Source organism: Sceloporus occidentalis, unplaced genomic scaffold, assembly GCF_023333645.1.
Source record: "Sceloporus occidentalis isolate IW3139 unplaced genomic scaffold, rSceOcc1.0.p SCAF_313, whole genome shotgun sequence".
In the NCBI taxonomy this organism is placed as follows: domain Eukaryota; kingdom Metazoa; phylum Chordata; class Lepidosauria; order Squamata; family Phrynosomatidae; genus Sceloporus; species Sceloporus occidentalis.
Window position 1 is genome coordinate 503,382 of NW_028317293.1, and position 72,089 is coordinate 575,470.

Below are 72,089 nucleotides of genomic sequence, written 5' to 3' on the forward strand. Positions count from 1 at the left end.
GCCCATTTTCATTTACATTTTTTTTTTTTCAAATTCCATCTAAAATTTGGTCTGTTTAATCTGATAAATGTTACCATGCGAGGCGGGTAAAATTATAGTATCAAACATATAAAGGATGAGAAAAAAAATCAAGATAATTCGCCACATCAATGAAAAAAATAAAGTACAATGCTGGCGAGACTGGTGGCGTGAAGTTAGATTTTTAGGCATCATTTTGGGGAGATTTTGGGGATATTCCAGTTTCCGGTCCTCTAGGTGAAGACCGTGGGTAGAAATGTGTTGTCCTCCCTTGGGTTGCGATGTTCAGAGACCGGTGCCCCCCCCACCATCGCAGAGAGGGGCTCGGTATCACTGTACAATGCAGCAGGCACGCTATTATTGAGGAGTAACATGTGCGATCTGAGGATCCGAGCGGAAAAGTCTGTGGTACCCGGCTGCTCCCGAGGGCCGAGCGTCTTTCTGCAGCATCTGAAATAAGCCCCTTTTTTTGGTTCCGTTTTTACAAAAAGGGATGCAAAGGCTGCAAAAATGAGTCTTCAGGAAGAGAACGTCTCTACAGCGGGGAGGAATAAAACGGGAATGGTAAAAAAAAAAAAAAAAAAAAAAGGAGGGGGGAATGGGGGCTAAAAGGAGGATAAAATCTACTTGTAAGGTCGTAGAAATCTGGAGACTTTGGAGCGGAGGAGTTTGATGAAGGATCTGGGAAACATTTCTTTCGATTCCTGCGCCGTGTACTTGAAGTAATTTTGAGGATGCGCCAACACGTCGAAAAGGGCCTTGATCAGCTTCTTGTCCTGGAATAAAGAAAGAGGCATTCTGTTTAAAGAGTGACATTTAGACAATCGCTCCCTAACGGCGATGGCTCTTCATGTAATTGTATGTTAAAGGGATGCTCCAGCCATCATTTGCACTTTAATAATACGTCGTCCCTTTACATTTCCATGGTGCCCCCCCCCCACAAATGTAATATCTGCATTTGCCCCACCCTCTGCTATTTGCCCCATGCCCTGTCCCACCCCTCTCATGCCAGCAATGTGTTCGGCTGATCTGAGTTCAATGGGAGTTCCATTCTGCCGCTGATTGGCTGCTTCGAGCAACCAATCAGTACCATGAAACATGGCACCCCTTTATTCAGGGGGTTAGATTTCCCAGTTTTACCACCGTCGCCATTCAATAAAGAGTTAAAATAACGTACTTTCAGTATCTCTTGGTGGTTTTCGGACGCGTACAGCCTCCCGTCCCGGACAATATCTTCTATCAGCTGCTGATAATCCTCTGTGAAGCGAGAAGATGAAATGCCCGCATTAGCCCGTTTTTTTAAAAAATAAACAAATTTGCGCTTATTGCATAAATAACCCAACATATTCTGTGGCGCAGTACAAACATCCTAAAGTCCTAAACAACAAAGGGTCCATGGAGCTCCTTCGTTTTCCGGGCCCCCTTCGTTCCGATGATCCAGAATAAGGCAGAGAAACACCAGCGGAGTCGGACATTGAATGAACTCCTTGCAGGCGATGGAGACGAATACATTGTATTTATTACATGTATTTATTATACGCAGCGTAAGAGGTCTTACCGTCGTACGTCACGTAAGGCACCTGGAAGCCTTTGCCGCTGTTTCCCTCGTTGGACTTGAACTGGATCCAGAGCTTGCGCGATCGGGAGGTGAACGCGATTGGCCTCTCGTACGTCTGGCACGTTTCGTAAGTGGTGATGGAAGTCGGGGAGGCTGCAAAGAAACCCGCAAGCCGTTATATAGAGATCCCCCCCCCAACTCAGTGAGTTCAACTAACAGGACTTCGTACCCACAATGCATTGGACCAGGACTTAGAATTTATACCCAAGACCAATGAATTGCGAGATGGCGAATGCGATACTGCATCGGACCCGTAGGCATGGAATCCACAGCAGGGACCCCCCGGGTCGGCCAGAGATCAGGGGGAGCACCAAAAGTAACCCCTGAAGTGGGTCAGCGAAGCAGCTAAACAGGACAGTGCCTGAAAATAAGGACTGTCCCATAAAAACCAGGACACTTGGTAGGTATGTTATTGTATACTAACGATCTTGGTGCAACACAGCACATGCTCCTCTGGCGCTCAAAGGGTTAAAGCCGAGTTATTCCGTCTCTCCTGCCCCCACTTACCGCTTTTCCTCATCACCAGGACGTCTCCGCACTCGTCCTCTATGGGGAGAAATATTTCGGGTACGACTATGAGAATCCTCCTCTTCGGCGGCGGGGTGATGTACCAGATGCACTCCACGTGGGAGGGGTAATCTCCGGGGTAATTGGGGGATTCGATGTATCCGGTATAGTCTCCTAATTCCCCCCCGCATTGCTGGTCTGTGAACAATAAATAAAAATCACATTAGCGATTTTTTTTTTTAAGTCTAGCTCTGTTTTTTTTTTACCCCAGTTGTAGTTTTTGCCCCATATTATAAAGTTTTCAGGCAGCTGCATATCAGCCGTTTGTATGATTCTCGCTCTGTTATCTGATCCCCGATCTACTAATCCCTCCCCCGACTCCTTATCATACTGCCTGTGGGGAAGAATAGAATGGCTCGGTCTTAATACTCAACCGGACTCTCTGACTAATGAAAGTCTATGGAGGAACGGACTTCATTAGCATTGCCATAAAGCATCAGCTCAGTGTGGTGTTTGGGCCGGGAAAGTCACCCAAAATTACACGGGTAACTTACTTTTGCAGTGAGTAACATTAGTGGAGCCGTCAAAGTCCGTACTCGTGTTCCCCGGGCACGTTATGCAGAAGTTCTGCCCAAACTCGGGCTGGTAGGTGCCCACGGGGCATCGGATACACCTGTGGGTGGTGGAGTTGTAGTAGTGTCCGGGCGAGCAGTGGACTGCAAGACACGAAAAAACATCGCATGTAACACGTTAAGAGATTCTGCGTGTACCCCGCACATGAATGCAATGAATCATGCACCCTCTGGGTGGGTATTTGCCCCGTCCAGCCAGATCTATCCTCCTGTCTATTAACCTTTTGTTTCACAGTCCTGAAAGGAAACCGCGCTCTCATATTTAGTTGTGAGGCCTCCTCCACACGGGAAGCAAACCGTCCGCCCCGGCTCAGGCTGGTAAGTCCCGACCGGGCAAGGCCGACAGGGTTTGAAGCCGTCGGGGGAGATGTGTCCCGGAGAGCACTTTCCTGAAAACGATGAAAGGAAACGTGAGAACTTCTCGGTGACAAAGAACAGCTTTACATTATTTATATAGCACCGGCATATTCCATGGCGCTGCTTTAACAGGGAAGGGTGGAAATTTACATAAGAGCCTCCTGCTCCCGTGAGCTTACAATCTATTAATTCACATACAGAAGAACAAAAGAGGGGAGCGCTGCACTGACATCAGCGGGTACCGTATGAGGGCTATGACATCACATGCTCACCTCCGCACTCCGACACGTTCCGCGCGCCTGCACTGCCCACGCTGTCGCTGCTAGGGCACGGCTCACACGCCAGCTGCCCCTCCATGTCCTGGTACGTGCCCGGTGAGCATGGAACGCACCGCGCGTGTTCTCCGCTGTAATAGGTGCCGGCCGGGCAGTAAACTGCGAAGAGAAACTCCTATGAGGACGAGCGTAAAGCCTGACAACCAAACACGGACCGGCGAGGGGTTAACAAGGCAGCGGAACCGGTGCAAAGTATCTGACAACAGAGCAGACTTTGAGGGCTTTTGCCGTCGTCATTCACAGGGTACTGAGGGGGGTCCTCTGTGACCCCCTAACAATCCCCACTCAGATCCGCCAAACGGTGTAACTGAAATGGTTAATACCGCATTTTCCGTCGTGCAGCACCTGGCCCGAGCCGCACGCTTCTGGACTCTCCGAGCTCTTGGACAGCTTTGGGGCAACTTCGTAGTCCACCCCGGAGAGCTGGATGAAGAACTGCTGCTTGTTGATGGACTTCTTCAAAGTCTTGAGGGCAGCCTGCAGCCTCTGCTCCGACCTCTTCCTCACGCAGTCCGCGTTACACGTGTCTGGCGTGGGGAGGAATAAAAAAACATATGTGACTTTCTAGCAGCATGGGGGGGGTAAGACAGCAGCCGGACAAGCAGGTAAGAGACAGAAGTCCTACCTGAAACCTCCTCCCTGTTCACCTCCAGCTCCACCTCTGCGAACAAATGAGAGACCTCCTTGGAAGGAGACTTGCGTCCGCGTTTCTTCTTCTTGGATGAATCACACTTCAGGTTCACAAATGTTACGTGGCAATTCTCTGCGAATAGAAATGAAATCTATACGCTATAATTTATAGGTGACTAGGGGGAGGGGCTAGGGGGGCGGTGACAGATTCCCCAGCCAATGGCTGCAAAACTTAATATAATATAAATTGTATCCTATATACAATATTTGACTCATTCATAATTAAACCCCTAAAGTATTAACTGAAACAAATATCGGAAACGGCAGCCGTAAAGGGAATTTTTGGAACAGGAAGCTGCTTTAAGCATCAGCAGGAAGTGAGTGGTGCACCAGAGAATTGCTTCCCCCATGGCTCACATGTTTTTTGTTGGGTTTTTTTCTCATCTAGGAACTAGATACAGATGCTTTTCCATTTCTCCAGTATCTGTTATAACGTAACTATTTTTAAGTAACTTTCTACATCATGGATTGCACTTGGCAGCTCAACAGGGACACCGAGGGTGGTAGGGTGACCACACCGACCATGTTTTCTAGGCACATATAATTTAAGGGGGGACCCATCTGCCTCTATCAAGAAAAGAGACATTAGAATCCCCTACATGCCCTAATCATGTCCCTGAACAACCTAAACACAACTTGTGGCCCATAAAACAGCCCCCATCCGACGTATCTCACGTACCCATCAGGGGCAGACGTCCAGAGTCCTTCACCTTCTCTCTGCTCCTCGGTCGTAGATGACATTTGGAATCTTTTATCTTAAATCGGATTTTCTGCGTGATGGGGGGGCCTAACGAGTCTGAGAGATGAACATGGATTCTTTTTTTACAGGGAATAAAAATAAATTGTACGAGCTGCACAATAATTAAAAAAATACAATAACCCCCCCCCAGCGCTGTATACAGTAATATAACCCCCCAGCGCTGTATACAGTAATATAACCCCCCAGCGCTGTATACAGTAATATAACCCCCCAGCGCTGTATACAGTAATATAACCCCCCAGCGCTGTATACAGTAATAACCATCAGCCTTGCATACTTTATGGCAATGCTAATGAAGTCCATTCCTTCATAGACTTTCATTAGTCAGAGAGTCCGGTGGGGTAATTAAGACGGAGCCATTCTATTGTCCCCCACAGGCAGTATGATAAGGAGTCGGGGGTTTAGTAGATCGGGGGTCAGATAACAGAGCGAGAATCATACAAACGGCTGATATGCAGCTGCCTGAAAACATTATATTATGGGGGCAAAAACTACAACTGGGGTAAAAAAGAAATAAAAGATTTCCGACAACTAATTTTAAATCTAATTTGAGGAATACAATATTTGTCGGGTGATCCTCTTAATTTGATGCCTGTGACCTAGTTTAGTAGTTAAATTAGGATTTTTGGATATATATATATATCTAGTAGATTGTAAGCCTGCGAGCCAGCTCTAGTTTTGTCAGACCCTTTGAGTGTAGGGACTGTAAGCAGCGCTGCAGGAATTGTTGGTTCTATATAGTTAGAGAATAAGAATTCTAAATAATAATAAATACAATAAATAAAAAATATAATAATAATAATAAGGAAGCATTACATTCCCTTTTCTGTCAGTAGAGGGCGTCCGCTGCCAGTTAAACCAGACGTATGTTCTAAATAGGACTTTTGGCTGGCAGCACGTGATAGGAGTGGTAGTCCAAAGTGGTTAAACTTTCAGCAAAAGTCAGCCCTCCCCCCCCATACAGGGGACCACTCTGGTTTTTGTTGGGGGGGGGGGGACGTATCGAGCCTCATAAAGCAGTAGCGCGGGACTCGGCAAGCTGGCGGAGCATGACGAGGGCTGGATACGTCTCATTACGTTTCATTTGTATTTAAGTATTACGTTTAAAATTATTTGGACAAACGGCTGAAAGGCTCCTCCCCTCCTTCCGAGTCGCCGCTACAAAGACTTTCCAATTTATTTTTAAAAAGAGTTTTATTTATTCCAAGTCAGTTAAAGAATAATCTCCCCCGGAGGTCAGCAGGAAGCCCCCACATCTAACAGAAGGCGGCTGGAATTAAAAACACATTTCTGCGGCTAATAAAAAAAAAAAAAAAAGGGGGAGGAATAAAGCATTCTGGGACTAGTCTAGGTTTGGCGGGGGGGGGGGGGGTCATCTAACGGCCGGTGGTGAGAAGCTGCTGCAGAACTTCTTACCATGATGTGCTGTCAATCATATGGGGTTAAATCTTTAACACAAGATCACAAAAGAATAAGGAAGAAATCACTATTAAAGCTGCTGTTCCACTGGGGGTTATATTACTGTATACAGCGCTGGGGGGTTATATTACTGTATACAGCGCTGGGGGTTATATTACTGTATACAGCGCTGGGGGGTATTACTGTATACAGTGCTGGGGGTTATATTACTGTATACAGCGCTGGGGGGTTATATTACTGTATAAAGTGCGGGGGTTAAATTACTGTATACAGCGCTGGGGGGTTATATTACTGTATACAGCGCTGGGGGTTATATTACTGTATACAGCGCTGTGGGGTTATATTACTGTATACAGTGCTGGGGGTTATATTACTGTATACAGCGCTGGGGGGTATATTACTGTATACAGCGCTGGGGGGTATTACTGTATACAGCGCTGGGGGTTATATTACTGTATACAGCGCTGGGGGGTTATATTACTGTATACAGTGCTGGGGGTTATATTACTGTATACAGCGCTGGGGGTTATATTACTGTATACAGCGCTGGGGGGTTATATTACTGTATACAGCACTGGGGGTTATATTACTGTATACAGCGCTGGGGGTTATATTACTGTATACAGCGCTGGGGGTTATATTACTGTATACAGCGCTGGGGGTTATATTACTGTATACAGTGCTGGGGGTTATATTACTGTATACAGCGCTGGGGGTTATATTACTGTATACAGCGCCAGGGGAGGGGTATTATGTGTGGTAAGAAATGCAATAAATGAGAACGCTGGTTATTGTAGCCTGGTGCTCCTCACCTGCGCATGCCGGGATCGTAGAGTTGCGTCTCGAGGGGGACTTGCTTTGGACGGGGGCTCCGCAGCTGATCGAGTAGCTGTTCTCTGCACCTGAACAAGGAAGCGAAGCCGGTGAATGAAGACATCGGAAGAAATCGAATGAAAGCAGATAATTCAAATAGATTTTAGTAGCGTTTTCATGCTTTGACGCTCCGGGCATTTTGGGCACTCAGATCCACCCCCTGCCCTATTCCCACCACAGTTATATAATATGATTGTGAAAGTGAGTAACCAATCAGAGAGAGGATCCCAGGCGTGTGTTGGGCTTCCCTATGTGGTCGTTCATTACAGACCCCTCCCCCGCACACGTATGTTCGTGCGCCGCCCGTCACCCACAGACCTGGCAGGAACAGGGTGCTCGTCGGACAGGATAGGAAGCAGTTGTCCGTCGCTCCAGGTTTGGTGCAGGCGAGCTGGGCCCTGGCGGGGGGCTTGGCGGCGGGGAGACACTTCACGGACTCTGCGGAAACCAGAGGACAACCAATAGTAACGCAATCAGAGCTGGCAGTGGTGTCAGGGTCTCGGGGTGAAGGGGCAGATTCTGGGGTCACACAGTCTGTAGCCTGAAAAGCTTTCTGGACCTCAGAAGTCTCTTCTTCAGATGGAACGAAGTCTGTAGAAGAGACCTCTGAGGCCCCAAAAGCTTGTGATTCATTTTCTTTGCTGGCCTAATAACGGCTCTCCGCTTCGACCAATAAATTGGAATCATTTGCCCCTATCTTCCCTATTGCCCCGGGGTATTGGACGCCCACTCACCAACACAGTCCTTCTTGTTCCAATGCAGTTTTTTCTCATGGGGGCAGATACACTCGTAACTGCCCATCGTGTTAACGCAGCCCGAGTCACAGCTGCCGTTATTAACGCTGCATTCGTCAATGTCTGGAGAATCAATAATCAATCAATAAATAATCCACCAATAATGAATCAATAATCCACCAATAATCAATAAATAATCCACCAATCCATCAATCAACGATCAATAAATAATCCCCTAACTACCCCTGCCCCCCCCAGTCTGTCTGATGGGGTCACTTTTATTCTTCCTTAATATTTACCAATAAAGGAATCTAGACAAGCGGCTGGAATCGTACTTTTCCAGCAGACGGCGGCTGAGGATGATAGGCATACCAGCGAACGTATACAGGGCACTGATACTGCAGCAGATGCCAACCGCAGGGCCGGCAAGATACGATTGCCCTTTCTGCCGTCACTATAGGCTGGCTGAGGATGATGAGGGGCAGAAGCTGGAGGTTTATTTATTCGTTCATAAAGCGCCAGCATATTCCGCTGCGCTGTACAACGGACATCGCGTCTCTACACGGCTGATAGATGCGTCATATGTCACCCCTCCCCCAACCCGCAAAAGGTCAAATAGAGGAAAGGGCTTCAAACCTCCGCAGTGGGTCATCCCGTACAGCGTGTAGCCCCTGCGGCAGACGCACTCGAAGCTCCCGGGGTAGTTGATGCAGATGTGGTCGCAGGTTCTTTCAAAGGAACATTCGTCAATATCTGGTGAGAAAGGAGGGGGGGGGGGGTTACGGAAGGAGCCAGAAAGAACATATGGAACAACAAAAAAAGACAGCCTCCGATGTATAATAAAAGTAACTAAAAACATACCAATTATCCACCTTTTATCTGAACTGCAAAACGCACGCAGTACCCAAACCGGCCACAAGGTGGCGATCGACACAACATACGGTTACATAAATCAGGGGGAAAAAAGAGACAATTTCACCAAATATTTGCCAGAAATGGAAAAAAAAAGACAATTCAACCAGTTTATTCACCTAATTCCGGCACTTGCAGCCATGTGATATTTTGGGTGAATTTCCCGGCTCAAACACCACCCTGAGCTGATGATTTATGGCGATGCTAATGAAGTCCGTCCCTCCATAGACTTTCATTACTCAAAGAGTCTGGCTTGGTGATTAAAAATGAGTAATTCTATTGTGCCCCACAGGCAGTATGATACAGGGATATCCGCTTTAGGTGACCCAAATCTATGAGTTTTTACCTCCCACATACTGTAGGGGGCAGCAACACGTGACTTGTATATGTGAAAAAGTGACCGCTGTGGTTTCCTTTGAGCCCTGGACCAGTCATTGGTTATAAAAATGATTTAATTACCTACCCTGAGGGCTGATGTGCAATAAATACCCCTATAGCCTCTTTTTGGTCCCGACCACATCCCCCCCCCCCCCGGTCTCCACACCATTGCATTCATAGAGTCGTGGGGGGGTTGGAGATCTCTCTGTGCTCTTCTGACCAAAGACACGCACCCCCCCCCGAGAAAAACACCCTTTTTATTATTAATATTAAAAAAACCAGCACCCGAAAATCTCAAAATATTAATAATCCTAGAAAATGTTGCAGATTTTTCTTTAAACTGTTCTAAATTGACCAAATTTTATTTCTTTAGCCCCGAATCCTCCTGAATAATTGACCTCGTCAGCCACGGCCCGAATAAACACAAGATCCTAACCCAGCCCGATTTGTGTTTATTTAGCCGGAGACAAAGCTGACCTCGGTTTCTCTCGTTTTTTTTTTAATGACCGAGGGCTGTTTTTGCTCAAAGACTTCATTAAAAGAATAAAACGAAGAGGACGTGCGTCCCCGGGTTTCTCCCGCAGTTCCCGGCGATAAGCGAATCTCTGGACTTCGTTTGTTTAAATTAGAATTTATCGACTTGGAAGAGACGCTTTCTACCCAGAAACCGTGACGATATTTCTTCTGATTAGACGACTCTGGAGCTCATTAAGAGGAAACAGCCCTTCTTTATTAAACCCGCCATAAAATAAAGCACTTAGCCCCGTAACACCTCATCTGGAAGGCGCATTCGGGTCTCAACAAATCCTCCGTCTGCAACCGCCCCGAGGACTCGGCGGACGATATATAGAGGGCATTAAATCTGCTATTTCCAGAGCATGCGGGGCAAATCCTACCGGGCCGGGTGCAATTATCGCTCGGAGATTAGCTTTCGTTACACATTTAATACGATTATTATTATTTATTGGTTTATATAGCGCCAACGTATTCCGCAGCGCTGTACAATATGTGATGTATTGATTTATATAGTGCCACCCTATTCTGTAGCGCTGTACAATGTGTATTATCATTATTGATTTATATAGCGTCGCCATATACTGTAGCGATGTACTATATATATATATATGCAGATCAGGAAACAAACCTGATGTTGCGTCAACTTGATTGAGAAAATGTGATATTTTTATTTTATATTTTCTGTGGTTTCTTTAAAAATGAAAAAAGAGAAAAGCGCCGGGGAAGCCAATAATCGCGGCTGGATTTCATAACGCGTTCCTTGAGAGGCCTCGGCGTGCACAAAACGTGATTTAATGAGACAAACGCAAGCAAAACGGGTCCAAGCGCGGCATGAAGGGGCCAATTAAAACAGCGATTACGGTTCCCACATTCCACAAAAATGACTTTTTGCTCCAAAATTCATATTTCTTTTTTTTTTCTCACATCTCTCAAAAATGATCTATAAATAAAAACACTGAAAAAATTCCACCGGTTGCAGACGGACCCTCCGTACGAGGAGGCGACCCCCGCGCCTCCCCTCATTACTCATTCGTCCCGTCGTCGGCCCCTAATGACTCCGAGCCGGCACTTCACCCCGTTGAACACCCGCTGGGCCGTGGAAGTTGGCCGCGTTTGCGCCGGGGCGTTTTTGGGAAGAATAGCGATTTACAATCCAATTCCTAATTTGGGCAAAAAGCGTTATTAATAACCGCCGTGCCAATTTCACAGATTCTAGGCTTTTTTTTTGGCCCGAGCCGCTCCTGGTTTTTGGAGAGGTTTGCACGATGATGGCGCGACGAGACAACAGCTCGACCGTACCCGGCGACGAACGTTCCACTGCTGCGTACATCCTAACAGTCCCGGTTTTGGGAGGACAGTCCTGATTTTCTCGGGATCTGTTCCCAGGTAGCCGCCCCAATGTCTTGCTGTTTACAGCGGGGAGCGTCGGCTGGTTGGAGGGATCCTCTGATCTCGCCTGAGATGGAGACCTCGATGGAGACCTCGATGGAGATCCGAGCTGTTGCCAGACAGACTTCCGCCGCAGCTCCTGCTTTGCCCGGTGGCTATTCATTTCTGGAGCAGGCCCCACCCACTTCTGGGGCAGGCCCCACCTATTGCCACACCCCCAGACACAGGTGGGGTTAAGTAACCCTGTATCAGAATCCCATTGGTCAGCCCAAGCAGGAAGTTGTAAGTTGCTTCCTGTTCTCTCCCGTAAGCCCGAGCAGGAAGTTGTAAGCCGCTTCCTGTTCTCTCCTGTTATCTCCCGCATACAGCACGGTGGGGGGGGGGGAGATAACAGAGGGGGATTTATATTCATAAAAATGCAAAAAGAATTTTAAAAAAATCACCATTAATAAGGGGGATATTCGAAAAATGTGGCCGCGGGGGGTCTCGCTCACCTTGGCAGGTGCGTTCGTCGGTCAGTAACTTGTACCCTTTCTGGCAGCTGCACTCGAAGCTCCCGACGGTATTCCGGCAGAAGTGATCGCAGCCCCCGTTGTTTGCTAAACACTCGTCGATATCTGAAAGACAAAGAGCACAGATACAGAGAGACTTTCACTAAACGACGCCGAACATGCGCGCCGCTCGTACCCTCACACACACGGCAGGAGGAAACGCATAGATTCAGGGGAAAAAAATTAAAAAAAATAAATATATATATATATATATATATATTATAAATGTAATGTATAATATAAATTACCGGTATATTTGTATTATATATATACCGCCAATTTATATTATACATTATATTTATAATATATATGAATACATTTCCACTACTGCTCTTTATAGGTAAAATTATACATTTTCCTCCCCAAATGTTTTCTCATGTTTAATATTCTCTTTGCTAAATCATGGTTTATCTTTATACTTGTCCAGGGAGAAAAAAAATACATAATTTATCCAATTAAACTAAATGAGATGGGCGGGAAATTACACTTAAAAAGCACCAAAAACCCCTTTAGTTTAAGGGGTTAACTTTTTTATTTTTATTATAAAAATATTATTATTTTTTTTTTTTTAAGTTTTAAGAAGTTTTCTAGAAACAGATTATAGAAAAAGGGAAGCTGCTTTTGCACCCGCGCTACGGTATCTGCTGGCGCTATATAAGTAAATGTATTGGTTCTTTCCCACGCGTGTTAGCCCGTACCGCGTGGACTCGCCGGCAGGAACATGCGCGCTCCGCTGCCTTCTTTGGGAGGAGAAAGCGTTTTTCTTGTTGTTTTTTTCCCACAGGATCAGACAATAATCGTCTCGGTGAAAGCTGAATCTTTTCTCGCAGGAACAGGTGTGCGGAGAATACACAGCGGCCCACAATGGGGCTTGTTATTTCGGGAGAGAAAGGCCCCAGCGGACACCACCCTCCTGCTAGGTTCCCTTCTTATCTCTGCCATCCCTTGTCTTTAGATAAGCCGGGTTATCTGTCACCCTGCGGATCAAAGAGCCCACCGTGTACCCCGGAGGGGGGCCGCGATCAATCTACAGAGAATACAGCAGCGGACAGCTCTGTGAGGATCAATCACCTGCTGATACAATGTATCCCCCCGCGGCGCTCATTCATTACATGTTTCAATAAAAAAACTCAAGAAAAGTATAACTGTCTTTAGGTTAGGAAGTTTTACTTAACTGAGAGGGTGGTAGATTAGAGAAACAGCCTCTCAGCGGAAGTGGTAGAGGGTAATACAGTGAGGGGATTAATCATGCGTGGGATAGACATACGGCTCCTGAATCTAAGACGAGACCAACGACTGATTAAGGTTTGAGTCTTTACAGCAGGAGAAACGGGGGACTAGACGGGGGCCGGATGGGGCCGATCTGCCGGCGGGTTCCATGTTTCTATCAGCAAACATTTGTTCATTTCCTGGCAGTGAACAGGTTAAACATAACAATAATTGACATTTTAATTTCTAGGTGGATTTGCGGATATTTTGCATCCCTGCGGTTGGAATGCAATCAGCGCCGCGCGTCTCCTTTCTGCCCCCGAACGCAGCGGCCGACAAACAGCCAGAAATCAGCAGCTCCCGCAATAAATCCCCCTCCGCGTCGTCTCACGCTGGGGAAGCCGCACGCTTCCTGCCCGCTTATTTAAAGCAACGTTTGGGACCGAATCAACAAGTCGCACTTTAATTAACGCGGCTGCTTCCAGAACGCAACGGATATCATGTGCAGAAAACCCCAAATCCTTTATTTTCAAGCCCGGTGGCCAAAGGTTCATAAAAACCCTGGAGCCAGACAGAATTTCTACAACCCGGGGAGGGACGCAAAATAAAGGGGGCCGCAGCGGGGATTTAAATAGATCTGTTATACAGAACATAAAGCCCCTTGGAAGAGCCCCCCCCCAGCGCTGTATACAGTAATATAACCCCCAGCGCTGTATACAGTAATATAACCCCCCAGCGCTGTATACAGTAATATAACCCCCAGCGCTGTATACAGTAATATAACCCCCCAGCGCTGTATACAGTAATATAACCCCCCCAGCGCTGTATACAGTAATATAACCCCCAGCGCTGTATACAGTAATATAACCCCCCCAGCGCTGTATACAGTAATATAACCCCCCCAGCGCTGTATACAGTAATATAACCGCCAGCGCTGTATACAGTAATATAACCCCCCAGCGCTGTATACAGTAATATAACCCCCAGCGCTGTATACAGTAATATAACCCCCCCAGCGCTGTATACAGTAATATAACCCCCCCAGCGCTGTATACAGTAATATAACCCCCCCAGCGCTGTATACAGTAATATAACCCCCCAGCGCTGTATACAGTAATATAACCCCCCAGCGCTGTATACAGTAATATAACCCCCAGCACTGTATACAGTAATATAACCCCCCCCCAGCGGGTGCCGAGATTTTTGTTCTCTTACACGGAGCCCACGCATACACACTGGACACGCAGATCACGCACCATCACACTCATCACTCATCACTATCGGCTAACCTTTGCACGTCTTCCCATCCGGCTGAAGCGTGAATCCCACTGGACAACTGCAGCGGACCCCCGTCGCCGTGTCTTTGCAGGTCCGGTCGCAGCCTCCATTGTTCACGGCGCACGTTTCTGAGAACCACAGGGGAGGAAAAAATGGAAAAGAATGAAAATCAACGTCACGAAAAGGTGAGCTTCACCAACACACAACGGCACGAGTAACGGCAACACAACAGAAACATCATACAAGTAACCGCAACGGGGAAAAATAACGAAAAAGAAATAAATAAAAATAATGATAAAAACGCACCAATCAGCAACCCCCGCCCCACCGGATTAAATTTTTCTTTAAAAATAAATTAAAAATACTTTAAACGGTACGTGCCATCTTTGGTCTGTAGCTCTTTTGTGGCTTATGTACAATACGTGTCTCCCCCCCCCCCCCAACGCCATTACCCCAATAAACCTGTTCCCAAAACACAAATTGAGATGAGGTTTCCGACCGCATTCACCCCGTGGACGGTTGATGGAGCCTGAGCAGGGCGATGAGATGATCTCTCAGCCCGGAAGAACCCTCGCAGCAACCCAGACATCAGAACAGCCGTTTAGTAGATCGACCAACCGTGCCGTGCCAACGATAACGCTGGTCCTGAATGTTTTCCGTGGGCGCCGCTCGCATCGCGGTCTTCGGTCTGGTCTTGCAGGCCGCCATGTTTTGCGTGGCCGGGGCCAGAGGAGATGATGAGTTACTCCCATGGGGACAAGAAACGATCGTCGGCCGCGTCCAGAACCAAGAAGACAATCAGAACGGACTAAAAACCCTCGTTAAGACACCGAGGGGGTGATTATGAGGACGAGTTCCCCAAAGGTTTCCACGAGGATATAAAGAGGACTCAAAAGCACTTAATCAAAAAAAATCACGGGATTCGGAACCGAGATGGTTTTTGTTGCGAAACAAAGTAACAAACAAATGAGAAACTTCTTTAAAAACACTTCAGAAAACTAATTTGTTACAAACGTTGGGTTGGTCGCCGTCTACTGGTTTCCCTCGCTTGCTCTACGAATCACCCTGGAAAAGCCAATTCCACCCCAAGTTCAGAACCGGAGCGCTCGTGTACCCCCAATCCAAAAAATACCAAAAACATGATAATTCCTCTTGAATTCCGTTTTGTCGGCTCTTCGGCGGATCATCAATCCCTGCTCGGCCAATTAGACGTCTCTCTCTCTCTCTTTAACCCCTTCCTGCCAGACGGCTCCCAACGTCTTGCAAAATTATATATTATTAAAAAAAATTCTCTCTCTTTCAAACTGAGGTTTTCTTGAAATCGGGGTTACCGTCTTCTGTGATCCAATGTAAGCGCGATTGATCGGTGCGGCAGGGGTAAAAAAAAACCAAAACAAATAAACAGAGGTCGTGTTTGGGGGGGGGCGGCCTGGCTCCGAAAACCACCAGGTTGGCCCCTAAATTCTCTTTTATTGTTCCATAAATTCTGTTTTGTTTTTTGTTAAGTTTCACCTTTAAAAAATATATTTCTATTATTATTTAAGGAGTTTCCTAAGTAAACGGCTCTCTTAAGGTACTCCTCGGTGAACAGCTAGGCAAATGCATAAGAAATGGCGAAGCACTTTTTCTGCTGATATGGCAACCAAAGCTTTTAGGTTTAACAAGTTCAGCATAGAGCTTCATGCACAACTGTCCATTTTGGGTCAAAACACTGCTTTTAAGAGCTTTACTAGGGGCCTCTGTGAGTCGGGCCAAGTTCACTTTAAGGCCTGAGGTTCAAGCCCCGCCGCATTCGTCATTAATCTAATACGCTAGGAAAAAAGAACACTAAACAATCTTAGCCAACACGCGCTAGTCCAGACCCACTGAAGGACCACAGCAAGGATCCAGAGCCGGGGTCATGATTGTTTCTAGAACTATGCTTGGTGGTGTTGAACTCCAGGCCCCGAGGGCCGCAGACAGACCAGGAGTTAAGTAAATCTCTGCTTTGATCACAAGCAACTTAATCCGTTCCACATCCACTTTTATTGAGAAGCATGTGCTTAAACTGGGATATCCAGAAAATCTGGCCTGGTTATGGCCCTTGAGGGCCAAACTCTATAATCAAAGCAACCCAGGGGCCAGGAGCCTCCTACCAGAGATCAACTAATCAGAGGTTTCGGCCGACGTGGCCCTTGATTTTCAACGATGAGTATTCTAAAAAGAGCAGACCAAGCAAAAAATCTAAAATATTAACTTTTTTATACCCTATTATACTGTTTATAGCGAATAATAAAATGGAAGGCGGATCCACATCGACCCAACGTGTGAATTTTCGAGCGGCTTCCATCTCCCGCCCGTGCCAGTTCATAGACTTTTTAACGACTCGTTCCAAAGTCCGCGCTCCGCCGATAATAATAATATAATCCTGATAATAATCCTGTATTAACTATTTAGCAGCTACGGCAACATATAAAGATTATATAACGATAAAATATAAAAACCTCAAGGTCCTCAACTCCCAAAACGCATCCGTTTCACAAAAAGAAAATTTCACCAAAAAAATTTAAAAATTATGCATTTAAATGTCAAAAATAATAATAATAAATATTTTTCCCTTTTTTTTTTTTTTTTTTTGGGCCACTCGCTGTAAACGGGGTCACCACTGAGCTTTAGAAAAGATTCTCATTAAATTCTGTAAATAGAATGGGGGTAGAAAGGACCGCAATATTTTTTGTGACAATTGACATAACAACAAAAAAGAGAACAAAGACGCGATTCCACGCAAACTCGCGCTGATCCCGCCGCCGCCGGAGGGCAGAACAAAAACCATTGCTCAGAGCGTCTGACGGGCCGCTCGGGGGTTACTGTAAGTTCCCTGCGTGCAGAGGACCGACGAGCTCCTTTTAATCCTTTTCAGCGCTTAATGGAACAAAAGCTAAAGATGAAAACGTCTGACAGGCGAGTAAACAAGGATCGCGATTCACCTGCGCGGAAAGCGTCAGGAATAAAAAAACACGAACCCCAAACGGCAGGCGAGGCGATGTTTGAACAGAAAAACAAAAGGAGGAACAGAACGTCGATTCTTTTCATGATTCAGAGGCTACAAGGTAGCCTCGAACTCTGCTACAAGGTAGCCTCGAACTCTGCTACAAGGTAGCCTCGAACTCTGCTACAAGGTAGCCTCGAACTCTGCTACAAGGTAGCCTCGAACTCTGCTACGGCTCCCCACTTGGTGTTTTTTGTGTACCGGGTACAGGGGGGGGGGTCGAACGTTTCGGGTCCCATGAAGGATGGATTGAGAAGAGGCTTTGAACTAAAAAGTATTTTCACTATTTTCTATAGTTTGCCCCAAATATTAAATTCTCCAGCATCCGGGAGGGGGGGAGTGCCGGGTCCTTTCCGATGCTTTCTATGTAATGTTTAACCACTCCTGCTGGAAGGGCTGTCCATATATCCACTATGGGGCTGTGATTAAAAACATACATAATCCACCAAAAAAAAAAAAAAATTAAAAAAAGATTCTAGGGTGTGAAGTTACCACGTAGATCGACAGAATGTTCTTACTTGCTGTTCCATGTTAGGACTTCGCGTCAGAATTACTCTTTATTAATACAGACCGAAAACATGGGCAAAAAAGTAAAAAAATGCCAAAATGTGGTAGTTTAAAGGGAAAGTCCAACAGTAAAAAATCTCCCGTCCCCCAGCGCTATATACAGTAATATAACCCCCAGCGCTGTATACAGTAATATAACCCCCAGCACTGTATACAGTAATATAACCCCCAGCACTGTATACAGTAATATAACCCCCAGCGCTGTATACAGTAATATAACCCCCCAGCGCTGTATACAGTAATATAACCCCCAGCGCTGTATACAGTAATATAACCCCCAGCGCTGTATACAGTAATATAACCCCCAGCGCTGTATACAATATAACCCCCCAGCGCTGTATACAGTAATATAACCCCCAGTGCTGTATACAGTAATATAACCCCCCAGCGCTGTATACAGTAATATAACCCCCCAGCGCTGTATACAGTAATATAACCCCCATCGCTGTATACAGTAATATAACCCCCATCGCTGTATACAGTAATATAACCCCCCAGCGCTGTATACAGTAATATAACCCCCCAGCGCTGTATACAGTAATATAACCCCCAGCGCTGTATACAGTAATATAACCCCCCAGCACTGTATACAGTAATATAACCCCCAGCGCTGTATACAGTAATACAACCCCCCAGCACTGTATACAGTAATATAACCCCCAGCGCTGTATACAGTAATATAACCCCCAGCGCTGTATACAGTAATATAACCCCCAGCGCTGTATACAGTAATATAACCCCCAGCGCTGTATACAGTAATAACCCCCAGCGCTGTATACAGTAATATAACCCCCAGCGCTGTATACAGTAATATAACCCCCAGCGCTGTATACAGTAATATAACCCCCAGCGCTGTATACAGTAATATAACCCCCCAGCGCTGTATACAGTAATATAACCCCCAGCGCTGTATACAGTAATATAACCCCCAGCGCTGTATACAGTAATATAACCCCCCAGCACTGTATACAGTAATATAACCCCCAGCACTGTATACAGTAATATAACCCCCAGCACTGTATACAGTAATATAACCCCCAGCACTGTATACAGTAATATAACCCCCAGCACTGTATACAGTAATATAACCCCCAGCACTGTATACAGTAATATAACCCCCCAGCGCTGTATACAGTAATATAACCCCCCAGCGCTGTATACAGTAATATAACCCCCAGCGCTGTATACAGTAATATAACCCCCAGCGCTGTATACAGTAATATAACCCCCCAGCGCTGTATACAGTAATATAACCCCCAGCGCTGTATACAGTAATATAACCCCCCAGCGCTGTATACAGTAATATAACCCCCAGCGCTGTATACAATAATATAACCCCCCAGCGCTGTATACAGTAATATAACCCCCCAGCACTGTATACAGTAATATAACCCCCAGTGCTGTATACAGTAATATAACCCCCCAGCGCTGTATACAGTAATATAACCCCCAGCGCTGTATACAGTAATATAACCCCCAGCGCTGTATACAGTAATATAACCCCCCAGCACTGTATACAGTAATATAACCCCCCAGCACTGTATACAGTAATATAACCCCCAGCACTGTATACAGTAATATAACCCCCAGCACTGTATACAGTAATATAACCCCCAGCACTGTATACAGTAATATAACCCCCAGCACTGTATACAGTAATATAACCCCCCAGCGCTGTATACAGTAATATAACCCCCAGCGCTGTATACAGTAATATAACCCCCCAGCGCTGTATACAGTAATATAACCCCCAGCGCTGTATACAGTAATATAACCCCCCAGCGCTGTATACAGTAATATAACCCCCAGCGCTGTATACAATAATATAACCCCCCAGCGCTGTATACAGTAATATAACCCCCAGCGCTGTATACAGTAATATAACCCCCCAGCGCTGTATACAGTAATATAACCCCCAGCGCTGTATACAGTAATATAACCCCCAGCGCTGTATACAGTAATATAACCCCCAGCGCTGTATACAATAATATAACCCCCCAGCGCTGTATACAGTAATATAACCCCCAGTGCTGTATACAGTAATATAACCCCCAGCGCTGTATACAGTAATATAACCCCCCAGCACTGTATACAGTAATATAACCCCCAGCGCTGTATACAGTAATATAACCCCCCAGCACTGTATACAGTAATATAACCCCCAGCGCTGTATACAGTAATATAACCCCCCAGCACTGTATACAGTAATATAACCCCCAGCGCTGTATACAGTAATATAACCCCCAGCACTGTATACAGTAATAACCTCTTATCTGGAGCCTCCGTTGCTGTCAGTCATGTGATATTTTGGGTGACTCCCGGCTCAAACACCACACTGAGCTGACGCTTTATGGCGATGCTAATGAAGTCCGTTCCTCCATAGACTTTCATTAGTCAGAGAGTCCGGCTGGGTGATTAAGACTGAGTCATTCTATTGGTCCCCACAGGCAGTATGATAAGGAGTAGGGGGGGTTTAGTAGATCGGGGATCAGATAACAGAGCGAGAATCATACAAACGGCTGATATGCAGCTGCCTGAAAACTTTATATTATGGGGGGGAAAAAGAAGATTTGGGAAGATAAATACGTTGCTTTGCGTAGATGGATTGGTAAGGGAAGCAGAGTGCGGAATTTCCACGTTGCGAAGCCTGCAGATGGTTGGGGGCCCCACGTCCGCTGAGCGTCCCAGTAAAGATTCCCCTCTATGGTTCATTTGACAGCTGGGGGCCCTTGGCCAAAACAAGCAAAATCCTTAAATTTTCAGCGGGGCCCCAAAATTCCTAAAACCAAAGCTTCAAGGAGAAATAATAATAATTAAAAAAAAAATACAATAACAATCCGTCCTGCGATTCCGAACAAGGTGCAAAGGGCAGGGAGCCGCAGCGAGCGATCACGCGGGGGCACGGGGCCGATATCCCGGCGGCCGCGGCGCGCGCATTACGAGCTTTTATTTGTTCTAATGGAGACCAGATGCCTGCCAGGGCCATATAAACGGGGATGGCGGCTTCGTGACCTCTGAGAAAGAACCGGGGCGAAGGCGGCCGCACGAGGCCATCGGCAACTTGGTCGCAAATAAAGGAATGCGGGGTTAAGGCCATCGGTCGCGATTATTCATTTTTGGGGGGCGGTTTAAAAAGGAGAAGGAGAAAATAAGACAGATATGATATGAATCGGACGTTGGTGACCATGGCAACAGTTTGCTTGGATAGGGATGCCGATCGGCGTGAGGTTGGCTGAGTGTCACGGGCTTTGCAGTTTAATATCCTATGGGCATTCCTAGGAGGTACAGACAGGGAAAGGGGTTCCTGGGGGCCCAAACCGCGCAGAACCCCCCGCAGCCCACCAGCCGTTTAAACGCTAAATGTTGGAATGGAGAAAACTTTTCGCCAAAAGTGGCAGAAAAATGTGGTGATTTCCATCATTTCAGCAACTTTAACAACGCGCCTGGTGATGAGCGAAACCTCCGCGGCGGAAAAACCTCCACTTCTCCCCAAAAAGTTAGTTACGACATCGAGAAAAAGTCCGAAAGTTATCGTTTAGAGGCAGAATTTGTTTGTCTTGGTTTTCCTTTACGCAAAAACACTAAAAACAATCTTTTTTCCTTCTACTTCAATATTTCTATTGAACTTTAAGACAAAAGCCCATAAACCCCCCAAAACAGCTTGTTTTTTTAATGTTTTTTGTTACCATGGACTCCCATCTGGTTAACCCCTAGGGCAGCCACTCACAGGGAGAGGAACCCCGTCTCTGTTCTCCGCGGGGTAATTCATCGTATTTGTGATGTTACCGGTTCCGACAACGTTCTGCCCCCCCCCCCCGGTGACCGGATCTCCTCGAGGATATTCCACCAACGGCTTGTTGCGCCCACAAGACCACAGACCACGGGCCGTACGCTTAACCTTCGACATGGCGACGGGTTCAGCAAGACGGAACGGCCCAAGAACGACCGGGAACATAAGCCAACCCGGACCGGACTGGAGATTCCTTGGCCCTCGGGCACTGTGGGCATCTGACCAACGATCTGACCAAGTGCTGCGGCTGAAGCCATCTTGGCCCCCGTGTGAATATCACGCAGCGCAGTCCAAAAAACCCCCAAAACTGTATCCAGGAACCAGGCGGACTTGGCCCGGGGTAAAAAGATTTTAATTCCCCATTAATTAATAATTATTTAACTTTATTTCAAGTCGAAAGTCAACTATTATTTTAAAGCTCTAAGGTTTTTTTATTTTATTTTTTTACGCCAAAACCCCCCCCACCCCCCCCCCCCCCTGGGATGCGGCGAAGGCTGACGAGGGAAAGGTAGAAAATTAATTAAAAGAAAAGAAAAACTGAAGAACGACTCGGAAAGATCTTTGGACCCAACAGGAATTATCTCCGGTGCACATTCAACACACACACAAGGAACATAAAATGACACTTTTACGACACACTCCGGGAAACACGGAAAAGTGAAGAAAATGTTTACCCATAAGGAGGCGCCGTTTCACACGCTTGTCCACATCAGCTAATGACGTGGAATTGTACTCAGAACTCTCAATTGCAGCCTCATCCTTTTCTAAAACACAAAGTAAAGGACAAACATGGAGCATTTGGTTAATCAAAAGCCCAAAAAAACCTCTACCGCCTGTCACACAGCTCCCTGCGCACGCACAACCGAAGCCCACCCCCGGGGAGCCCCGAAATCCTCAGCCGAGGAGGGTGTTAATCCCGAAGTAAACCCCCAAAAGTAGGAATTATTAGCGGCCGAGGAGTAAAGGCGTTAAACTCTTAACACACACGCCGGTTAGTGTGAGAACGCGCAAGAACGGGTCGTCGGCAAAAAAAAGAGAGCCGTCGGAGGGGGGGGGCTGACCGGCAGCGGCCACATAGAGGGAGACAGAGCCGGTGATGGGTGGTTATTAGACAATTCCGAGAGAACATTTAATAACGGAAACGTACAGCGGGCACACGGAACATGCAAATAAACAGAAATATTACATTATAGAGGAAAAAAATCAATAAAAAAAGAGGAAAGGAGATGACTCGGGGCAGTGCTGGTTGCCTGCTTGTCCATGGAATGTGTTTAAAAAGTTGACATTTAGATGTCGCAAAAAAAATAAATAACAGATTCTAATAAAATCGGTCAACATGCAGTGAAGCAAGAAAAAGCCCAGCGAGGGGAGACGTGAAGGGCAGCGGGGGGGGGGGGTACAAAGAGCGAGGAGGAGGCTACCACAGCAAGGGTTAATAATACACACAGAGGTTCTGAAAGGAGATTAAAGGAGAAGTATCACTCCCGTCGTTTATTTCACCCCGGGGGGGGGGGAGCAGTGTCGGTTCACATACAAACCTCGGGGGTCCCTTTAAATGGTCCCTCTGCCAAAGCACCCCCCCGTGCATAGCGAGCGAGGTACCTCTGCTTCTTATTGGCTGGGAGCATGGCACAGAGTGGCCAATAGGAAGTTACCAATCACTGACGCATCATAAGAGCGGGGCAAAGGGACAGAATTTTGGAGGATGGGATTTAATATGCGGCTTAAAGGGACAGTAACTCTTAAATATCTATTAAAGAGCCTTTTTTTTAAATATTATATATATTTTTTTCCTTTTTTGCTCTAGAATTCCATGTTTAGCATCTTCCCATCGATGCGTTTATGGCCAGCTAGCGGCGAAAGCCAAAAGACGCTAAATCCGCTGGGATCCCCAGCTCGGCATCTAAACGTCTTTATGTATAAATGAAGTCATCGCCGTCCTTTAACCCCCGGAGTGGGAGACAGACCCGTATTCCGATTATTTAAAAAGATTACGTGATACTTCGGCTTTAAAAAAAAAAATATGAAGAATCTTTGCGTTATTGGCTCTCCAAGCAAAGCCGGGACAAACAAAAAAAAAAAAAAACAGTAAAAAAAAAAAAAGAAAAAAAAAGGAAGAAAAAGGAAGAAAAAAAGGCATTGTTAGAGGGGGGAGGGTGCAGGGAACGGCTCTGCTTTATAATATAGATTTGACATGCAGCGAACGAAATAAAAGAGGGAATAAGTCAGGCAAACAGACAACGCATTAGAGATGATTGAACTAGGATTACAGATATGTTGCGGGCTTGCATTGATGCAACACGCAACACGCAAGCTGGCAAGGCGCAGGACGCGGGGAAGGAAGGCTATCTCCGGCCGCACTACATGATGAAGAAGACATTTGACAAGTTCTAGATGAGATCAGGCTGCAAACGAGGTTCTTTTTTTTTTTTTTTTATATATATATATATATACACACACATATATATATATATATATATAAAATCAGCAAAAAAATTATTTTCGTAAACATCTTATTTTTATATATAGGTTTTTTTGTTTTGTTTTGTTTCAGACAAGACAGGCAATCAGAGACCATCACCAGAAAGCAAGGTAAATCAGAATGAAGGAGATACACACAAAAAAAATAAAAAAATTACTGCGGAAATTATCTAATTTTGGGAAGGAAAGAGTTAAAAATTGTCTTACAGAAATATACACGATAAAAATAATTTTAAAAAATACAATGCGAGAAGATAAACAGGTTGCAACAATGTATCCAACGCAACAATGTACCGGAATTCTATTACACAAACCAACAATTATTTACACGACAAATCAAACGATATATTGTTTAAGAATTTGAAATTTAAGAATTATTGATTAGGAAACAGCAACTGAATTGAGAATTTAATTTGGAATAAAAAAAAAAAAAAAAAAAAGGACCCAACGTACACATAAGAAAAAAAAAACAACATAAAAAAACGGTAATAAATGATATTCCTGAGTGTTTTCCCATATAGAATGTTTGTTTCGCATTAAGGAATAATTAAAAGAAATAAAAGGATTTTAAAATAATTGATTTTTTTTAAATAGATTTTTAATTAATGAAAATAATTTAAAGGATAAATTGAGTTAATAATCCGATGTATGATTTATAAGGTTAGTCCTCAAACACGTGACATACGGGAAAATAATTCTCGTGGAGGTCCTGCCCCACGTTTTTATGAATATGTTGGCCGAAATCTTTCGTATCTTGGGATAAAAATGTGAATATTTCAGGGCCTTTCAGAGACACAAAACTCCTGGGGATTCTGGACGCATCAAGAAAACATTTTAGACACAATTTATAAAATCAGACAAATAAAAAAAAAAAATCCAACCCGGGGAGCAACTTGGCCTTCCTGGGAGATCAAGGACAGCGCCGGTCGCCGACCAAACAGGGCACCAGGCAGGAAGGCCCTTATAGTTGCCTCCAAACACACCATGGCTGGCATAGAACGCCGGCGCTCGTTTCCCACGCATGGTGGAGGCTTCCACCGCAGCCCCGTGCGTTCCGCTTAGTGCCCGACTATCCTGGCACCAAGACTGACCCTGATCAATTTATTTTGGACCAACTTATACCGTTAACCCTAAAATCACCAAACACACAAGCTCTTTATACATGAAAAAATACTCTGGAGATCTGTTATTAGTATTTTGGACCATAGGAGAGCCATAATTAAAGGGCCAATGATGCCCATATATAAATGATACATACAGTCTTATGGCCACATACAGGGGCTGTGAATTATTAAACATCTCTGATTTTACTTTTGATAAAGTCCTGAAGTTTTGCTGCCGAAAGAAAAAAAAACCGACACGTTTGAATTTGCAGCTGTATTCTGATTGGCCAATCAATCAATCAATCAATCAGAAGCCAGTTGAAACTCAAGTCGGTCGCCGACCAGGAAATGCACAGATGGGAAGATATCAGCGGAAACATGGCTGCTATAAAATGCCAATTCCTGAGCAGAAAATGGAAAATAGAAAGTTTATATCTATTATCTTTGCTCATTTTTTTAAATTTATTTCTATTTTTAACTAAACCCCGACTATTTTATAAAATTCACAGGTTTCTAAACATTAAGCCAAAGTAACTGGAGGTATTGTTAATTTTCTCTCTCTTTGCAAGGCGTTTAATCTAGAATCACGTATCGCGAAGGTGCGACCTTATGAACTCATTGAACATGCGCGGCATACGGGGCCAGATCTCTTAGAAAACGTATGGCTTCCACTTACCGATGCAGGTTCTACCGTCTGAGTGCAGCGCGTACTTCTGGTGACAGCCGCAGACGGGGCCCGTCTCGGTGTCATCGCACGTATGTTGACATCCACCATTCCCATAATTGCAGGTTACTAGTTAGGCCAAAAAAACACCCCACATGTGAAAAACAAACATATATGACCCAGAGAAATTAGGGTTTTTTTTCTCTTTGGAACAAATATCATGAAATTGGCCTCAGACGTACGGTCTTTCTGCAGGCGGTGCCAACGTCTGCAGTGGTCAAGGATTTAAGAAAATTAGACAAATGCGGCAGCTGCAGTTTAACGTAGATAAATGTAAAATAATGCACTTGGGATGTAAAAAATCCAAAAGCAGGATATATATAGTGTGCTTAAAGGTAAGCAGGCGATGGAACAAAGGGGCGCAATAAACAAGCAGAGTGCCGGGTATATAGCTAGAGGCTTTACTTATAGGAAGAGGAAGGCGGTTCTGCTACTTTACAGATCTCTGGTTAGATCTCAATCATCTAGAAGCTTATTGACATCTTAGAGAGAGAGTTCAGAGGAGGCGACTAAGATTGGGAATGGTTTACAGGATAAAAACGATCAAGAAAAACAGAGGTCTCAATGTCTGGCTTGGGGGGAGAGAGACAGAGAGAGAGAGAGGGGATGGGGAGAGATAGATAGAGAGAGGATGGGGAGAGATAGAGAGAGAGAAAAATTGATACATTTAAAAATCGGTCTTCATCGGGAAAACACCACCTACATGTACAGTCGCGCTGGTTCTTTGCGAGTTCGAAGCCCGGCCGACACTCGCAGGCCACGCCGACCTTGGACGTCTCGCGGCAGATATGGGCACAGCCGTGGTCTTTGTTCATACAGTTCATCCCTTCTGGAAAAAAGCGAGTGTAATTAACTGAAAAGGTGTAATTTACAGAAAAAAAGACAAACCTTTTTTATTATTATTATTATTTTTTTTTACAACAAATCATAATGCAAAATACATAGAAGTCGTACTCTTGAATATGATGTCATAGGTTCTTCGCACTCCTTTTACTCAAATACTGATCACACGGTCCGAATAAATTGCTAAATCCTTGGTGACTACTATCCCTATTATCCTTTATTTACAAGCCGCACTCCTGTCCAATATACCCACTGCCTTCATAGAGATGCAAATACTCTGCTGGGGAGGAAGAGCAACCCACGAGGGGCATTTAAAGCGCCGCAGCATGGTCATGTGACCTGCTAGTCGACATCATTGAGAAATGGCACTTCCCATTTTTGTTTACACTTTTAAAAAAAAAATGATAATAATTTCACCCGTTTAAAAAAATGAATAAAGCGGAGAACGTTAAAGCCAAATTTATAACGCAACATAGAACCCAAATAGCATCACCTGCTGTGATGTCATCAATAACTGTTACCTCGTTCGTACTTTTTACCAGGAACACTTAAATTGTCATATGACACAACGTGAAGGAACGCAGAATATATTCCAGCCGCGCATGGCGAGAGATCTCCAGATTTATCGCAGATTTATGTAAACAGGATTCCGACCATCAAAATAAATAAAATATAGTATTTTTTGCAAAAGAAAGCAAAATAAAAATTATAAAAGAAAACAAACTTTTTTTTCTTTCAATAATTCTAAATTAACCATTATTACCCATAAACACACCGAATTTAATAGGAAAACCAAATCTATACCAAGTAATAGTAATATAAACAAACATCCACTTTAATTAATGAATTTAGGCCAATGTCTCTGGTTTTTTAATCTCATTTTTTTTTCTCTTGCTATCTGTTATTCGATTACTTAAGATGTATTTTTTACATTAAATCCAGCCTATTATCTCCGGCTAAACGGGAAAACGGAGTCCTTACGGCCGGATGCGATTATAAATCATTATTTTATATTATATTAAAGCCGGACTCTCGCCTGGGGGAAAAAACGTAACCCTGCAAATGTGATTTCCTGGAGTCCTGCGCCAGTCGTAAAGTAAGTTAAAAAGTATTTTGAAAGCAGCCAATCCAGAAGAGGAAGGCAGACGGTACGGGCATTTTAACCAATAGAAACGGGTCATCAGAACATATTACACAAAATAAATAATAATAATAAATAAAAATAAAATAATAATCTTACAAAAAATATTTGTCGAAGAATTAACTGATTTAAGCTATCCCCGCCCTTCCTGCAGCTAGCCACACCCCTTGTAGGGTTAGACCCACCCTTATTCATATTAGCCCTGCCTCCTTGTGAAGCCACTCCCTCAGAAGAGGAAGCGCTTCAGGGAGCCAAAGGTGATAAAGGAAATCGTCCTCCCCTCTCTAAAAAAATGAGATTTTCCACTGAAAAATAAAAAAATCAGGCAAAAAAATAAAAAAAAAAGAGTCATATTAAAATGAGAGGTTTTGGCATTTTATTTCCCGCGAGGGAACGCCTGTATGGCGTCTGTTCATCCATCCATCCGCCCAACTGCCTTCTGTAACTCTAAGTGTTTGTAAAAATTATTTTGGTTTCCATTTTGCTATTTAAGGGAAATCGTTAGGGTTCCCTAAAGCGTTGGATTCCCAGCGATCCTTCTGTTGGTGGTCCCCAAGAACGAGGGAAGGGCCTCCCAATGTCAGCTCTACCATCGGGGACGGACATCTTGACCAAGTCCCCGTAATCCACCTGAAGACCCCTCTCACTGGAAGCTTCCATCTTCAAGGCCTTGATCCTCCAAACCACATCCATTCCCGATGACCATCAAGTTCTCCAATACAACCCAAATCATCAACGCCCCCAAAAATACGCCAGTCCCGTCGCGTGCTATCCGAAGACGATCAACAGGACTCTTTCCTGTTACAAAATAACAACAACCAACCCTGATCTGAAACGTACGGAATTCTCCTGTGTTCCGTTTCCAATCTTCTAGGGAAAGCATCATGCGGGATGGCTTCACGCTACGCCGATTAAATCCCATCCTAGAAACTTTGTAATCAGCTCGACAGTTTTATCAGAGTCACGTTGGACGGGGAACGGGCCAACAACGCACGTCTCTGAACCAAAAACGGCCTCGTCGGGAGGCTTCCATCCCATCACCGACAAACCCCGCACGCCATGTGTGTTTATGAGTGCAGCGGACGATACGATAAACACAAATCTTTACTCGCGAGGCAGACTTCCTGTCTTATGAAAGCGGGACGTTTTGGTTTATACTCGGGACGCGGCCAAATGTATCGAAAAGTAAACATTACAGGCTCTCGAAAAGAAAGAAAAAAAGAAAATCCATCTCTTCGTTTAACATTTACATACTCATTTATTTTTAAACTGTAACTTTCATGCAGATTAACGTTCCATCAGCCAGGCTTACATATTCCCAAAAAAATAAAAATCTACCTATGATATATATAATTTTTTAATATCACTATAAATTATTTTACTTACTAAAATAAAAAAAAATAATTTAATGCAGAAAAGAATTTCATCAGCCAGGTTTAAAAAAAAAACAAAAACCTAATATTGTTTCTGGAAACCCTAACTTTACTTCTAACCTTAAAAAAAAATATATTCTTTTTATTAACACTGGTAAAAAAAGAATAGATTTTTTTTTCTACAAGAAAAGTTTTGTTTTGTACAGAATAAAGCAAGTGTATAAATTATTTGGCAGCCGTGTTCTAGGACTCCGCACAGGCTTCTGTCAAAATGGAAATCAGCAGCCCAGATAAATGAATTTTTACTAATTACATGGATATATTGGAGAAAATCATCAAAGCCAAAGATATGGCAAAAAAAAAAAAAAAAAAGCCTATATAAAAAAAGCTAAATTAAATAAACTCAATAAAAAATACTGATGAAATGTGAAACTGATACAAAGCCAAACTTTAATTCTATTCCACAGAAATACAAATAAAGAGCTCAAAAACATTTAAAAAAAAAAAAAAAAAATGTACAGAGAAAGATTAAAAGTTAGATGATAAGGAAGATCTCGTTTCCGACCCGAGAACCTTATCCGAGGTCAAGGATGAACCCAATGGCGGGTATTTAATCGACGGTCGTAGGGTAGCCGGGACGAACGTAAAGAGTTACCCCTCGCACACCCTATCCCCCCGGCACCTTAAGGGTTAAAGGGGCAATTTCTCTGCTCCTCCGTTTGCCATTTTCTTGGCCTCGCGGGGTAAATTATTATTTTTTTTTTTCGTTGTTCAACGGCTACGACGGAAAACAATTTCTAAGGTCAACAGTCATGGCGCCAAATTGCATTTATTGCGTTTACACAAAATAAACTAAAATTGTTGCGCTTTCTCCAACACCTTTTATCGTGGGGTGTTTTCCAGATACGCACTTAATTTTCCACTTGGCAAATTTCTCACCGCGTCAAGACTTTGTTCCATCTCCAGAACTCCTGAGCCATAAGCAGCCTGGCTAGAGCTGAACAGGCTGGGCTGACCACCCCTGGCTTCGCGGTTTTTTTGTATAAATAACGCCAAAAATAAAATAAAATAAATAAAAATAAAACCAAACCGCGGCTGCATTAATAACCCGCGTTCCCACCATCCTCCTGGACTTTAACGGTCTGTTCTCTGGAAGAGGGAGCAAAATAAAATTTCACGTGTTTTTTTTTTTTAACCAAGAACAACAAGATTTGGTTAAACACTACAAAAAAAAAAAAAAAAAAAAAAAAAAAAAAAAAGATTTAATAAATAATAAAGTGCTACATATTCGCTATGGAGAGGCAATTTGAGGTTATTTGGTGTCCCGTAGACATTATATACTAATGGTGCAGCCAATCAGGACATGGAGACCAGGGTCATGCCGGTAACTATTACGGGATTGGAAGGGTTCTAGGCTGGTTGAAGGGTTCTAGGCTGGTTGAAGGGTTTTTTGTTCTCATACTCGGTAGTGTTGCGATACATGAGATTTATGAAGACCCCGTAGACCCAGAGCTTCTATACCAGGGAGAAAGATCTCTCACCGGGGGTTACGGGGATAAAACGAGGGGATATTGCTCTTTCCGATCCGCCACAAACAGTCCGCCGATGAGATTCGGCTTTATCCAGGTTATGCTCCTCATATATTATTATTGAATGGGTTTTAAAGGAAAGCGACCAAAATCTGCAAGCGCAACCAGATCTCACATTGTAGCATTCCATTTATGGGAAAACAAACATCTACGATGATGTCATAAATGGCGGCAACAATAATATTCCACTGGATAAGACGGGAGATATTTCAGGACTTGGAGTATATTTCTGATACATCCTGGCTGAAGAGGTTCCTTAATGCTTTACGCTGCAGTGCGTTGGTGGCCTCCCCAAACACTGACTTTTATGGAAGATTAAACGCTTCTTCTTCTGTGATTAGAACAGGAAGTGATGTCACGGCGCAGTAACATTGCGTGGCGTAGATGACAATGCGTTCCAAAAGTAGGAGGTGTTCCAGCTCAATGACATCACTCCCACCTCAATCTACCCCTCCACCAATACGCTGGTGGGGAATTTCGTTTTAATCTACGATGTTCTGAAATTATAAAAATGTATCATTTTACAAAACAATTAAAATAAACCCCCCTTAAAGCCACAGAATTATATTTTCTGTTAAAAAAAGAATTAGTTTTTTTTTTTTATGATGGTGAACACTAATTCTATACACAGTCAGCTATGGAAACTTACATTTTTTTATGTACTTTGTATATTTCTTAAAGAAGGTCTGCAATCTGTTTCTTTTACCAGAAAAAAAAAAAAGAAATAAAAAAAAAAAAAAAGCAGAGTCTCAAGACTATAAGCAATTTTAAAATGACCCCATAAACCTTTCAAATTTTCGCTAATCTATTTACTCTGAACAAGAACGCAAAAAGCCACAATTAACATGTGCATTCAATTTCCGTAATCTCATTTCATGGCCTCGCTATGGAGAACGAGGAAATTACTCTGACAGCTCTGACAGAACCAGGAAAGGAGGACAGCGGAAAAAACATACACAAAAAAAAAAAAACTGGAAAAAAAAAAAAGGCTAAAAGAGGGGTTTTTTGGAGATGTTTTCTCTAAAATGTTTCCCGCATATTTAGCTGTAACCCCCGATACCGCAGCGGCTCGGATCTCTGCTACCGGGCTCCGGGGGGGCTTTTTAAATCCCTTTTTTCTATTGGATTTACCGGTTTTCCGCGTACGGCGAAGCCAAAGCCTGGAAGATGCTGCTAAACGGATCACATAATTTGCATTTCATGCGATTTGAGTCCAGGAAGCTTCGTAATACCCCCCCCCCCCCGAAAAAACCTAATTTCTGAATCAAGTCTGGGAGTCTGGATATCGTCCCGCGACAAGAAGCGTATTGTTCGGAGACCTTTCCGAGCCCGAAACGTGTCTTACAAGCATTTATTTACAAAAACTACAACGCATTGCATACAAACAGAAAGGAATAACCAAAAAAAAAAAAGCGGAAAGACATAAAAATGCGTGCATCAAATCGGTATAAATGCTTTGGAAACTTTCAGCTGAAATTGGTGGCAGCCCGTGGCAGAGCCAGCATTTTGTGATCAGTTTCCTATCTGGAAGTTCTCTCCCTTCTTCTCCACTGACAAAGGCTGCCTGAACCAATCAGCAGCAATCAGCAACCTAGCAATAGGGGAGAGATGACTAAATGGGGAGGAATAATCATGCAGATCCAGGAAGTTAAGACGGCTGCTGCCCCGGTATAGATACATATATAATGTTAACTGAAAACTATTACATGGGTGTATTTAGTGAACTTTCAAATATCTCCAAATATACTTACACTGATCGATCAAAAATGATTTTTTATGATAAAAAGCTGAAAATATTAATTTATAATAAATATAACACAAAAAGTTACACATTCTAAAAAAAGAATTTCAATTCATTTTAATTCACTTCATGTAAAACAAGCCTATGAGAGCCTCGGCACCAAGGTCACATAAAGGTTGTTTTTTTAAACCTCAAGAGTTTCCAGTATTGGTTGAAAATAAATAAATAAATAAATAAAACTTCAAACTCTACAGGGAAAACAAAAAGGAAATTCTTAAAGTTAAAAGGAAAATTCCGCTCAATTTAACTAGACTTATTTATTAACTAAAAAAGTTAACTATAAACCCCCCCTTTTTTTTTATTTTTTACAATGGTTGCTGCCTAATTAACTTCTGACGGGTCTATAAATTAGATGAGTAAATAGAGCATCTGTTGTATTTTAACAGCCTGGCTTTAATTTGCTCAATGCAAGAAAACCGTTTTACCGAGAGCACTTTCAGCCAATTTCAGGCAATTGCTTTCTCAATGTACAGATTTTTGCAATTACTGCAAAATTCTTAAAAAAAAAAAAAAAAAAAAAAAGAAAAAACAAAAAGAGGTGAAATATAGCAAAATCCAATTAAACTGATGGCCTTTTCATAAATGAGCCCGACTCACGAGCAAGAAGTTTCTTTACTAAGCTGCGTAGAATACAGAACATTTAAACAAAACAAAAAACATCGGGATGAAATAAACATTTCTCAATTCTGTTTGGTTTTTTTTTGTTTGTTTTATATAAATTGCAGAGTTGTAGCAATTTTTCGTTTCTCAGTGATAAGAAGCTTTTTACATTTTTTTTTTTTATATTTAAAATATTTTTAAAATTATTTTATATTTTATTTCTCATAAATGTGCAAAGATATACATTTTTTTTTTATAAATTTAGATACAGTTTGGCCCTGGTGAAACCACTGCTGAAAGTTGTTTTTTTTTAACAATTTATTATTGTTTTTTTATTTTATTATTATTATTTTTTATAGTTTTTATAAGAAAAGGTAATAGTTAGCCTGTGTACTTTGGAAGAATATAATTTAAAGAATGCAACTTTGGAACATGGTATTTGGAATATGGCAGAGGAAATTTTGCCAGATTATTTTCTCCTATAAAAGTGACTTTACAGGGAGGGGGGGGGGGGATAAAAATAACTGGCAATTCCAAATGAAATGGAACCAGATTTTATTTGCTGCTGTTTAGCAATGGAAAAACTGGACTTTTTAATTTTTTTATCATAAATCTTACTTTTCTATTATCTCCAATACTTTAGGTTATTAGAAAAATCAATGGGGAATTTGGGATTTGCCTAAAAGTTTTTATACTTCGAGAATGAAATAAAAGACTTCATCACCACTAGACTACGAGCTTCAGCGGCCAAACGTAAGCCACGGAAGATCCCGCCACGAAAATGTATCAAAACCCAGCTGTAAACCACCAAAATAACGACAGTAATCTTAAGATTAGTGCCGCTTCCTCCTTGGTTACAAGCGGCTATTCCGAAGCATGCGCCAGATGCCGGGCTGAAACCCCCTTTCAGACGTTTATTTGTATTCCTCCACATTACCGTCAAATACTTTGTTTCAACCTATGTGAAAACTAAAAAAAAAAATTTAAAAAAAACAAAAAACTTATACAGAGTAAAATATATTTATTTTTATATAATATTCAGGATTTGTTGTCTTCTATAATATTGGGAGTTTTGGAGTAAATTCCAAGTCCATTGAAGAGTCTCCCTATTTACATTTCACGAGTAAATTACGACACAAAAACCAGACCTATGTGAATTCTTTCTCAGGACCCGCAGAACTCCGGGAAAGAACCGCAAGGCAGGAATAAAGTAAATATATCGTTTGAACTCCGAAGAGACTGCGATTGAGATGAAGACCAAGCAGGTAACAGACGGGGAGGGCAACAGGGCGGAATCAGCTCCTTAAATAATAAGAGGAACCTCACCTCCTCGACACCAATTCTCCTCCCTTCTAAATGTTTGTTACGAAACCTCTATGATTTTATCCCACGTTACAGGATATTATGGCATAACGGAAAATAAAAATTATATAAAACCTGAAGGTTAGAATAATAAGCGGTGTGATGATGATTCCCTATCGCCGAGACGGGGGACACAATCTGTATATTCAAGCAACGTCTTAAACCTTTATTAAACCCTTCTACACAGAACTAAAAGATATTACAGTGCCACGAAAAAAATATATTCTAATCCCATGCGCTGTATACAGTAACAACCCCCCCCCCGGTGCTATATACAGTAATAACCCCCCAGCGCTGTATACAGTAATATAACCCCCCAGCGCTGTATACAGTAATATAACCCCCAGCACGCTGCATACAGTAATATAACCCCCAGCGCTGTATACAGTAATATAACCCCCAGCGCTGTATACAGTAATATAACCCCCAGTGCTGTATACAGTAATATAACCCCCAGCACTGTATACAGTAATATAACCCCCAGAGCTGTCCACAGTAATATATCCCCCATTGCTTTATGGCGATGCTAATGAAGTCCGTTCCTCCATAGACTTTCATTAGTCAGAGAGTCCTGTGGGGTGATTAAGACTGAGTCATTCTATTGGTCCCCACAGGCAGTATGATAAGGAGTCGGGGTGTTTAGTAGATCGGGGATCAGATAACAGAGCGAGAATCATACAAATGGCTGATATGCAGCTGCCTGAAAATATTATATTATGGGGGCAAAAACTACAACTGGGGTAAAAAAGAAAAACTTATTTTTAATCTGAAGCTGGGGAAAAAAATCCTTCTATGGGAATTCCCTTTTTAGTACAAAAACACCCTATTTAGTGTTGGTCGGTGGTATAATAATGTCTTAAAAGTTCAGCTGGAAATTATTTTGGTCTTTTTGCTATGGTTTTGTCGTTTATAGGATTTTTTAGTAACAGAATTTCCCCGTTTAAAGGTCGCTCTAGAAGAAGCGGAACGTTTCAGATGTTGGCAGCCGGCGTGACCGCAAAGAGATGCGCTAATACAGCAGCACTTTGTTACGAGCAGAGAGGGTACATTATCAGGACGTGTGAATTCCTCCTTCCAGCGGTAATTACCGGCTCAGTAATTAGCAGACCCGGCTTGATTGCGGCCAAGAAAAACTTTACAGCTCAGGCAAGTGGCAACAGACAGCTCGTTAAACTGCCGATTTAATTAGACAATTAGTACCCTCCACAAACGGGTGCGAAATGAACACCGTGCTAATCAAAAAGATGGCGGAGGTTAAGCAGTAATGAACACTTTGTAGGGAAGAGGAAATAAACAGACGGGCGGCAGATCCAACAGAAACAGAGATATTACGGTAAAACCATAATAAATATAATGTTACGACTTTTGGAAAATGTATGGTCTCTTCTACCTACATAACATCATTATTAATAGATGATAGGAAGCAGACAGCGTGCCAGTCTCTCGAATCTCCACCGAGGCAGCTTTTGTGACATTGTAACTTATGAAGTGATTTATAACGTGGATAGGATGGATCCGAGGAAACAAATCTCATTATTACATAAGAACCAGGATATTTGCTAATGGCTTAACCCCTTCGTGACAAAGGCTGATTTTACTTTTTGTACCCTTCGTGACAATGGCCGTTTTAACATTTCTGCGCTGCTCGTGTTTAGCTGTAATTTTCTTCTTTCCCGTTTACTGAACCCACACACATTAGATATTGTTTTTTTCAGGACAAGAAGGGCTTTCTTTAGATGACATTGTTTTGATTGTATCGTATTATTTACTATTAAAAAAAGTATAAAATATGGTGAAAAATTTAGAAAAAAATGACTGTTTCTAACTTTTAGTTGAAAAATCTTTTACTCATCTATAAAAGGTAATAAAAAAACCTGCTAAATAGATTCTACTATTTGTCCTGAGTTTAGAAATACCCAATGTTTTTATGTTTTTTTGCTTTTTTCTGCACGTTATGGAGCAATAAGTACAGGTACCGTTTTGCTATTTCAAAGCCATTTTTTCCAAATCTGGTAATTCTTCCCCCATGTGCCATTTCGGGTATCTTTGAAGCCGGCCAATGCAATTTACCCCATCAAGTCATATATTTTTGAAAACTAGACAGCCCAGGGTATTCCAAATGCTGGTATTTTAACCCTTTCCAAGCACTTATTCTACCATCAGCCTTTGTCAAACTTTATGGTAGTAATTTTTTTGCATTTGTTTTTTCACACACATTTTACTTTAGGTATAAATAAACAGGTTCTGGTATATGTCACTATCATAAAACGCCCCAATATGTGTTTAGCAACATCTCCTGAGTACAGCGATACCTCACATGAATGATTTTGCCTGGCTGTTTGGGGGCAAAAGGGCCACATTTGGGGCATGCACATTTTTCAATGTTGCACTTTGGCATTTGGGGATCCACTGCCCATGCCCTATTTGGTACATCTTTGAGCCGGGCCATTTCAGTGTGCCCAACAAAACCATATATTTTTGAAAACTAGACACCCCAGGGTATTTTAAATGCTGGTATTTTAACTCTTTGCATGCACACATTTTACCACCAGCATTTTTTTAAAGTTTGCAGTAGTATTTTTGTGTGTGTATTTTTCCCACACACACCTACTTTATGTATGAATTTACAGCTCCTGGTATATGCCGCTGTCACACGACACCCCAATATGTGTTGAGCAACATCTCCTGAGTACAGTGATACCCCACATGCATGGGTTTGTCATTTTTGGGGGGAACTAAAAGGCCACATTTGGTACGTGTGCATTTTTCTAATTGGAAATTAGATGTGTGGCCATCCTTCCCCCCGTGTTAATTGGGACCTTGTTGAACCCGGCCAATTCAATTTACCCCATCAAATCATACATGTTTTAAAAGTAGACACCCCATGGGCATTTAATATGCCAGTATTTTAACTCTTTCCATGCGAGAATTGTTTTAAGCTAATATGCTAATTTTAGGACTTGCTCACAAAAATATATTTTTTATATATATATTTTTTTTTGCCTTTTTTTTTTATTTTTTTAACATTTTTTTTCAACTTGAAGGTTCCCCTGATAGTGACATCAGTGGGAAATTATTTTTACATTTTACTGTTTTTTTACTATTTTTTTTCTAATTATTATTAATTTAATTTTATTTTTAATTTATTTTTTCTAATCACACTGTGATTAGAAAGCTGAGCTCCATTGACTTGCATGGTTGAATGCAGTACCTATATTCAACCTGCAAGTGGAGCCAGAGTTCTCTAGAGGGTCTGGAGACCGTCTAGCGAACTTTTTAGACTTTATTGTTTCTTTATTGAATTTTCCCGGACCGCCGCCATCTTGCAGATGGCGAAGATCACCGGCAGCTGCGGCTGTGACCGCTCTCCGGAGCGGTCACAGCCCATCCAAAGGTAAGTGTTTGGTGTCGCTGGATGCCTCCTGATCGAGGCATTCCAGCGACACCATTTAAGTTTAGGAGGCGATCGTTGATCGCCTCCTAAACGCTTTTAAAACGGGCGTCCGCCGCCATACAAAGTATGGCGGATGTTGACGCCCCGGGGAGGGGCCAGAGATGGCCCCTTTGTGCCGATAATGGCGTTGCTGAATGCCTCGAGGTCGAGGCATTACAGCAACGCCGTTTCGGTGCAGAAAGCGAAAATAGATCGCTTTCTGCACCCGTTTAATGACGTGCCGGTCCTGGCACGTCATTTGTCGTTATCGACATGAATTTCCGTGACGTGCCCGGACCGGCAATTGTCATCAAGGGGTTAAAGAGAGTTTAAGTGGGGAGAGTCCAGAGGAGGGAGACTAAAATGGGAATTGGTTTGCAGGATAAAAATGATCAGGAAAAAATAAAGATGAGAGAGACGGAGTGGAGAGGAGAGACGAGGAGTGGAGAGACGAGGAGTGGAGTGGAGTGGAGAGACGAGGAGTGGAGTGGAGTGGAGAGACGAGGAGTGGAGTGGAGTGGAGAGACGAGGAGTGGAGTGGAGAGGAGAGACGAGGAGTGGAGTGGAGAGGAGAGACGAGGAGTGGAGTGGAGAGGAGAGACGAGGAGTGGAGTGGAGAGGAGAGACGATGAGTGGAGAGGAGAGACGAGGAGTGGAGAGGAGAGACGAGGAGTGGAGAGGAGAGACGAGGAGTGGAGAGGAGAGACGAGGAGTGGAGAGGAGAGACGAGGAGTGGAGAGACGAGGAGTGGAGAGACGAGGAGTGGAGAGACGAGGAGTGGAGAGACGAGGAGTGGAGAGACGAGGAGTGGAGAGACGAGGAGTGGAGAGACGAGGAGTGGAGAGACGAGGAGTGGAGAGACGAGGAGTGGAGAGACGAGGAGTGGAGAGACAAGGAGTGGAGAGACAAGGAGTGGAGAGACAAGGAGTGGAGAGACAAGGAGTGGAGAGACAAGGAGTGGAGTGGAGAGGAGTGGAGTGGAGTGGAGAGGAGAGACGATGAGTGGAGAGGAGAGACGATGAGTGGAGAGGAGAGACGATGAGTGGAGAGGAGAGACGAGGAGTGGAGAGGAGAGACGAGGAGTGGAGAGGAGAGACGAGGAGTGGAGAGGAGAGACGAGGAGTGGAGAGGAGAGACGAGGGGTGGAGAGGAGAGACGAGGGGTGGAGAGGAGAGACGAGGAGTGGAGAGGAGAGACGAGGAGAGACAAGGAGTGGAGAGGAGAGACGAGGAGTGGAGAGGAGAGGAGAGACGAGGAGTGGAGAGGAGAGGAGAGACGAGGAGTGGAGCGGAGGCATGAGGAGATACATAAAGTGATTTGACCAGGTACAGGAGGGAATTTATTTCAAAGGAGGAGAAAAGTTACAACAAGAGAGCGGAATCCAACACTAGAGAGTCAGAGACTGAGATGGAACGGAAGGAAGTTTTACTTTTATTTTATGATTCCAGGGTTTTACGAAATCTCAGTCTGGACCAAACTCTATACAACCACATGGCCCACCGTGGATCTAAAAAGCCACACGTGTCCGAGACACCCCCCAATAATAATAATAATTCCACCTACACAAAGGCTGAAGACACGTTCCCCATCGCCAGCTCAGCCGGTCGGGGAGAAAACGTCATTTGACTCACCAGTTAAACACCAGCCCCCTTTGCGCACCTTGGCAGACTCTCCCTGGAGGAGCGAGCGATCACAGAGGTCGTCCCAATCCTCTACACACCCAGGAGGAGCCCGTAACACGCCCACCAGGAACACAAAGAGCCAATGGCTAAGGGCCAAGTGCGGTGGGCTTCTTGTGATTTCCAAACGGCGGATCAGCTTTCTCAGAAAATAACTAATTAACATCTGTCTGTCCAGGGCGAGCGAGACGGACGGCCTTTGACTGGGACATCGCCGTCAGGATATAATCTGGTTAGATCCCAGGCGCCATCTTTACCGGCGTACGTACCGTGTAAGCGATGAATACACGTGTGTTGGTTGTCGCTGAGGAAGAAGCCATCCTTGCACTGACATTCATAGCTGCCCATCGTGTTGACGCAGATCTGCTGACATCCGCCGTTGTTGACCAGACATTCGTCCACATCTGTAAAAACAAACAGAATGGAGTTATTTCTGAAGAAAATGAAGATAGAAACCAGCGGGGGGAAAAAAAGAGCTATTTGTGCATTGAAAAGTTTTTCAACTGATTTGGATACCATGACAGAGGATCACAGGTCTCACTATCAGGACTGCCCCATTAAATTCAGGGTGATTGACTGTTATGGCTGGTATCAACATTCACCTGCCCTCTCTTTCAAGGGTTTCATTATTTGCCCCTATCAAAGGCAGACATCCGACCGACTCAGTCCATCTCTTCCGTATTTTGTACTCCGCAATCCTAAATAAACCCTACGGGAGCAGCCGACGCACATAAAAGGCCATTATTTGCCATTATTAGCTGGAAAAGGCCCTTTATAGGGTCCTGGTCTTAAACAGAACAGCATGTTTCAATTACCAAAGCCATAACCCCCACCACTCCGGCTTGTTTAATGAAAGTGGGGGCTTCTTTTTAAATCCCAGTGTATGCCGTCAGCATTGTCATCTTAATAAAAAAAATTGAAAAATCTAAATTCTACGATATATAAATAGAAAAAAATGTAAAAAATAATAATAAAAAAAAAACATTGCTTCCCGGGTGGTGTGTAGATTTAAGCCTCTCTATTAAGCCAAGATATCCATGGACCCCCCGCCCCCAAGTGAATTTGCTCGGTTCTTTTCCGTTTCATGATTACATATTGGTCGCATTTGTCTGGAGGAAATATCACTTCAATCTTTAATTTACCGGGGAGGAACAACGACCCACGGTTGACATGAAAACTTTTTTTTTATTTTTTTTTTTTTTTTACAATAAAGCAGTCAGACTGTGGGATTCCCCGGCTTTGGTTTTATTAAAAGAAAAAACAAACACAAGAATCCATCATTTCGTAGTTATCGGCCCCGATCTCCCCACGGCTCTCGCACCACCTGGATACACAGATCTCTCCGCCGATAAACTCGGGGGATTACTGTATGAAATAAAACGCAATTTGGTAAAGTATAAAAAAAATAAAGACTACAATCACACCTACGCTTTTATTCCCCTATATAAAGGTCATATTTTATATACATTCTCATGAAATATTTAACAAAATGTATATAATTTTACCTACTAAATATATAAGAATCTTTATTAGTTTTGAACACCTAAACTTTTCTCAGTTGGCGCATTTACTTTTGATACTTTTCTTTGGCTTTGAGAAATTCTAGCCTGTAGTCATGTGACATGAGGAGCGGTCACCGACAGGCTGAAAGTTCTGTTGCCATAGCCAAAGAAAAATGAATCGTTGTGTTTGTAGGGTTTCTTTTTTTACCCTCCATAGGGAAGAATATCATGAAAAATGGGATTGGATTAATTGACTTGACATATATACACCAAATCTGCAAGCAGGATGAATACATCATCTATGTTCTAGATTCAAAACCTCCCTGGACACATTAATAAGATTAAGCATAGAAACACAGAACCCGCCGGCAGATCGGCCCCATCCGGCCCCCGTCTAGTCACCCGTTTCTCCTGCTGTAACGACTCAAACCTTACAGTCGTTGGTCTCGTCTTAGATTCAGGAGCCGTATGTCTACCCCATGCATGTTTAATACCCTCACTGTATTACCCTCTACCACCTCTGCTGGGAGGCTGTTCCACTTATCCACCCCCCTCTGAGTAAAGTAAAATGTCCTTCCTTTCCATCTCAGCCTCTGACCCTCTACTGTTAGATACCGGTCTCTTGTAACTTTTCTCTTCCTTTGAAATAAACGTTCCTCCTGCTCTTTGTTAAACCCCTTTGTGTATTGAAATGTTGCTGTTGGTAGATATATATATATATATATATATATATATATACATACATACACTCAGACAGAACACCTAACTGTCCAAAAATAATGAGCGTAAGAATCATTAGTAATCTGCATATTAATTATCCAACTAGTTCCTATTTAAATCATTCAGACCTTCTTTGCATAGAACCTTCTTAGAACATTAAAAAAAAAATAATAATAAAACAATAAATAACAATATTAAAATATAAATTAAGATTCTAACCAACAAAGACTTTTCAGCAAGAACTCTGTGGCCAATAGAGTCCACTTTTTCACTTTTCTAATGCCCTTAAATAATAATAAACCAAATCAAATTGTTTCAATATTAATTCAAAATAATAATAAAAATAGTTATTTTATCTTTTTTTGCAGATCACAACAGTAACCGAACTGTCTGGAGCAGGTTTTTAAAAAATATATATATATTTCCCCCCATGGTACGTGTGGCTCCAAAAAAAAACACTTTCATGTTTGCAATAAAGCGGTAAATTGCGTAAATGCAAAAAATAGTTCTAAGCAGGTCAACAAAGAACGTTACATTATTTCCAGCTTGAAAAAAAACCAAAAAAAAAAAAAAAAACACACAAAAAAAAAAAAAGCATCCCCCAGCGGGAAATCAGCGCCGAGGTAGTAACAATGTAACAAGTTGCTCTCACTTCTCATTCAACTTGCTACATTTTTCCAAGTGAAGTTTTAGCGCTTGGCAACCGAGTTGACATTAGAAGCCTGGAAAGTTCTATTTACGGAGCGGTGATAGGGGTCGCTCGGATTGCCAAGAAACCAAATATCCTCCACATCAACTACTTTTTCAGAAAGGAAATGAAAAAAAGTAACTATTACCAAAACCAAATATATATATTTTATTTTTTAATGAGTTGGCCAATAGAAGAGTTTAATAAAATTAAAACATAAAAAAATGTATCGGTTAAGAATTTGTTACCAAATGTATTTTTGTCCAGACAAGTTGGTATCGGGTGATTTCCCAAATAGTACCTTATCTGTATGTTAATTATTCTCGTTACTTTGTGACAAGGAAGGAATTCATTAACTAACAGCTCCAGGGGGGAATAGGATGCTGGAAGAGTCAGGGAAGGGGGCAGGATATCAGAATGAGACCCCCGGGGCAAGCTCGTAAAAAAGGAGAGAAATCACTTTCAGAGGTCAACATGGGTAGACAATTATTCCCATCAAGGTCAGGGATGGGGGAAACGCTTCCCGGAGAGGAATCACCCTCCAAGGTCAATGTTGGGTGGAAAGTTATCAGAGGAGACCAGAAATCGTTTTTTTGAGGATAAAAAGGGACATTTTGGATGTAAATACGAAAAAGCTGCTCAGGAAGACTAAAGGGGAAACAAAGTATCATCTCCCATCTTCATCCGAAAGTCTGAGTGGCCGTTTCACCAGGACCAGGCAGCGTCTCAGAGGAACGGGTTCAGTGAGTGAACCAGGACAGTCGGCACATGGGGTATTACCCCTCCGGCAGCCGGCTTTTACAATGAAGCCACCGGCAGCCTATCCATGCCACCGGCACGCCATTTACCAGGCAGGCTGTGGTCACAAGAAAGGGGGACTGAGATTCCCCGCGTATCGCCTCTGTCATAACCACGAGCTGCCGCTGTGACGGGCAAACGCGGTTATTTAGTAAACAAATGATACATTAAAAACACATTTATTTATTTAACCGGGTGGGTGGTCTCCAGCTTACCCACCGGAGATAAACTAATGAACAAAGGAGGAGAAGTATTAGAACAAGAGGTCATAATCTAAAACTAGAGGGTCTGAGGCTGAGATGGAATGGAACAGAAGTTCTACTTTACCGAGAGGGTGGCAGAAAAGTGGCGCAGCCTCCCAGCAGAGGTGGTAGAAGGTAATACAGTGAGGGTATTAAACATGCATGGGATAGACATACGGCTCCTGAATCTAAGACGAGACCAACGACTGATTAACGATTGGGACTAGAGGGGGCCGAATGGGTCTGATCTGGTGGCAAATTCTATGTTTCAGCAACCAATGGAAGAAAGACAGACCTGAGATCCCACCTCCTATTGGTTAGGCAAAGATCCTATCACCGGTGAATCTCTCCCCCCCCGGGGTACGGCACGGTGTATGCAGAATGGGTTTGAAATGCACTCATTAAAATAAATTTGTTTTATATCCCCCTCCTTTTGGGATAATCCTCTGAAGGCTCCCATACGAGAACGTTATCGAGGCCGGACATTCTTTTCCAGTGAATAAGACCACAAGAAACGCGGCCGTAGCATCCGAAGGAAAAATATTTTGAACTTTAAAGGCGTCCCTGTCAAGCCCGTCATATGATTCACGTCGAGAAGACGGAAAATGCACCTCCCACGTAGTTCGGCAAAACTAAATTTAGAGGCCAGACAGAAAATAAATAAATGGTAGAAGCGATACTTCTATGAATCATCAAAAAGCTGCGCCATCGAAGAGTTAAGTCTGCAGCAACATTTATTGTTCAGAACAAAACTATAAGAATCAGAACCATTTCAACCGTTTTCTTCCGCAAAATTTAGAACAGCAGGTGGAATTTTGAGGATTTTTTTATGTAGTTCCTCCATTACTGGTTTTATGGTTTTGCTTCTGCAGAGGTTTTAGACTTTTCTACTTTTTCCTACAACGCCATTAAATAATATAAAACGAAAAACTAAAACAGAATTAAACACTAGAAATTTGCAATATTGTTATTATATTTTAGATTAAGGAAACTGGATGTCCATAAAAAAAATAAATAAAAAAAAAGTAAAAAAAATATTTTAAAAAATAAATTAAAAAAATATATTTTTTTTCTTTCGAAATCTCAATTCTCTGCATGAACAACAACAACAACAAAAAAGTTTAACCCTTGTGTGTCCCGCGGCTTGGGGCTTCACAATGAGTTCCTAGTTCTCTTGCAGCAGAAGGGATTTGGAGAAAAGCTTTTTTTTTTTTTTTTCTTTTTTTCTGTGACAAAGTAAATGAGACAAATTGTCCCCAAACGATGCTGCGGGCAGGGGTGAGCGGGTGTGTATTCACTGACAGAGATCACTGCTGGCTCTCGGCTTCTAGTATCGGTTTCTGTGAATGGAGCTTTTAAAATACAGTAAGTTTTAATTGCTACAATTCCAGGGACCGTGGGAAAACGCAGGTTGCCCTCGGTATTCACACAGCTCAATGTCATGTAGACACCTCTCCCCTGCTGATCCTCACAATTGTTCACATTGATTTTGTGCCCCAGAGAGGGGCACGGGATTGTCAGACGCTCAGAATCTTGCAGTCGGCCCGAGCTCAATTCATCTGGACTCCTTACGGACGGCAACCCCCCCCCCCAAAAAAAGTGCTGCGGCTGGTCCTACAAACCGGCATGGGGTGTCCGAGGGCCCCCCCCTCAAAAAAAAATGCTACTGTAAGCCCCACTGCCCCTACTGCCAATATTAACTCCACCAACCCAAAACAACAAAAAATATAATAAGTGTATATATTTAAAGTCTAAATAATAAAAAAAAAAAAAAAAAAAAAAATATTGGGAAAACAAAAGTTTGCATCTATAAAATAGATATATATTGTTATGGTGAGAATTCCCCAACTCAGGTAGAAAAATACATTGAGAACATTTGTATCGAGATAATTCATCACCATCAACTCAAAGCAAAAATATATACTATTTATATAATATATAAAGCAGATATATATATACTATTTATATAATATATAAAGCAGATATATATAATATTTATATAATAAATATATATTATAATATTTTCAAAGAGGACTATCTTCGCTGATGTATTGTGTATGATGGGATTTGGTATGAGGGACTTGGGGGGGTCTTCACAGATCAACAGGTTTGTGATAAAGTCTGAATATTTAAGATTGTTAGGGGTAAAGATCTATTTGTTTCTAATAAAGTAACTTAATAATCCTCACTGGAAACAAATATACTACAAAAAAACTGGAAATTTCACAATTCATTGTCATATTTAGGGAGCGGAGAAATTATGATGATTTCCCCCCCCCCCAACGGCGTTAAATAGATATCTGGGTGTATAATTCAATAAATAATTCCATAAATAGTTTAAAATAAGGACGCATTTCATTTCCATTTATCCATGCATTCAGTCAATTATTTAGGTACCTAATAAAAGCCTCCAAAAATGGCACAAAAATATACATCTGAAACGCTAGAAAGAAAAAAAAAAAGTTCAGTTTGTGCCTTTAATTACAAAATTCTAAAGAAAATTATCCAAAAATGTAATAATTAGAATTCAATCTCTAAGTATCCATGTAATCAATGAATTATTGAAATCCCTAATAAACGCCTCCAGAGATGGAAGAATACAAACATTTGGGGGGGGGGGGGGGGAATCAGTTTGGGCCTTTTATTACAAGATTCTAAAAAAAGGATCCAAAAATTGCCAAAATAATTGGAATGCTCAAAGTAAGATATTCTATACACATTTTGCTAATTTTCTCTCTTTTTTGTAGATTTTTTTTTTCTGTCCAAAACAATTTCATAAAAAAACAAAAAAACCTGTTTAGACAAAACGTTACAAACTTTCAAGATTTTCCCCAACAAAGAGGAAGGAGGGAGAAGTATTTGAACTGAAGAAGGATATAAAGAAAAAATAAACATCTGAAAAAGACTCATTCATGAGCGGCCGAGGCCGCGGACACATTGCGTGCAGCTGTCGCGAGAAAAGTAAAATAAATAAATGCGAAATCAGAAAAAACGCAGGGAGACGCAGGCGCTTTAATCACGACCCTAATCAGTTACATGAACGAGTCCGGCGGATCAGCCATCTATTTCAATATTTCTTTTTATTTATTCTTTTAAAATACATTTGGGGAATGTTGGGATAATGTGGAGGAAATTATAGCTAAAAAAAAAAATATAAAAAAAATATATATATATATATATATATATATATATATATATATATATATATATATATATATATATATATATATAAATAAATAAATCTATCTACCTGGCAGCCTCATTGACCTCAGTTTGGATGGTTTCCTAAAAATTGTTGGGCTCTTATGCAATCTCCTTAGGTTCGTGGAGGGATTCGTACATTAGATCGTAAGCTCATCAACCCATGTTTTTTTTTGAAAGTAATAAATATAAATTTATTGAAGTACATTGAGGTGCCGGTGTAGGTGTTTTTTGGTTTGTTTTAATAATGCTTCATAGAGGAGGGTGGGAGACACCTGTGACATCACAGATTCCTGCACGTTAGCGGGGGATCAGCCAATGAAAACGTCATATTAAAGTACCCTTTAAACTAAACAACGTCACAAGTAAAGGGGAACATATTTTTTTTATGTGGCCATAATCTGAATCTAGAGGGTCAGAGACTTGAGATGGAATGGAAGGAACTTTTACTTTACTGAGTGGAACAGCCTCCCAGCAGAAGTGGTAGAGGGTAATACAGTGAGGGGATTAAACATGCATGGGGTAGACATACGGCCCCTGAATCTAAGACGAGACCAATGACTGATTAAGGTTTGAGTTTTTACAGCAGGAGAAACGGGCGACTAGACGGGGGCCGGATGGGGCCGATCTGCCGGCAGGGTCAGCGCTTGTGATTGGCGTTGCTCGCGATGAATAAACTGGAAGATCAGAAATCAGTACAAAAACACAGAGAAAAGGTAAAAGTTATAAACAACCCTTTATCTAAAAGAACATCCGCGATCTTCCAGAACGTTGAGCTCAGCAGCCGTGTGTTTGGTCAGAAAACACCAGCGTTAGAACCGTCGGAATAGCTTATTTTTGTTGCAGAATGATCAACATTTGGATATTTTCGGTATTTATTTGTTTCGTCTTTGGGTGCCAAAGAAGAATCCTTCGGGGACGGCTGAATTGCAATAAATCTTCCTCGGAGAAGGATTGCCAAGAAAAGGGAGACGTGGAGGCGATAAGATACACGGGGCTGCGAGCTGGATCCTAACTCACAGAGGGCATTTCAATTTAAAGGGACAGTTAAATGTCCCTGACCCCCCCTCCCCCAAACACACACACGCTATAGAAGCTGCAGCTGCCCTTCTCTCCATGATCCGAACATCCTTACCATTGATTGGCTGCTTCCAGCAGCCAATGAGCATCAGGAAAGCACTCGCAATGAACTCCTAATTGGCAACGTCCTAACACAGGGCAAGATCCTGCAAGGCCACCGATTTCAATTGGAGCGTTTTCCTTCGCCTGATTGGCTGCTTCCAAGGGTGGGAAACATAGGACCGTGGAGGGGCTGGAGCTGCAGCTTCCCCTGAAGGGAAGCGCTTTATAGTTTTTCATTTTCATTAACAATAAAACGTCAGATTTCAACCATGTGACGGGGGTAGCAAGATGGCGGCTCCCCCGTGCCGCAGAGGAAATTAATATATTAATAATTTAACTGAGAAACATAATAAAAGTCAAAGAATTAGGATCAGGGGTTATTTGTAATGTCACAATTGCCCTTAAAATGAAATATCACTTTAACCCTTTCCTAAACGAGCTGATAACCGCATGACGAAGTGCATTGCTACGTTATCAAGCAAAAGAGGGGGGCTCGGCCCTCGGGGGGGGGGGGGCAGACTGAAAGATGAACATTGTAACGTTTAATACAAATTCTCCCTAATTATCTGCCCGAGACAGGCGTCTAGACATAATTCAGAGCGAATAATCCACGCTTGGACTTTCCAGCCTTGTTTGTTACAGTAAAAGACTTCATTATTTGCCTTGATACTTTTTCTTGGTAAATAATAAGAAAAAATTTATTTATTTTTCCTGGTTTTAGTGTTAATTTATCGAGAGTCTATGAATGCTTAAAATGTGTCCCAAAACACCAATATTTTTAATTTCCAGACACACGGACATTCATTATATATATATATATATATATATATTTTATTTTATTATTATTTTTTTATTTTAAGGTTTGGCAGAATAATTTGAATCCGATACACGGTTTCAAAAAATACACAAAGACGTCATTTTGAGACGAGCCGTCAACAGCCGACCGCCGTAGGACGCGGTGTCCGACCTCGCGGTGATGTCAGCCGTATCTTTATATAGAACACTAAACCGGCCTGTCTGCAGGAAAGCGCTTGCGACGCTCAGGAAAAATAATTCAGATTTACATGAATGATGGTTTGTTTTTGGAAAGAAACCTAACTTAGTGGCCTTGAAAAAAGTAATAAAAACAAAAAAAAATGGCATCCAGGGGTCGTAAAGAGCTTGAACGCGGACGGGAGCAATCTGCTAAACGCTGCAGCAAATATTATTACCGATATCTACTAAAATATCTCGACGGAAAATATATTTATACACACGCTCAAATTCTATATAAATGTATATATATTCATTTAGTTCCTTCAGCCCCTCCCCCCCAAAAAAAAGTCTTAATTATACAAAAAAGCTCTTTTATCTTGTCTAACCTGGCTATAAAAATATATAATTTTTCCAAGTGCAAAAGTATTTTTTCTTTAGTGAGAGGGCGGCGGATATATGGAACAGCCTCCCAGCTGAGATGGTAAAAGGTAAGATAGCAAATCCCGCTGAAGATCTACTCACCCAGACAGTTGTGTCCATCGTGAGCCAGCATGAAGCCATCGTAGCACGTGCACCTATAATTGCCTGGAATGTTGATGCACTCGTGTACGCAGCCGCCATTGTAGTCATTGTCGCATTCATCGATATCTGGGGGGAAAAAAATCATATTTTATTACTTTAGAAGATATTTCAAGATTTAGGAGACGCACAAAAGAAGTCTTTAGACAAAACAGCAGAATTTTTAAAGTTTAACCCTACTGAAAACCCACAAATGCTGCCTGAAATGCCGGGTACCGATCCAAAGCGCCCCCTGTGGCCACATGTAGAACTGCACTAGCTCCCTATGCATCTACAAGGGGCCACAAATGAAAGCAGCCAATCAGTGACAAGAAAGCGATTACATTTCTGCGCACGCCTCCCAGCACTGGAATTGACTGGCAGTAAGTACCCCGTGTACCAAAAGTACGCGGACCCCCCTCCTGATTACTGCGTTTAGGTGTTTCAGCCCCGACAGGTGTATAAAATCAGCCCATAGGCAGCCGTCTCCATAGACAGACATCGGCAGTAAATGAGCTCAGCGGCTTTCCACGCGGCGCTGTCACAGGACGCCACCTCTGCCCTGTGGGATCTGCCCCGGGCCACTGCAAGTGGAAGCGCCTAGGGGGTAACAGCAGCTACCACGTGGGGGTGGGTTTTGCTAAATCTTTCTATCATGGGGGGGGGGTGATTTTATTTTCTTGTATCTTTGAAAAAAAATAAATAAATAAAATATCTTGCATTTTTCTGGTTCGTGCCAAGCAGCTCCTGGCAAAGGGCAGACAAACAGATCATAAATAAACGAGCGTGTTTTATAGCCATTCTCCCAATATTTAACGGAGAGCTCTCAGCGCGCCGCGCCACCGGCGGTCTCCATACCCATAAATCAGCCCCTCTTACCGGAACCTGAATTGTATTTGTCACGTCGTAAAATGTATCGACTTTAAAAGGCAAATTCTACCAAAAAAACATGTTCGCAATCATTCCCTTAACAAAAAAAACAAAACAAAAAAAAAGCGCGGCCGCCTGCCGTTCACGATATACGGCAATAAAACGTAATCGCCGGAATGATGGAGCTGGAAGCAGAAGCGGCTCGTGCCGGACCGGACCGGATACGGCTGAGGATCCGGGGAAGTTGGCCATTACTATACATTAACCTGATTTACCCCAATTCAAAGCATTACTGTCTTAAAGAGACACCGCACTTTAAGTACCTTGAAGAGAAGCTGTTGAGCTGCAGCTTCTCACTAAGGTAAAATTTTTATTATTATTTACTTCATAGCGAATGCAGGGGGGTTTTTTTGTATTTCTTCTACAGAAAACACCAAATCGGAACATCCAGAATCCAGGTTCTCAGAAGGTGTTAATCCTCAAAGAACAACTAAAAACACCGGCGTACAAAAGGGCGCTTTCAGTCACGCGCGGGGAAACGTTTCCGTCCCGGGGAAGATACCGAGATGTTTCAAATAGTTTTGCGGGTCTTTTTTTCTTCTTTCCACTGGAAATGGAAAGCAATTTGTGTTTAATGGACTTCCTGGGAAGACACGAAACTCACGAAAAGTAATAAGTGCGTCTGATCTTAAAAGGAGAACGTCGCACCGTGAACCGGTAATCACTGATTACTTTTATTTAATGTTTCATTTTTTATATTTACTAGGATTTTACATTTCCCATTACCCCTTAGTGAAGACGGCATCGGAATCCCATTGGGCAGCCCGACCAGGAAGTTGTAAGCCGCTTCCTGTTCTCTCCCTGCGACAGGCCCAAGCAGGAAGTTGGAAGCCGCTTCCTGTTCTTTCCGTGCGACAGCCCAAGCAGGAAGTTGTGAGCAGCTTCCTGTTCTCTCCGTGCGACAGCCCAAGCAGGAAGTTGTGAGCCGCTTCCTGTTCTCTCCGTGCGACAGCCCAAGCAGGAAGTTGTGAGCCACTTCCTGTTCTCTCGCTGAGGCAGCCCAACCCCCTGCGACCACTTGTTCCTGTCTCCTCAAACCAATTTAACATAGTTTAGAAAGGACCCTTCCGACCTGGTCCGAACAGGGAGACAGGAACATCTCGGCGTCACGTTACCCCCCTGTGAGACCGCGGCTGCCCGCACAAGGGGCAAAGGAGGCACAGACAGGCTGTTTGGGGCAATGATGGCACAAACTGGCTGTTTGAGGGTAAGAATGGCACTGATAAGCTGCATGGGGGGCAAAGGTGGCACTGTGGGAGATGTTTCTTGGTGAAATTGGGGGCGCATTCCAATTTTTGCACCAGGCCCCGTGGTTTCTAGTTACGCTCCTGGTTCTGGGTTTCTGCGTTTGGGGTCTGTGACGGCTGAGAACCGGGGAAATGAGCCGTGTGCAAAAAGTTAACGTCTTCGTGGAAGTCAGCGCAGCGCGTGCAGAATAATATACACCGCATAATCCACGTCTTACCGCTCCTTAAATCCGCTTTCATTTTAACGAGGTCCTTGAGCAGAGACAAGCTGCAGACCCCGAACTATAACCCGACCGCCTTAACCTTCCTGCGACTCAAACGCTATTCAGCCGGCGATCCCTGGTTTATAACAACTTAAACTGCACCTGTTTCCACTTAAATGGAAATCTGCAACCAAAACGCCGTATAAATCATGTTTAAAAGACACAAAGTTACAACATTCCACTTACGGCTAAGTGTCTATTTCCATAAACCTCTTTTATTTTTTGGCAGACATGTTTTTGAACTTAACCTCCACTTGCCGTCGCGTCGGCCGCTCTTATCTCCGCAGACCATCGACCCCTCCGAAGCGCAAGATGAGCTCCACGTCCCTCCGAAAACAACGAGAGGTGGCGATACCAGCGCTCTCTAAAGCGCTCCATCCGGGGGGGGGGGGGGGGTCTGCCGGCTGGACAAGGATCTCCTAGGAACCCCCAAAAAACACAAAATGATACCCCAAAAACCACTAAAATATTTTCATCCTGGGATCCCCTTGCTAGCTTTTGGGTCAGAGCCCCCCCCCACACGCATATTACACATTACACACGCACACACATTACACACACGCACACACAATTCGCGCAGCCAGAGAATTAAGCATCTCCTCGCAGAAATAAAAGAGGTAATTGTTTTTTGAAGCAGGCAGGATTTGGAGGCGGCTTAAGCCCAACCAAGAACGGTTTTGCTGCAGTCAGCTCACAATTTATTTATTTTTTTTAAATAGGGAAAAAAAATAGTGAAAAAAAGTTTTGAATTAAAAAATCCAGCTAATGAGAAATTAGTAAAAAAAAAAATATAAAAAAAAAAAAAATAAAATGACTAAAAGGTAAACTGAAATGGTTCTTCACCGAGCTCCCCGCAGGGATCCAGACTCTGTTTTGATTTTTCGCTTGCAGTTCAAAGCGAGGCCGGCAATTCCTTTAATTATTAATTAGGACGGATGTCGGAATCGGGAGCCGACGCTAATTAGTAAGCTCTTCGGTCACTGGGTTTCTAGAATTATATCCGCGCCCGCACGATCCGCCGGTACGCGCAGGAACGGGGCCACTTGGATTTCGTACTGACATCATTATTCTAAAATAATGGGTTTTTTGTTTGTTTGGTTTTTTACATATTTTAGGTAACTACAAGCTAATTTTTCTGATTTTTTTTGTTGTTTACAACCACGACTCCAAAAGGTGCAACAAATTTTAAACCCCCCGCAGGCGAGTTAATCAGTCCCTCCGTCACGCTCCTTCTCTCTCCTATATACAAGAAACAATATCCTGAAGGAATATGTCAGCAGAGGCTAATCCCCTTCTGCTTGTGTGGGGGGAAGGCAACTAAAACTACCCCCTTTACCCACCGGTCATTTGCCCCTCGTAGAAACCCAAAACCTACCGGCAGATCGGCCCCATCCGGCCCCCGTCTAGTCGCCCGTTTCTCCTGCTGTAAAGACTCAAACCTTAATCAGTTGTTGGTCTCGTCTTAGATTCAGGAGCCGTATGTCTATCCCATGCATGTTTAATACCCTCACTGTATTACCCTCTACCACTTCCGCTGGGAGGCTGCTCTGCTTATCTACCACCCTCACCCCTGCCAAAGCTGCAGAGGGATCCTGTCAAGTTCGCTTGCAAATGCCCTGGTTAATAATTGTAACGTTTCCTCCAAATTAGTGTCTGTTGAGATAAAAGACAGTGGCTTTGATTCTGCACAAAATCGTAATAGTTAAAGCTGCTGTCCCACCTACTCTGCTGAATGTAACACTTTTATAACTAAATGCAGCTATTAGTAACAATTCCTAGCAATGCTAAAACGCTAAACCTTTAGTTCTCTATAAACAGATAAAAATCTAGCTTTTTATGAACACAAAATATAGAATATTATTATTATTATTATTAACACAGAATTTTCACAATTTTTACCATTTCCAATAGGATCTTATTCCAAAACTCTGTCTAAAAAAACGCACATAAACGTCCGATGAAAGGAAAACCCACAGGCATACAACTGTGAATCCTAAACAGGCCGCGTAACACGAATTCCTCACCAGGTTGTTACAAAATCCGCCTTTGAAGCGTCAGTTCTGCAGCCAACGCTACATTGTATTTCCAAATATATTTTAAAGCCCACACTATAAATTCCAGCTTACGAGCAGATATCACGGCCGCTTAAAAACTTTCCATTCGTACCCAAAACTGCCGCAGGTGTATGACTTCCTAATGGTTAAACAGGCCGGTGATGTCACTAGATGCCCCCTCCCATTATATATATATATATATATATATATATATATATATATATACATACACATATATATACACACATACATATATATACACACATACATATATATACACACATACATATATATACACACATACATATATATACACACACAGCACCAAGCACCTTTCTGTTAATATTTGACATTAAAAGAGTGACCGGGTTCTACCAACGAGCTGGAAGGACCATCACCAAGGTCACCTACATCTCGCATCGGCCTCTCGTAAGTCGTTAGTGATTTTTAGGCGATGCCCAAAGCCTACTTCCTGTTTCCTGTTCTATTTGTGAAAAAAAAATCTGATTAATGAAAATTAAGGTCAGTTGCATGCTGGGAAAAAAAAACAGCTTCCTGGCAGGTAAAACCAAAAGAAATAAGCATCGGTTACGCCAACAGAAAAAGGAGATTTCATTTTTTAGTTGGGATTTTTTTTTTTTCTTTAAAAAGCTGCAAATTCGGCCATAATGCGTTAAATAAATTTCGCAGAATATAACCCCCTATGTGACACAGCGCCAGGCCCGGCCCGGGCAAAGCCAATGCCACCTCTGATCGTTGGTCTCGTCTTAGATTCAGGAGCCGGATGTCTACCCCGTGCATGTTTAATCCCCTCGCTGTATTACCCTCTACCACTCCTGCTGGGAGGCTGTTCCATTTATCTACCACCCTCTCAGTAAAACAAAACCTGGCAGAGCAGAGCGCCGCCACCTCTCTTATATTCTCTACTGGAGATTAATTCCATCTCAAGGCCGACTCTCAGATGGTTCTTTGGCTCAGTGCTCCACGTTCTGTAGGTAAATCGCAGTTTGTCCACTTTTGTTAAAAAGTATCCAGGCGAGAAAGTTAATGAAATGTCATGGATAAAATGTAAATTCCACATCTTAACAGCCCTTACTTAAAACAGAACAAAAGACGGCTGTATGGCTGTTAATTAAGAGTTAAAATAAAAAAATATATAATAACACCCAGCCTTAAAAACTTCTGTCTGAGCCAAGAACACGACCTTCACAATTCCCAGAATAACCCAGGATTTTTTATATATATATATATATATTATATTATATATATATAACTTATATTTAGATTTTATTATGTTTTAAAATATCTATTTATTTAGCCGAAATATAAAAAGCATCAGATTTTCCAAATGCCGTAGTTTAAAAAAAAAAAAAAAAAAAAAGCCGAGACTTTAGACAACGTCTCATTTCCATCTACATGTTACGATAAGATGTCTCCTACTGTTCAATAACCCGCACATCATGTGAATTTGTTTAAACATATGTCTGCTCTTGGCACGAGTTCTATAAATACGAGGCAGGATTACGTGTCCTAAACAATAGAGCGTGAAGTGTAACGGGCGCGCGGTCCCGATCCGCCGGGCTTCCGATGAGGAATGGAGCTCTCCCATGTGGAAGAGATCACCTCGTTAGGAACCCTGAGAGTTCAATTTACTTAACCTGCAGGGTACGGCCCCGGAGAATGCGCGGAGTACATCGAAACACAGATTCGCACAAAAACCCGGAGCCGACCTTCACAACCGGGCGGTTTATTGGAAGCAAAGAGGGAAAAAGAAACTAAGGCAATTGAGATGGTTTATTCCAGCGCGTCCGTTCGCCTCCAGAGAAATCAGAACTTTAAAATAAAAAATTACAAAAGATTGTACAGAATGAGTTCTCTTTTCCCTCTTAGAGAAATCAGATCCTTAAAATAAAAATGTAAAAAAAATATATATAAATATTAAAAAAAAATACAAAAATTGTAAAAAAAATAAAATATTTTTTGCTAAAACCAGATCCTTAAAAAAAAAAAAAAAGTAGAAAAATGTTTTAAAATTTACAATTATTTGTCTTTCCTTCTCGCTTCATGCAAACCCGAGCCAGGTACTAATGGGGAAAGGACGGAATATATCCAGGGCTGTAGCGAGTATTCCTCCTAATATTTAAACTGCGGGGGGGGGGGGGGGGGGTTGTTGCAATATTTGGAATCATACAATATTGAAATAAAAATATTTTTAAGTAAGCAGAGGATTTATTATTTCTTGGAGCAGACGACAAACATCGGCTCAAATTGCTGGGTGAATCTCATGTGATGTTGTGGTCTGGCTCAACAAAGACGGGGTTCTGTACGACACCAGGTTCTTATGGGTTTCCAGAAAAATGCATAATACATAAAACCTTCAAATATTTATAATATTCGTTTTGACCATAAAAATCAGTCTGCAACATTAACTCACATGGTGTGAAATAAAAAAATAATAAAAAATAAATACTTTAGAAATAATAAGAGAAATTAATCATTCAACCTCTTAGATATGTAAATGTTATTAATAATATTATATAAATATAATAAGAATAATAATAAACATTGTTACTGCGCGTTTAATGATTGTAATGACGCGCTTCCAAGATTAGAATTTAGCATAATTATCCATAGTTATAGTTTTTTGTAATTGTTATCTTAAAAAGGCCAGATTTTAATTAAATTCCTCCAAAACGAAAAGCAGTTTAGGGCAAAACATTAAAATTCGGATATATTTAAAAGACGGATCGAATCGTCTCCATTGTACTGTAACACTCCCTGGTATCTGATCTCCGCAGGGGTATCGATGCCCCCTCGCTCTGACCCTCCTGTGAAATGCCCCGCGGGGGTCTGGTTACCCCCATTCTGTGGCTGCACTTGAGCTCTCATAACTCTTAGCCGACCCACGTGATTGGGGTTTTAGAGCCAGCAATAGATACCCAACCCCGACTCTGGATCCCAAGGAATCTTTTCTCATTGGGAGATCATCTGGCCAATCAGGACGCTGCATTTGCAAAGCATGAAAGGCGCGGAGTGCATCGGCACAGCAGCCTGTGCGTTCTGCGCATGCCCGTTGGGGGGTTTCATGAGACCTCCTGGAGCTGCCCGTGTGAATGCGGTGGATCACACGGGGGGGGGGGGGGGGGGGGATACAGAGGATTCTATGGAATTTATTAAAGAGTTAATTTAAAGGTGACACGCCGCTATCATATGCATTACTGTGTACACCGGGAGGGGGGGGGCTTGGGGGCTACCGTCCCTTTAAATAAAGTAATCCCATTATACAGACAAACGAGCTATAAGTATCGACCCCCCCCCCCCCCGGATCCCCCATAGCACTTCATTCACACGTTCTAAACCCGCGATAAAGCATTAGATCCCAACACCGGCGACTCCCGCAGGAAAGTAAGTGCCGAGTATCTCTCCACACAGAACAATTAGCAGGAACAGCAGGGGCTCCCCGGCCAACAAACACCAGGGGCTGCAGGGCGAGCAGCTGGAGGGCCGTGCGAATCGCTCCAGGAATTCAGCTATTTACAAAGATTTAGCAGAGCAAACAGGGCACGGCAGGCTCCCCCTTACCTTCACACTGCTTCCCTTCTCCCTTATAGCCGGGCTTACAGATACACTTATACGATCTGGGGGTGTTCTGACAGATGGCGTCAATGTGGCAGTCGTCGGTTCCCTCGGCGCATTCATCGCTGTCTGGTAAATAGAACACAAAGCGCCGTTTAGTTAACCGGGCCCCATCCTCAAAGACAAATTCCATTATTTCTTATGTAAAAAAAATAATTAAATAAAACAATTTGGAGAACATTTTGCAAAAAAAAAACCAAAACAAAAACCATGTTATAGAAACCCAGAACCGGCAGGCTGCTGAGCCCCATTCGGCCCATGTTTAAATAGCCTCTACCATTTCTGCTGGGAGTCTGGTCCGCTTTACTACCGCCCCCTCTCAGTAAAGCAATATTGAGGTGCGATAGAAAGTTGGAAACGACCGAAACGAGAAACACAAATTTCATCCGTTCTGGAAACTTTTACTGCTCTACGGATAATGCGTTTCGATGTAGGACTATAACTCCCATCAGCTCAGGCATTCGTCATTTATAGAGCGGCTCCGTCAGACGGCACGCCGAGGACATTACAAGCACAGGGAAGGTTTTTACAGGATCAGGAGTAGTCCGGCAGGAAACCGGCGCTGCCTCAGGCAGAAGAAAGAAAAAGGACTACTCCGCAGCGTCTCATTGAGGCTTTTATGCAGTTTGTTGCCGGCTGCAAATCCAATTTTGATGCTTTTTATACTCAATTTAACGCTGATCCCCCACCTGCGGCTCCCTAAAAGCAGCTGGAGCAGGCGGGGGTACAAGAAAAGTAACTAAACGGTTCGTTCCATGAACAAGGCTGGCTCTGAAACAAGTTTGAGTAGATAAGTGGAACCGCCTCCTAGCAGATGTGGTAGAGGGTAATACAGTGAGGGGATTAAACATGCATGGGATAGACATCCGGCTCCTGAATCTAAGACGAGACCAACGACTGATTAAGGTTTGAGTCTCTACAGCAGGAGGAACGGGCGACTAGACGGGGGCCGGATGGGGCCGATCTGCCTGCGGGGTCTGGGTTCCTGCTGTAATAAAGTTCCGTGTCAGGTCTACGGGGCTGATTTATGGAAACGTCTCATCCACATAAAGTTTGCCCCCGGAACAGGCAGGAAGCCTCCGGCGGGGCGCTGAGTCACGCTGCGTTTGGCTGACATGGTCTTCAATCTGAGGGAGGGGGGGGCAGAAAACACGGCACCGGACCGCCGAGCCCAAAAGAACCGAGTCATGGGGGCAACCGACAGCAAGGAGGGCAGAAGGTTAATGGAAGCAGCCGGTAATCACGCAGCCGGACACATCACCACACGCCATATACACGCATTATCCTATACCGGCACATGCTAGATATATGGAATACACAGGACCATATAGAACACGCGCCGTATCTATCACATACATCTCACACCCGACTCACGACACTCAGGCTGCCGCCAGGCGGATGTATATCCCAGATGCCCTTATATATTCTATAGGGGCGCACATCAACCGGGGGAAGCTTAACAGCCTTCAGTAAAACTTCACTCACAGCGCTGAGATGTATATTTATATATATATACATACACAGACACACACACTATATATATATATATATATATATATATATATATATATATATATACACATACAGACACACACTATATATATATATATATATATATATATATATATATATATATATATATATATATATATATACATACAGACACACACTACATATATATATACATACACAGACACAATAACACACACATATATATATATACACAGACACACACTACATATACATATTATATATATATATATATATATATATATATATATATATATATATACACACTACGCATGCATATAGCTATACACACACACACACACACACACATTACATATATATATATATATATATTTACACACACAGGCGTAGCAGGGTGACATGGAACGGCTGTGGATTCCATACAGCCACACGTTACATCATATGGTTTTGCTTATGATGTAAAGATGGATATACACACATATATATAGACATTACATATATATTAATATATACACGCTGCAGGATGAAGCATCACTGTATAGAAGTATCTTTACAGCCAGTAAGGATTTATAAAGCATGCTATATGCATACAGAGCTCTCTATACAGCGAAATGCCATTTCCATAACGTAAGCAGCAGGGTTCCATAAAGCTATAAGGTGGTCGGTATGCGGTTTCCACCAGTGAGGGTTTTCCTATAGGTGCATCTATATGGAGCCCATGATAGAATAATTTCTCTATAGGGGCATCTATAGGGGTCTAGCTGCTGTATTATCTCTAGACAGTGCTATTTAAAGGGGTCCAGCTGATGCAGCATATGATGGCATCCTCACGGTATAGGGGCACCTATAGGGAATCCATGGAGTTATCATATAAGGGCATCTATAGGGGTCTAGCTGTTGTGTAATACGATGGTATCAGCTCTACACAGCGGTTTCAATGAGGGTAACAACCCATAATTCTCTTCTATAGGGATCTATAGGGACCTCATCCACAGCAGAGCGCGTTTGGTGCCAGCCCCTGCCCGGGATGAAGTTTTCCAGCCGGTTAGTAGGTGCAGGGCGTACCGTGCGGGCAGAGGAGGGATGAGTTCTTACCTGTGAGTCCGGAGGCGGCGGTCGGGCGGAGCAGCAGTAACAGCAGCAGCAAGCGGCTCAGATGCCCTCTCAGACCGGCAGCCCCCATGGCGAGATCCGGACCCGGTGCGGCAGCCCCTGGGATAGAGCCCCGCTCAGTGCGGACACTCCGACTGCCTGACAGCCGCGAGCTCATTGGCCGAGCGCAGGGCACGAGAGGCGGGGCCGCGGTGAGCACAGCCAACCTGCCGCATGAAGGGCGGGGGCAGGAGCCAGGCGGTCACTCCCACTGCCCGCGATAGGAAGGAGTTGACCACGCCCTCTACCCAGTACGGCTTATACCTTGTGCGAGGCTCTGGTGGGAGAGCAGAACGGAACCAAAACGGAACCAGAGCGGAACCGGTACCAGGGTCACCGGACCGGCGCCACACACTACAAACCACTGCACGGGGAGTACCGGGACCATTATGAGATTGGTACAAACCGGTATACTGGCCCTCTGCCACCAGGCCACGGACTGCTCCAGTATGTGGTACAGTACCCAGTCACTGGGCACGGAGACCACCAGTGCAGCCTCAGGCTGGTGAAGGGCTGAGATACCCCCCCCCCAGCCTGGTATATAAACTGCTTCATGTCACTAACTGGTTACCCCGGGATACTCACAAAATTAACCCTTCAAAAACAACATTCATACTCAGAACCTTTAGGTCAAAAAATAAAACTAACTTTAAAAACAAAAACAATTTATAAATGATGGTAGTTTTTTCCTATAAATCATCACTACAGCCGTCCGGTACATAAAGGGTTTCTGAGTTTCTTTTTTACTATTATTTACTAAATTAAGAGTGCACCCCGCCCCAGGGGTTTGGGACCCCCGTTTGAAACTTCCCAAACTTCTCAAAAAGTTAAAGACACGAGCGAACAAATAGCGCAAAACAGAATTTGTGAATATTTCACCGCGACAAAAAATGCCCTGGTTACAAAACATTTGGCTGCTAATTTTTTTTTTTCTATTAAAAAAAGAAAATTGGAATTATATATTTTTTTTAAATGATGTTAAATTTTTTTTACTTGCATTTTGAGTGATGTGTCCTATTTCCAGCAGTTTCCCTCTTTTTATATATATATATATATTCCCCCCCTGGCTAGGAAGGGGTTAATTCGGTGCCATTGTCGGGGCCCCTTTTCTTCTCTGTTGATTCAGTGGCTGCTTACGAGACAGAAATGGCTACTCACAAAATAAAGGAGCTTTGAAGAAAAACCTTGCCTGTGGGTTACCGTGGTAACGGGTCTTTTTTTATTTTTTTTTTTTAATGATGAGAAAAGTTTTTGCCTTTTTTTTTTTTTTTTTTTTTTTTTTTTTTTTTTTTTTTTGAGGGGTCCTGTTTGTAACGAATCGAGATCGGCGGCCACCGCGTCTTCAGCGCCAGTCGCTCTTTTCCGGACGTTCGACGGCGCAACGTAGAGGGGATGTTTATCTGCTTTTAAGGAATTTTTTTAGGGGTAGAAAATATTTATAAAAGTTAACCAATACAAATTTTTACTGATAATTTTTTTATGCCTGTTCGGAGGTGAGATTTTGCAGGTTATGCTCTGTTTTTGATGGGTCCTAGAACCTTCCGGCAGATCGGCCCCATCTGGCCCCCATCTAGTCGCCCGTTTCTCTTGCTGACCTTAATCAGTCGTTGGTCTCATCTTAGATTCAGGAGCCGTATGTCTATCCCATGCATGTTTAATACCCTCACTGTATTACCCTCTACCACTTCTGCTGGGAGGCTGCTCCACTTATCTACCACTCTCTCAGTGTAAAGAAGTAAAGTTTCTGATCTGCTGGCAGATTTGAAATCGGAAATCGGCCCCACTGAGCTCTGTCTCTTTATTTGCATAGTTAAAGTGCAGGGGTCTCCGTGGCGGAATATGACAGCGATATATAAATAATAATAATAACACACATTGTACAGCGCTGCGGAGTATGACGGCGATATATAAATAATAATAACACACATTGTACAGCGCTGCGGAGTATGACGGCGATATATAAATAATAATAACACATTGTACAGCGCTGCGGAGTATGACGGCGATATATAAATAATAATAACACATTGTACAGCGCTGCGGAGTATGACGGCGATATATAAATAATAATAACACATTGTACAGCGCTGCGGAGTATGACGGCGATATATAAATAATAATATGGGAGCGTGCGGCTCTTTCCTTAGTTATATTTACAATGGATGCTGCCATCTTGTGGTGAATATGTGGCACTGCAGCCCTGCGTCTGGATTTATACCTCTTCTTTTGTTGAGCTACAATTATTATTATTATGTTTTATTTATATAGCAACAACAATTCCTGCAGCACTTCTTACAGTCCCTACATTCAAAACCAGGAATGACCAACAATCAGATACATTAGACTTACAGGCTTACAATATAGAAAGATGGCCATTAGATGCCTGGGAACTCGCAGGGCTCTCAAGCCTCAGGGTTGGTGCTTTTGCTCCCAGTATGTTATGGTTGATATCTCTGCTTGAATTCAGGTGACTCAATTAAATGCATCTTTAAATAATGGCAAGTCAAGGTTTCCATGACGACCGGTATTAGAGCCATTTGGGTAACACATTCGGGGAGTCGCTACATAGAATCTTCTCGATGGGCTATTAGAGGGTTAATAGTTCAAGAGTCTCCAGGGCAGCTTGTTTAGAAAGTTCCCTGGCATGGGCATTAGGGGCGGAAAGAGGGGTAACAGTGAGGGGCAGAAGGGTTTGGGGAGGAAGAGGGACTGGACGGGGACACACGGGGGGGGTCTGCTGGGGTTGTATGAGTGTTTCTCACGCCAAACAGTTGCATTCTTTTGTGTTTTTATTCCCTAAAACGTTGAATTCCGTGGTTCTTTTGGGCAGCCGGCTCCTCGGACAGAATCTTCGGAGAACCAAATCCGGGTTTTTCTAGGAACCGCTTTAAAAAAGAAAAAAAAAAAGCGCCGGCCGTAAAAGTCTGGCTTTAATAAAGCGGGAGCAGCCGCTCCCCGTCGGGCGGTCTCGGGGTCGTCGGGATTCTATCCGCCCACCGCAAATTTCTCTCAAATTATCGCAGAAAGAGATACATCTGAAAATACTATTTTCCAGAGCATGAACTCGTTAAAAAAACAGAAACGCAATTATTTTCCAATAAAGAGCTTCCTCCAAAATAATGCCGGGGAATGGGGGGGGCGAGCCCCCGCACCTAAAATACGACTTTTACCAACGCAGCCAGCCAGCACGGGAAAAGAAGAACGCGGCCGAGTATTCACCCAGCGAAAGGGGCAATAAATTTAACGGCAGCCAGGAGTCCCCGGGGTTCCTAGACAGATCCGGTTCTCGGCTCGCGGATGCACTCGGTTATTAAGGTGACAGAGGAGTTACTTGTGGGATGTTCCGCCGACAGGCAGCCGCCTTGGTCGCCTATATATTAGAGGCAGCTCTGACTTAGTAGCCCCAGTTGGGAAAGCTACCCCCATTTGTATTTGCCCCTTTGGCCAAACACCTATATAATCCCCCCCTCCCCGGGCGGCGCCAGCACTGGCTGTGCAAACGTTGAAGGAGGTCTTATGAAACCCCCCAGTGCGTACCGGCGGAATACCCTCCCATTCATTGCAATGGGATAACTTTCCTGCCACTGATTGGCTACTTGAAGCAGCCAATCCGTGAGAACATTATTTAGACCATGGGTCTAAGGAAGGCAGCTGCAGCTTCCAAGCTAGAGGGCGACTATATACTTTACAGTTAACCCCGTTAGGGAAGAACGAGGGTCATCGCAAGATCCTTGGAAGGAAAGACGGGGAAATAGTCAAGCTCGCAGCTTTGGTTCTAGAGCTTGGCTCTGAAGCTTGCACTCTATCTCGGAGCTGGAAGGTTCCACGTCCGGCGGGAATCGTCTCGTTCGGCATCCGCAACCGGATACATAAAAGTCCATTACGGGTATTTGGCGCATTTCCTGCGATACATTAGCGAGTAAACAAAAATATCTCATCAATAACGATGAATAATGCATCCCCCCCCCCCGCATCCGGGAAATGCGCTGAAAGTCAAGGTCACAGAAATGCTGACGGTCGTCAAGGCTGCGACTCCTGTGGGCTGCGCCGGCACCGAACCACCCGACGACCACGCAGGGCTCAGACAGAAATACATTCGGGAGCCGCAGTCTGCATATAAGGGGTTAAAAACTAATCTTCCTCCCTTTCAGTGACACCAGGAAAATAGCCTAGGAGATCCCCCATAATACCCCCAGCACAGTAATATAACCCCCCCCAGCGCTGTATACAGTAATATAACCCCCCCGGTGCTGTATACAGTAATATAACCCCCCGGTGCTGTATACAGTAATATAACCCCCAGCACTGTATACAGTAATATAACCCCAGCACTGTATACAGTAATATAACCCCCAGCACTGTATACAATAATATAACCCCCCCAGCGCTGTATAGAGTAATATAACCCCCCAGCACTGTATACAATAATATAACCCCCCCAGCGCTGTATACAGTAATATAACCCCCCAGAGCTGTAAAATACCGCACTGAGCTGATGCTTTATGGCGATGCTAATGAAGTCCGTTCCTCCATAGACTTTCATTAGTAAGAGAGTCCGGCTGGGTGATTAAGACTACTCTATTCTATTCTATTGGTCCTCACAGGCAGTATGATAAGGAGTCGGGGGTTTAGTAGATCGGGGGTCAGATAACAGAGCGAGAATCATACAAACGCCTGATATGCAGCTGCCTGAAAACATATTATGGGGCAAAAAACTACAACTGGGGTAAAAAAGGAAACAGCAGAATATTTATGGAAATTTTTTTTTTATCTGATATTTGAAATAAAATAATTGGTGAAAGAGCCGCTTTAAGGAAAGGGTTATGTACCCCAAGGGGGGGTGATGCTCCAAGATCATCATCATCAGTCCAATTTTGAGTTTAATTAATAATAATGAGATTTCATTTTCTATCCCAGAAATGCCGTCATTTCCAAACAGCAAGCACAGCCAGAGCGTCACTTAAGTCTCTTCGTGGAGAGATGATTCGAAGTCCCTTGGCGACAATATTCCTCCGTCGAGTTTCCTCTCTCACTCTCTCCCAAAAAGAGTTCTTTCATTTTTATTTTATTTCTTTTTTTCTTCCTTCCCTTTAAAAAAAAAAAAATAAAATAAAAAAATTAAATATATATATTTTTTATTTTTTTAAAGTGGTTTTGAAGTCGACCAAACAAAACCTTAAAAGGCCGATTTTCGGAGTCCCGCTGATCTTTTGGAACGCGGAGGGCAGGCAAACTCTTCATTAGTTCCACAGAATAAAAGAGCTCTTACAATAAATTACATGAAATAACCCCAAAGAACTCGCGAAGGAAGGAGGGAGGCCGTCTTCATCCCGTCCGCCGGGGCCGGAGACCCCTTTCTCAGTCGAGAAAGCCGCGCGGGGGGGGTAGGGGGGCGCTTTGTATTCAGCCGGCGCATTCCGCTGCGGGATTGGAGAGCGGCGGCCGTTGATATTTACATTTCCAGCTGTTTTACCAACTTAATGGCTCTTTAAGCTTTTAAACATAAAAATAGGCTTTCTCGCCAAATCAAAGGAGCGCCGCGGTGATTTCGGTCCTTGTCCGTCGTCGCCCCTCAGGGCCGTCTCCAGACGCATAGAAACTCTCCCTCCCCACCAGCCTTAACCCTTAAAAGCCTTCCCCGAGTTAAATTTGTAGATTGATTTCTTCGCAGTTACCAAAAGCTGCCAGCAGAGCGGCCCCCATCCGGCCCCCGTCTAGTCGCCCGTTTCTCCTGCTGTAAAAACTCAAACCTTAATCAGCCGTTGGTCTCGTCTTAGATTCAGGAGCCGTGTGTCTATCCCATGCATGTTTAATACCCGCACTGTATTACCCTCTACCACCTCTGCTGGTTTATATATATATATATTATTTATATTAACAGTTACTAATAACAACGATAGCGACGATAAAAAGTATTAATATCTGTACGAAAAGGCTTCTGAATGAGAAAAAGTGGGTCATTAAAGCAAAAAAAGTATTAAAAAGCTTAAAGAAGTATCGGGGGGGGGGGGCCTGGATTGCAAGGGTTACTTTTAAAACTCTAATACTGGGGGGAGAATTATTATTTATTGTTTTATATAGCACCATCAAATGCCGTAGCGTTGTACAATGGGGATTAAAAAAAATAACCCTTACAATGTTGGCATTTATGATTATTATTATTACTTTTTTCTTAATATTATTTATTATTATTATATAGTTATATTATTTAAAAATTTTTTACTGTGCGTTTAACCTCTTCAGTACTGGAGTGCGCTGCTTTTACTAGGACTTATGTTAAGGCGATAGGTTAACCCCGAGTTCACCGTAAACGTGTAACTTTAACCCCTTTATCACCCAACTGGCAAACCACAAGCCCCGTCCATGCGCGGTAAGAGAAAGCATTAGGGGCCGAACGCTGCGGCGGGTTTGGAGAGAGTCAGGAATGTTTATTATTCTTTTAGATGAATGTATTTCATGTCTTTGGTAAAATCCGAGCTACCAGATGTTTATTTTATTTCCGATCGGCTGCGATGGAATCTCTGCTGCACAAACAACGTTTCATTTTGGGTCAATGTTTTTCTTCCTCTCCGCTGAACGGCGTGCGCGATGTCAGAGAGAACATTAATAAAATAACCATACCTACCAAGTGTCCATGCTTGGTCTAGCCAGCCCCTCTTTGGGCCCCAAACCTCTGATGTCCCTCTTTCCTCTCTTGATGCCTCTGCTTCCTCTTCTGATGCTCCTCTGTCATCCTCCAATGCCCCCTTACCTCTCTCTCCTCCCCTGATGCCCTCATTTTGTCCCCTGATGCCATTCTCTCCTCCCCTCTTGTGTCCCCATTTCCCACCCTGTGCCCCTTTTTCCCCCTTATACCCCTCTCTTTCCTCCCCTTCTTCCCCTCTCTCCTCCCCTGATGTCCCTCCCCCTCTCCTCATGCCTCTCTCCTCCCCTGACGCCCCTCTCTCCTCCCCTGAGGAGCGTTTCATTTACTCTGCAAACTTCATATACGATGCAGCTGGTTTTCAGATAAACTTTTTCCTCCCCACCTTAAGCAGACAGTGGATATCCATTTCCCATGCGCCTATTGGCTGGGACCATCTCCGGTGATTCGACTTTTTTTTTTAACCATTTTCCTAAATTTTACAAATTATAATTAAATTGTAAGGTATTTGTTAAAACGCCAGGTGATGCGCTGTAATCCCCGGAACCTTCTAAAGGAGAGGACCCCGAGACTCTGGAACTATTAACCCTTTAATCGCCCATCGTGAAGATTCTATGTAACGACTCCCCGAATGTGTTACCCAAATGGCTCTAATACCGGTCGTCATGGAAACCCTAACTTGTCATTATTTAAAGATACACTTAATTGAGTCACCTGCATTCAAGCAGAGATATCAACCATAACATATTGGGAGCAAAAACACCAAATGGGAATCTTATATATGATCCCAGCAGGGGGAGAATAGGAAGGAGTCACACTGTGTGGCCCCCAGAATCTGCCCCTTCACCCTGAGACTGGGGCAAAAACCCCGAGAGTTCCCGGCTTTCATATGACAAATCATCACTTAACATTAATGTATATTTTTCCGAATGCTCTGAGACTTTTCCAATTGAGAACATATTTCCCCAAAGCTATTCCGACTTCATCACATTATCCTGACGACAGCTCGGGGAAAACACACAGCAGTCTCCGCTTCGACAATCGAATCTTTCTTTTGGCAGAAAGGAGGAATTTTTGTCTCTTGTGAGAAGGTTCTGCGAATCCATTATATAAACGCCCGGCGAATCCGGGTCACCGACGGCACAAAGCAGAGGGAATCCGACTGAATCCTAACCCTTCCGGAATCTAAAGAACCCGGAAACGAGGGGTTCGGGCAAAATCGTTACCATTCCATGCGGGGGGGGGGGGATCTCGGCGTGGATTCTTTACAGTATATATATATATGTGTGTGTACAGTATATATATATGTGTGTGTACAGTATATATATATGTGTGTGTACAGTATATATATATGTGTGTGTACAGTATATATATATGTGTGTGTACAGTATATATATGTGTGTGTGTACAGTATATATATATGTGTGTGTGTACAGTATATATATATGTGTGTACAGTATATATATATATGTGTGTGTGTACAGTATATATATATGTGTGTACAGTATATATGTTTGTGTACAGTATATATATATGTGTGTACAGTATATATATATGTGTGTGTACAGTATATATGTGTGTGTGTACAGTATATATATATGTGTGTGTGTGCAGTATATATATATGTGTGTGTGTACAGTATATATATATGTGTGTGTGTACAGTATATATTTATATGTGTGTGTGCAGTATATATATATGTGTGTGTACAGTATATATATGTGTGTGTGTGTACAGTATATGTGTGTGTGTACAGTATATATATATGTGTGTGTGTACAGTATATATATGTGTGTGTACAGTATATATATATACCGTATTGGCTCGGATATAGGCCGCACTCCCCCCCCCCACTTTAAGTCTTTAAAGTGGGGGTGCGGCCTATATTCGGGGTCTAGCGCCCGACGCCCGGGACATGCAGTTCCGGGTGCCGGGCAGGCAGCAGGGTTAGGATACAGATCCCCCGCAGCGGTGCAGGGGACCCGTATCCTACTCCCCGATACGCTCAGACAGCCTCCCCTGCCAGCACTTCCCACGGGGGGGGGGTGGCGGCACGGGAGGTTGTTTACCCGCATCGCCGTAGCCGGTGACCGTCCGCACGATGCGTTTTACCTGTCTTGGGGACATCTACGCAATACGCGTATACAACTTCCGGTGCCGGCACATCCGCTGAGTCCCGGCACCGGAAGTTGTATACGCGTATTGCGTAGATGTCCCCCGCCGGCCCCGCAAGACACCCGGGAGTCTGCTCTGGTAAGTCGGGGGGGGGGGACAGAGTGGCAGCATATCTCGGGGGGAGGGGACAGAGTGGCAGCATATCTATGAAAAAAACCTTTTTCTTTAAAAAAAGAACCAAACTTTTAGGGTGCGGCCTATATCCGAGCCAATACGGTATATATGTGTGTGTACAGTATAGATATATGTGTGTGTACAGTATAGATATAGATATGCATTGCTGCCATCTACTGGATAATAGTAAGAATGCAGCGCTAAGGCATGAAACACACATGATATGGACAAAAGTATTGGGACGCCTGCCCATTACACCAACAGGGGCTTTGATGACATCACATTCTAAATACACAGACATTAATATGAAGTCACCCCCCCCTTTGCAGATATAACGGCTTCCGCTCTCCTGGGAAGGATCTCCACGAGATTTTGGGGAGGTTCTGTGGGATTTTTGCCCGTTCATCCAGTAGAGCGTTTGTGATGTCAGGCGCTGATGTTGGACGGGACGCCCGGCTTCGTCCCGAAGGTGTGCGACGGGGCTGAGGTCGGGGCTCTGTGTGTCTTCAGACGGTGACATTTAATGCACATCACAGGACGCTGAGGCAGGGAGGGAGCGCGGAGTGAAGTCAGGGCTCCACGCGGTACGGGGGAGCAAGCAAGCTACATTGATGATGGGCGAGGGAGCGAGCGAGAGTGTGGGTTAGTGTATGGTGTTAGTGAGTGTGTTTGTATGGTGTTTGTGCATGTTAATGTGTGATGTTAGTGAGTGTGTGTTAGTATAGCAGTGATCCACTGGTAGAGCGAGCAGGTGTTAGAGTGAGGGTGTGATAGAGTGAGCAGGTGGTAGAGTAAGTGTGTGGTAGAGTGAGTGGGTGTCAGAGTGAATGTGTGGTAGAGTGAGCGGGTGTCAGAGAGTGAGTGTGTGGTAGAGTGAGCAGGTGTCAGAGAGTGAGTGTGTGGTAGAGTGAGCGGGTGTCAGAGAGTGAGTGTGTGGTAGAGTGAGCGGGTGTCAGAGAGTGAGTGTGTGGTAGAGTGAGCAGGTGTCAGAGAGTGAGCGTGTGGTAGAGTGAGCGGGTGTCAGAGTTTAGTGAGTGGTAGAGCGAGCAGGTGTCAGAGAGTGAGTGTGTGGTAGAGCGAGCGGGTGACGGGTGTCAGAGAGTGAGTGCGTGGTAGAGCGAGCGGGTGACGGGTGTCAGAGAGTGAGTGCGTGGTAGAGCGAGCGGGTGTCAGAGAGAGAGTGAGTGAGTGGTAGAGCAAGCTATTGAAGTGGCTCTAATAAAGTGACTTTCAGGTAAAAGAGATTTTGGAGCAAACTTAGAGAAGTGGATTCATCTCCATAGCCACCAAAGAGGGGCGGTAAAGGGGTGTTCTAAATTGGGTAACAGGGGTGGTGCTGAGCGTAAGGGGCGTTACCCTTGGGTTCCGGGGGCGTTGCTCTTTACCCAGAGCCGCTGCTTTTGGGCGAAGGGGGCGTCGCTTTAGGGGCGTACAGGGGGCGTTGTTCTATGTGAGGGGGTCGTTGCTCCATGTGTAGGGTTCGTTGCCCTGCATTAGGGGGCGTGTTAGTGTCCCGCCTCTCGGCGCTCCCATCATGCTCTGAGTGTTGCCCCGCCCAGCTCCCGTCAGCATGGCCGACCCGCTCCCTCCTCAGCAGGATGAGGATTACAGTCAGTTTGTTGCTCTGCACCGGGCGGCCCTCACCGCGTCCGGCGTGCCCCCGATCTACTGGGAGAGTCTGCACCGGAAGCTGCGGGGGGAGGTGAGTGGGAGTGGGAGCGGTGAGTGGGCACGGGAATGGCAGTGCATGGAGTGAGGGGGCAGTAAGCAGGTGGCTGTGAGTGGTTACTGTGGAGTATCTCCATGTACTGCTCTTCCTGTCATTATAAGGCAATAAAGTTGATTTAAAGCTCCCAACCTCAGTCCTTTACTTTCTGCACCGCTCTGTATATCCGTGCAGGGCGCCGCCTCCCTGCGGCAGAGACAAATGTGTCAAGACGCTAAGTTTGGAGCATTCTTCGTTTCCTTGGTGACTGTTCCACATTTGGAACTCTGCCCCAGAATAGCTTTTTATACATACCCCCCCCCCCCTTTTTCGTTGTGGTCAGTAGCCCGTGTCCGAGCGAGCCCACTGCACCGGGGCAGTGAGGGCAGCGCATGCGCGTCCCGGTTACTCCCGCCGCTGTTTTATACGATGCTGCAGAGAATAAACCGAAGGATGCTTTTTATTGAAGCAACTCCTGCTATCCTCAGCCGCGAGCTGCCGTTTGCCCCGGGGTGGCGGGGGGCATGTTTTGGCTGCCGTAATGCCCTCTGCTCTGCCTACACGGCTGTTTGTTTTGCTGGGAGGGTTGCGCGGGTTCTGGCGTGTTGCTGGTCATGTGACCGGTAATCGGAGCCCCGGAGGGGGTGGTATTAAATAACGCGGGATCGCTCTGTGTCCTGACTTGTTCTATAAACATCGGAGAGGATGATGTAACCGGCGCCCTGATCTCGGGGTATCTTGGCTCCGATGCACGCAGGAACTGCCCCGGGGGTGTTTCTCATTGGGGTGCAAGTTGCCCAGCGGGTTTCTGGTGGGTGTTGATGTTTTGGTTGCCCCCGCTAGATATTCGATGCGGGGGAGACGTTCGGCATCATGCAGGTAGAGGAAGCCGAGGAAGAAGAGGAGGAGGAAGATCATAAAAAGAAACGAAATCCCGGCGACGAGCCGACATTCAAGGTCATCGTCACCAATGAAAGCGGCCTCCGGGCGTCGGATCCCGGCAGGTGAGCCCCGGCAGGCGGTGGGCTTTTCACTAACCCCTCGTCTTATTTCCCACAAGATGTTATTTATAGAGGTTTCCAGCCTCCCGCAGCCTTTCTCTCTCTCTCTCCCCCCTCCCCTTCGGCAGCCTGTCTCTCTCCCCTCCCCTTCGGCAGCCTTTCTCTCTCTCTCTCCCCCCTCC

At 43.7% G+C, this 72,089-nt stretch overlaps 2 protein-coding genes across 2 annotated transcripts in view; one reads left to right on the forward strand and one right to left on the reverse strand.

Moving 5' to 3' along the window:
• Positions 1 to 641: 641 nt before the first annotated feature.
• Positions 642 to 57,696, reverse strand: LOC149274890 (signal peptide, CUB and EGF-like domain-containing protein 1). The gene is made up of 22 exons (XM_089505133.1): positions 57,573 to 57,696; positions 49,461 to 49,586; positions 39,960 to 40,094; positions 26,573 to 26,698; positions 25,822 to 25,938; positions 22,236 to 22,325; positions 14,188 to 14,304; positions 11,633 to 11,755; positions 8,580 to 8,696; positions 7,944 to 8,066; positions 7,528 to 7,647; positions 7,149 to 7,238; positions 4,837 to 4,953; positions 4,093 to 4,230; positions 3,791 to 3,994; positions 3,405 to 3,566; positions 2,997 to 3,164; positions 2,698 to 2,859; positions 2,144 to 2,341; positions 1,577 to 1,729; positions 1,196 to 1,275; positions 642 to 794 (listed from the first exon to the last, which is right to left on the reverse strand). Exons 2-22 carry the CDS (start codon positions 49,489 to 49,491, stop codon positions 642 to 644), a joined length of 2,724 nt encoding a protein of 907 aa, XP_089361259.1. The 5' UTR covers positions 49,492 to 49,586; positions 57,573 to 57,696.
• A 12,116-nt stretch (positions 57,697 to 69,812) lies between these two features.
• LOC149274891 (tubulin--tyrosine ligase-like protein 12) overlaps positions 69,813 to 72,089 on the forward strand; it is a 6,919-nt gene continuing 4,642 nt past the window's right edge. Inside the window, exons 1-3 of the mRNA XM_089505152.1 lie at positions 69,813 to 69,827; positions 70,799 to 70,903; positions 71,750 to 71,910. Of these exons, the coding sequence (XP_089361278.1) occupies positions 69,813 to 69,827; positions 70,799 to 70,903; positions 71,750 to 71,910 (281 nt within the window). The remainder of the gene's footprint in view (positions 69,828 to 70,798; positions 70,904 to 71,749; positions 71,911 to 72,089) is intronic.

What these genes read in the sequence shown, in the direction of transcription:
- LOC149274890 (XM_089505133.1), bottom strand. Translation starts at nt 49,491, where the DNA reads ATGCTGGCTCACGATGGACACAACTGTCTGG. An exon ending in GTGTATTCATCGCTTACACG is followed by an intron (nt 26,699 to 39,959) that starts GTACGTACGCCG and finishes GCTTTTTTCCAG; the next exon opens with AAGGGATGAACTGTATGAAC. An exon ending in CCTGGTGATGAGGAAAAGCG is followed by an intron (nt 1,730 to 2,143) that starts GTAAGTGGGGGC and finishes GTTTCTTTGCAG; the next exon opens with CCTCCCCGACTTCCATCACC.